This window comes from Adiantum capillus-veneris, chromosome 12 (assembly GCF_014529385.1).
Source record: "Adiantum capillus-veneris isolate H3 chromosome 12, ASM1452938v2, whole genome shotgun sequence".
Lineage (NCBI taxonomy): Eukaryota > Viridiplantae > Streptophyta > Polypodiopsida > Polypodiales > Pteridaceae > Adiantum > Adiantum capillus-veneris.
This window is the reverse complement of record NC_140942.1, coordinates 51354597-51426685: the sequence shown is the minus strand read 5'-3', so window position 1 is coordinate 51426685 and position 72089 is coordinate 51354597.

Sequence of the window (72089 nt, the reverse complement as noted above, 5' to 3'; positions counted from 1 at the left end):
GGAGATGGAGCAAGAGCACTCTTCTATTGCACAAATGAGAGACTGAGTGAATTTTAGGTTTAGTTGGCTTTTATATTAGCTCACCCCATTCACACTTGGGCGCCCATGCTTAGCCAACTAACCCTAGCATGTTCGTGTTAGAGTGCGCCTCTCATCGGCGATCACTCTTACCCTTTTCCTATTGGTCCGACAAGCCTGGTACCTGACTCTAAATAATACAACGTTTATAGATCATAGGGTGTCCGTGTGCCGTGAGGGTTAATATGCCCCCCTTCCTGATGTAGATTCCGTCCTTGGAAGCTATCCAGTTGAAGCTCGTTCGTCGAGATAGGAGAGCAGTCGACATGGATGTGCGTAGCCTTCTTCAATCACTGCAAAATCAAACAACATTGCCACAGTAATTGCATTCTCATATACAATTAGAAATCACATGCAATTTTAGACAGACAAATTGATTGGTAACATAATTTTAGACAATTTGTCAGTAATGAACATTAAATTGCAATGTAATCAAATGCATAAACAGATGTAAAGGTAGAAAATTAAACAAGTCTGGGGTCGCTAATTTGACGGTCGAAAGGCACTAGAGATCGAATATTAATACCATCGGTAAGCTTCTTAATTATCTGTGGTCAATTAAGTTGTTTAATTGCGAGAGCCAAGTATTCATGTTCGAGGGCTGACTAGAGGCTATATCTAGAAGACCTTGTAGTTAAGCTATTATAAAAGGAATTTCTCATGAAATCATCGCCTGACTAATTACTTTTTCTTTGACCCCCCCAAGTCTTTTCACATTGATTCAATTCTGATGTGTGTGCTTATTTTGTATGCCTTGGGTTTTTTGCTTTTCAAGGAAAAGCGCCCACACTAGGAACCTCTAGGGCTCTAGTACCATAGGCGATACATGTGAGTGAAGTACCAATTTAAGCAGGGATTTCTCTTCCAGCTTAAAATTTTACATTGTGGCACTTTGATTTTTTGTTTGTTCATTTTCAGCATTTTAATTTTGTAACTTTGGGGGGTCATATAACATTGTTACCCTCCCCAGGCTCATCACATTAGTAAACTCCCTTTATAATACTTAAGATAAAGGTCAATAGGGTTAAGCCCACTAGAAAGCCCTAGTACATTTCATATACTTAAGATAAAGGTCAATAGGGTTAAGCCCACTAGAAAGCCCTAGTACATTTCATACAATGCTGCCTAAATCGGATTAAGAACCTAAGTAACCATTGCTTATTAGGAAGGCATTCCCCATGGTATTAAGAGAAGATTTCTAATACCTAGCTTGGTCAAACTAGCTTAGTCGGACTGCTTGATTTTTAAACCTAGACAAGTGATTATGAAAAAACATTACATTGAATTAAATGTTTGATACTAAGCAAATGCGCTGAATATTATGCTACCAATCACAATCAAAGCAGACAAACATGGATGCAAAAAGATAAGGGCAATGCTAATGGACATAAAACACTTGTTTGTGTTGATGGTCGCGCTTGATTTGAAGTGTGAACGAGAGAAAGGTTCCATGAAGGTCCAAATCCTATCAATAGCAACACGCTCCTGTACACACTAGGAAACAAAAGGAATACCTCCAGAAGGCACATTAGTGGAAAAAGGTACCAACACTTATTGAACACAACAAAAAACATAAGGAACCCTAACCTAATTATTTGCACTCCCCCTAGAGAGTCAAGGGAATAGGATATTGTAGAGGTTGGGGGGAAACCCTAAGGCTAAACCCCTATCCTCGTCGTCGAGATAAACAAAGTCATCATCCATGAGACCATATGTGCCATCCGTGTAGTCATGTAAATTTTCTTCTTCATCATCGGTGCCCATGTTTACTAAGAAGGTCACTACACGCCTATAGTCATCTTGGTCAAAAGAGTAGGCTTGTGCAATGGGAGAAACGCTCTCTACTAAGTATGGATCAGACGTGGTCAAGAGACGTATCAGCCATTCTAACTCCTCAAAATTCCTCTCACATGCTAGCGTACCTATCAAATCCCATTCACATGCAAGCACTGGAAAGACCATGTGAAATATTTGTGAAAAGTAACGAGGGTACCTCTCACCCAAGGCAAGAGTGGATGACTCTAGCGTACTAGCCATATCTGTACACGCAAATAGATGATGGTTAGAGTGCAAATATTACAAGGGTCGTGTTTTTGTGCATAATTTGTTTTTATGATTTGTGTGATGGCTCTTGCTCTTTTACTTTTTTGTCTTGTTTTTGTGAGTATAAGGCTTTATATATACATTCCCTAAGATCGGAGATTAAGAGGTCAGGGAGAAAGGTTGAGAGGGAAGCAAGTGAATGATGGATGTCCACAAACACTCCCCCCTTCCTTGGGTAGATCATACCGTTTGAAATGAGCTTGTCACCCTTTGAAACCAATTGTTCTAGTTGGTAATAGGTGAGGATTTTTTCCAGTAGTTTTCTATTACCCTAGGTGCCTCATCGAGTTGCAAGGGTGGTAAGGTACTCTCCCAGGATCGAACTTGAAGTGGTTCATTAGGTGATTCTTGAACACTGGGAGGTGTGGATTCTTTTGTAGCTTCATTGAGGTCCATTACTATAGATGGAGGCTGTGGAGAAGCTTTTACCTCTATGGATGTATTACATGAGGAGCTAGAAGCTTCATGGAACTCCCCCCTTCCTGAGCTAGGTGGAATAAATTAGGTTTGCCTTGGAGCCCAAACTAGCTCTGGACTAGGTGTGTAGCATTCTGTGATCTTTCCCTTCCCACGGTCTGCCATTGGCTTTAGCGTTACACTATTTGACTCATATGGGTTTGTTGTCGATAGGGAAGGACATATCTTATGTTATGTACCCAAATTTGTTCATTTACATCATAGTATCCTTGGGCTTTTAATAGTTGTTTAGGAATCCAGCGCCACATTTTCTTACATTTCTTGGAGCGAGTGGGACGTTTCTTACGAGGCTTCCGTTTTTTAGCATCAGCCATGGTTACTAAAGAAGCTTTAGGGACCCACTTGTATGCTTTCTTTGCTATATTAGGATGGTTCTTGTGTGTCTCAAGCTTTCTTTCAACTACATCAGTTGAAGATCTAGAGAATTGGGCTATGGGGACGTATGGTTCAACCTCCTGGACATGCAATGTCTTGGGTTTTATTTCCTTAGGCAATATCTCAGGGACTATGGCTTGAGTGGTAGGGATAAGAGTTGGTTTTTGCGTTGTGACACCCCCAGTCCCCCAATCAATAATGCATTTGGTGGCTATCATCCACGTGCGTCCCAGGTTTATATTACCCTCCATAGTTCGAGTAGGCATGGACCAAAAAGTCTTGAGCTACAATTCCATTGTCATAACTGACAGAAGTGTGCCAGATTCCAAAAACCGTAGTTTTTTTCTTGTTGACACCCTTGACTTGGATAATACTCTCAGATAGAGGTGGCTTCCCTAACTGACACCACACCCCATAGGATAGCAGATTATATTTAGCAACCGTGTCCAATAAGGCGTTATATAGCACTTTTCCATAGGCACTATTTAACTCAATAGGGTATCGTAGAGGTGTGTCAGAGTCCAACCCATCCTCTTCGATTTCCACGTGGAATGCATTTGTGACTCCAAGGTTAGCCTCTCGTTTTTGTCTTATACGTTGTTGTCGCTCCTTAGCCTCAGCTTGAGCTTGTATCTTGTTTAACTTTGGTTTGTGCTTTGGCGGCCTTCTTTGATGAATGGCCCGTAGTTCTTCTTGGCTTAAAGGATCATAATATCTTTTGAATTTACTCCCATTGAGGAATCCAATGGTTTCAACTCCATCAAGAGTTTCCACACGAAGGGTACCTTGTGGGGTAATTTCACATACTCTATATGGTCCTTTACCAGCATATTTCAATTTTTTCTTCTCTTTACGTACTCCATACATAAGGACTTTATCACCAACTTTGATGTCCTTGTCCTTCAGATGGCGATCAAACCACTTCTTTCTCCTATCCTTTTCCACAAGAGCATTTTGCACAGCCAACTGTCTCTCTTCGTCTAGTTTTTCTAAGATATACAAACGCTCGGTTAAGGGGTTACCATTCCATCCTTCCTGTGAAGCTACCCTAAGACTAGAAATGACAAACTCCCAAGGCATAACCGCTTCTTGGCCGTATACCATTTTGAATGGCGTACAATTAATAGCCACTTTATAAGCAGTACGATAAGCCCATAGAGCAGATGTCAACTTCAAATCCCAATCAGTGCGATGAGCTTCTACCGTCTTGGTTAAAATAGAAATTAGAGTCTTGTTGGTGCTCTTGGCTTGTCCATTAGCTTGCGGGTAATAAGGTGTAGACTTATGGTGGGATATCATAAAGGTCGTGGTAAGCTCTCTTATTACCTCATTTATAAAATGGGTACCATTATCACTAACAATTTCAAAAGGGCAACCAAATCTTGTGATAATGTTCTCAAAAAGAAACTTAGCTGTTGTCCTCGCATCAGCTTTTTGTGAAGCCTTAGCTTCAGCCCACTTTGTTACATAGTCCGTAGCAACTAGAATATATCGAGATTGAGTGTTGCGAGTTGCGGGACTAATTGGACCTACAAAGTCTAAGCCCCATTTTTCAAATGGTTGGGTTACTTTAATAGGATGTAAGGGCATTCTGTCTTTGCGCGGTGTGGTCTTGTAACGTTGGCACTCATCACACCCTTTTGTAAAAAGTGATGCATCCTTAAATAAAGTTGGCCACCAATAGCCTGATTGCAGCACCTTTCTAGCAGTCAGGTCTCTTGAAAAATGTCCTCCTGCTATGCCCATATGTGCTTCTTGCAAGATATACAAATATTCATCCTCGCGGGCACAACGCCTAAGAATATCATCCTTGCCTAGTCTATACAGAGTTCCGCCAATCAAACAATAGGGTTCACATTCTTTTACTAGCCTTCGAGCGATATCCTTACAAAGTTCCTTGGGTGGAAAACTATTAACTAAAAAGTTAACAATGTTCTCACTCCATTCAGGCATAGTCTCAACTATGAATAGGGAAGTATCGGGTAGTTCATCATCAACTCCTATAGGGGCTTCACCATTGGGTATGCGAGACAAATGATCAGCCATGACGTGCCTTTTACCGGGTCTCACTACAATCGTGAAATCAAACTCCAGAAGAATTAACAACCATCGTGTGATTCTTCCTGTGGAGCATGGCTTGTTTACCAGATATAGCAACGCTTGATGATCCACATTAAATACAAACTTGTTTGCCAAAAGGTAGTAGCGAAATTTCTTTACTGCATAAACCATTGCTAAACCTTCTCGCTTTATAGTGGTGTAGTTCCTTTCAGCATCGTTCAATTGACGGCTTGCAAAGCTAATGGGATAGTCCAATTTATGTTCTCCTGGTTGAGTGAGAACACACCCAATAGCAAAGTTTGGTGCATCAATATGCACATGGAAAATGACATCCCAGTTAGGTGTCCTTAAAATCGGAGCACTTGCTAGTGTTTTCTTCAATTGTTCATAGGCTTGGTCACACTCTTTAGTCCATTTAAATTCAATGAGAAGCTTGTACAAAGGACGTGCTATCTTAGCGAAAAATAAAATAAACCATCGATAATAACCCACGTGTCCCATGAACCTTTGAACTCCCTTGTAATTGGTTGTGTTGAGAGAGAAGGAGAGAACACAGAAGTAGAATCCCAAAGTGTGTAGAATACACACATGAGATGATGTATATATAGACGGGACCTGGGTGCCATATATAGAGAAGCCATATATTGAGTAGCTTCACATATAAGCTCAACACCCCCGCTCAAATAAGGGTCCCTAACTGTGGATGAAAAAACCCTTGGGGGATCAAGGGAAAAACCCACAGCTCTATATACACCCACCGTTATATTATAAAAATCATTGAATATACAAATGTTTACGAGGAGCTACATCACTCCTTTTGCATTGAATGTTTTATGAGGAGCTACATTACTCCTATCCTTTCAAATACAATAATGAATACAAAGGTTCAATAAAGAGGTGTAAAAGCTATCGATTAGCTTGTAATCAAAAGTGTCTCCGTGAATTTGCTGTGTAGCTTGTCATCAATATCGCATCACCAAACATGTCTTCATGTTGTCATCAATATGGCATCACCAAACATATCTTCATAAATCTTTTATTGTCACCAAGTTTGTCTTCATAAAATCAATTCTTTGATCAATCCTACATAGATCATAGACTCCAAAAAAAATATGTCATGAAAATTATTAGCATCGTTAATGAAATAATTACGTTCACAATGCCATAAGAGATGGTTCGCGACGCCACTCTTTTGACGACATATATACACACGACAACATATGGTACATAAAGTATAAACGTAAAAGTACAAAATGTGTGATTACCTGATACAAATGATATGTGTATATACTACATAAAACAACATTTATCAATGTAGTGATCAATGAATACCATCAAAGTATTAACAAAATATCATCATTATATCAATAAAAATGAATAAATGATCATGGTATCAACGAAAAGCATCATGATATCACCGAGAATAATCATTGTATCAACGAAACAACATCATGGCATCACCGAGAATAACCATGGTATCAACGAAACATCATCATGGAATCACCGAGAATAACCATGGTATCAACGAAACAACATCATGGTATCACCGAGAATAACCATGGTATCAACAAAACATCATCATGGTATCAACAAAAATCACCATGGAATCAACGAAATATCATCATGGAATCACCGAGAATAACCATGGTATAAAGGAAATATCATCATGGCACCACCGAGAATAACCATGGTATCAATGACATATCATCATGGTATCAACGAAAATCACCATGATCAAAGTATTAACAAAACATCATCATGGTACCATCAAAATCACTATGGTATCAATGAGAAATTATCAATAAAACGACGTAAACTATATCTCTAAAAGAAAAATTATACGAGAATCAATGAACGAGTATATCATATAACAAAAGATCATGTACCAACAGTAGCTCGATAGAATTTGGACGATCATCAACGGCTCGACTGAATCGGAACGATGTGTAACTGGCTTCTGCAGCAAAGTTACGTCAGTAACAAATATATGATTGATGAAGAAAAATATAATTGAGAAGTTTTCAATTATGAGAAAAATCAAAAGCAAAAAGTAAAATTTTAATTTTCAAACATATTCGCAGTCCGAGACGATAACCCAAAATCGGTGCAGAATTTAGAGAAACTTTCTTCTGCAAAGTTATAGACCACATAGATTCCAATCCCCATCGCGGGTAGTTTCTTCTGCAATGTTGTAGAACACATCGATTCCGGTCTCTCACGTGGGTAGTTTCTGCAAAATCGTTTTCAATAAGCAGAAAAATCAAAAACAAAAAACGGAAATTGCTTTTTAGGTATGTACGTAGTCCGCGAACGATAACTCAAAATCGGTGCAGAATTTGAAAACACTTTCTTCTGCAAAGTTGTAGACCACATCGATTCCGGTCTTTTCTGTGAGTAGTTTTTGCAAAATCGTTTTCAATAAGCACAAAAATCAAAAACAAAAAGCGAAAATTGCTTTTCAGGTATGTACGCAGTCCGCGAACGATAACTCAAAATCGGTGCAGAATTTGAAAACACTTTCTTCTGCAAAGTTGTAGACCACATCGATTCCGGTCTCCTCAATGGGTAGTTTCTGCAAAATCGTTTTCAATTAGCAGAAAAATCAAAAACAAAAAGCGGAAGTTGCTTTTCAAGTATATACGCAGTCCGCGAACGATAGCTCAAAATCGGTGCAAAATTTGAAAAAACTTCCTTCTGCAAAGTTGTAGACCACATCGATTCCGGTCTCTCTTCCAAGTAGTTTCTGCAAAATCGTTTTCAATTAGCAGAAAAATCAAAAACAAAACGCGGAAGCTGTTTTTCAGGTATGTACGCAGTCCGCGAACGATAACTCTAAATCGGTGCAGAATTTGAAAAAAGTTCCTTCTGCAAAGTTGTAGACCACATCGATTCCGGTCTCTTTCAATGGTAGTTTCTGCAAAATCGTTTCCAATTAGCAGAAAAATCAAAAACAAAACGCGGAAGCTGTTTTTCAGGTATATACGCAGTCCGTGAACGATAACTCAAAATCGGTGCAGAATTTGAAGAAACTTCTATCTGCAAAATTGTAGACCACATCGATTTCGATCCCTTCAATGGGTATTTTTTGCAAAATCGATTTTGATCAGGAGAAAAATCGAAGACAAAAACGTACTGCTCTGATACCATGTTGAGAGAGAAGGAGAGAACACAGAAGTAGAACCCCAAAGTGTGTAGAATACACACATGAGATGATGTATATATAGAGGGGACCTGGGTGCCATATATAGAGAAGCCATATATTGAGTAGCTTCACATATAAGCTCAACAGGTTGGTGGTGGTAACTCTAGAATCACTTTAATTTTGCTCTCATCGGTTGAGATACCATTCTTAGATACTATATGCCCTAAAATAACTCCATGCTTGACCCAAAATTGGCATTTGAACGGGTTCAATGAGATACGATATAACCTACACTTTTCAAACACCTTCCGCAAACATGATAGATGTTCTTTCCAAGAAGAGTAAACACAAAGGTCGTCTAATAAAGCTTCACAAAACTCTCTCAAATATTCTTTAAAAGCAGTGTTTATTAATCGTTGGAATGTAGCAGGGGCATTTGTTAAGCCAAAAGCCATCACACGAAATGCAAACACGCCAAATTCTGTGATGAAGGCAGTTTTAGCTTGGTCCTCTAGCGCTATCATGATTTGGTTGTAGCCTGAGTACCCATCTAGAAAGCTATAAGCTTCCTTGCCTGCAACTCTTTCGAGTACATGTTCGGAATATGGTAGGGGGTAATGGTCTCTTCTAGTAGCTGCATTAACTTTTTTGGGGTCCACGCACACCCTGAGTTTCCCATTCTTTTTTGGCACGATAACTATTGGGGACACCCATTCAGAGTGTTCAATAGGATATATGAACCCACATTTGATAAGCTTTTCTAGTTCTTCTTGAATGATCTTTGCGTACTTAGGATTCATCGGGTAGGGTCTTTGTTGTACGGGCTTCGCAGTGCTAATCATAGGGATTGTATGTTGGACCACAGAAGGTGGAACACCTTTCATATCATGGTATGTCCAAGCGAATATGTCCTTGAATTCCTTGAGAAGCTCTTTGAGGACCGCCTCTTCAACTTCTGTGAGGTCTTGGGCAATAAAAACAGGTTTTGATTCTTCACCAGGGTCGGCTAATTCTATTTCTTTAACTATTGCCGGACCATCATAGATTCCATTATTCCCATCGATAGGTATTCTTTGGGCTTTTGTGTACACAACCTTTGCTTCCCCTGTGGTGTAAGATTTGAAATGTTTTGGTGCAGGATGCAAGTTTGTGGATTCTGGTTGTGCTTTGGTCTGTGCTTCCATTTCTGCTTTCTTGTGTTGTCGAGCTAACTCTTGGTTTTGACGCCTCCTTGCAGTGTGGCTCAACTTTGGCTTGTCTATGATCTCTAATTGGGCTATGTCATGGGGTTGCGGTCTACACCACATAACATTTTGGAGATATTCACCCCAATCGTCTACCAATTTTTGATGAGCATCACATGCTCCTATATAACTGAGCCATTCTGCTGAGGATATCTTCTTTTTTATCCTAGCACGTACATTGGCTCGATATCGACGCCTCTTAAAGTTTTTCTTTTTCTTATTTGAGACCTGATTTTGATTTGCATTTAGATCTGGCTCACTAAAGGAGTCCTCGTTGGTGTCCTCTTCACTCTCGGAGGAGCTATCATCGGTTGATGTGCTCGGTCCTTCCGAATGTTTTGACTCTGAACTTGCTCCACTCTCTAATTCATGAGATTCAAAATCCGTTTCACTCTGGGAGTCAGTGTCTGAGTCGTGTTGGTCAAAGTCTTCTATTGAGCTATCGGTGTCACTGTCAGATTGGTCTACAATTGCCTTGCCCTTAGAAGATGCATGTATGGCACTTATCATGTTCAGAGGTGCAACTTGTGGTACCTCTTCCCCCTCTTGTGTGACCCAAGTGGTTCCTCTATTTCCCCAGGTATCTATGGTTGCAGCTAGGTGTACCCAGTCTACGTTGTTTGATTCCGTCATACCCGGTAACACATCCATGTAAGGAGAATCTTGGCCAATGTCTGTATCCTTCTTACAAGTGTAACAATATTGTAGTGGGGCCGAGTGAACTGTGGTGTTAGAGCGATGATCAATAATGGTTTTACTCCCTAAGGGGTACGTGTACCTTACGAGTCACCAAATCCACTCTAAGGACAGAGTCTTGGAATTGCAAATAGACATGATTTTTAGACCAATCATGAACCATTTGTGCTTCCCTCATGAATGGTCGTCCTAAAATCATTTCATATGACATAAGGTGTTTAGAGAAATCCATTACAATGAACGTATGTCGTACCTTGTGTCCTAGAACTTTGATCTTAAGATCCTTGAGCATCCCCATAGGTTTGGCTATGGTACCATTTGCCATCTTTACCACAATGTTAGTAACACTGAGGCGGGGTTTTCCCATGGATTCCCAACAATCTTTTGTAACGATGCTAACTCCCGCACCACCATCAAGAATTCCCTTTATAGTTAATCCCTTGGTAGTGATGGGTAGGGTCGCATTAGACTCGTCGCCTTCAAAATACTGCCCTAATTCGTTAATGGGTACCTCGATCACGGACTCGTGTCCATCTAAGTCAAGTGATTGCACATAATTTTCCTCATCAATCATAATCGAGTCAGGCCTATTTGGTTGCGCAAACTGCGGTAATCCCATTCGTAGCTCTCCGTTAAGGAATGCTCGAAGTGCAAGGAATAACTCAGGATCTCCATACAGCTTTGCTATGATCGTGGTTCGGACCTCAGAAGACATGAAGTCCGCTAGTTTGGCAACATTCATTGGCATTTTGCAGGGTGTAGGTCCTTGACTAGGAACTGGTGAGGATGGAATCTCATATTCCTCAATGGGATCAGGTATTCCTTCGTTAAACATCCTTTCCAACAAGAAGGGTGTATGCTCACTTTATGATGTCCCGTCCTCACTCCCTTCTTGGATGATACTAGATATGGCTAACGGTCTATGGTTCATGTGGGGTGGATGAACTTCCGTGGGAAACACTATGTCATGAATTTCGACATGCATGGGTTCTGGTTCTAGTTTCCTTTGAGTCTCCTCCACTAAACCTCTTAGATGTTTCACCTGCTCAATCTCGTCTATTGGGTTTGGGTACGTCCCAATCTTCGTTTTACGATTCTTCCCTTTTTGCCCCTGTGGTTTATCTTGGGGGTTTTGGATTGGATTTGGAAACACTTGTGGTGTTTTCAGAGGCTCTTTATGGTTTTCTCTTATTCGGTTTTCATTTGGTTCCATGTTACGGTTTTCTTGGTCGGTCTTTCCCTTTGTGATATTGGTTCTAGTCTCCATTGTCTCGACTGAATCTGAATCATCCTCGAGGTCATTCATATACGAGGGGTCATCTCCTGTTCCTATGTTTGTTTTGGAACTTGGCTTTGAATTTCCCGTATTCTGCGACCTCTTCCTTCGTGTCTTCTTTTTCTTTGCTTGGATAACTGACACGGTATCTCTCTCTTCGAGGATATGGTCTGGCCCTTGAAGCATGGACCGTGTAATCGCATAAGCGGGTGCGACGGGTGGTATTGGCGATGTCACACTAGCAATTTCGACCAAATTTAGGGGTGTGATTTTAGGCGCATTTGGGTCATAGGGGCATTGGGCAATCAAGTGATCTATTCCACAACGATTACATGTGAGTATTGGCATTGCAGACGTGCTCCCTTGATTCATTTGCATTTGTGCAGCATTCTTTTGCAGCCTAATAGGGCACTCCCCTGCCCGATGTGGTCCACCACACTCGTAGCATTGAAGAGGTGGCCTCCTAGCCTGGGTGTTTATGTTTTGACCTCTGGATGCGAGAGCAGCAGCTTGATAAACCGGCTTTGTTGACTTGCCCCCAACAATCTTCCATGTAGTATATAGGACACTCTTCCAATGTATCAAGTCCGTAGGCAATACTAGTGTCTATTTCCTCCTCACAAACATCTGCATAAGCATTAGATGGCTCGCAACCCACTTGGTTCATAGGGGCGACTCTTGGATGCGGGGGCTGCGGTCCTAGCACAGGAGGTGGTAGCGGTGTAGCTTGTACAACATTTTGAGATCTAGGAACCATGTGCTGCGGTAGTTGCTCAACAGGTGGAGCAGGCATCAATACAGGAACTCGAGGTGCATCCGTCCAGGCTACAGGTGGTCTATTTGCCATCATATGCTTGATCATTAAACAATCCTTAGCTTGGTGACCATACCTACCACATGCGTTGCAAGTTCCATTAAATTTTACTCTAAACGTAGGGCACTCACTAGTGCTATGTGGACCTAAGCAAATGGAACACCATTGGTACTCCCTTCTTGGATACATGTGACTATTTTGAGGGGGTCGATTATCCTTAAGAGACTCTTGGATTGCCTTGGTGAGGTCTGTCAAGAATGTCTCAAATACCTTTGGCTCATTGGCAATGGGCTTTGCAGTCATGGGTTCATACTCAATGGCTTGTGAGCTAGTGGATCTCGTGTCAGTAGACACCCTCATGCCTGCTATCATGAAGTTGTCCTCTAATTGGATTGCATTGGCAGTGACATCTTCCCTGGTTGTGATACCTCTAATCACTAGTCCATTATAGATTCCTTCATTCCTCAACCCTCGGATGAATCGATCAAGCAGTTGGTTACTGTTGAAGCACTCATTTACAGGGCAACGAGAGTTTAAGTGCTTTAGACAACTAATGAAGTCCCTTACTGACTCTCCTTCCTTACGTTCGGCCTTCTGTAGCTGAGATGCTACACCCCAAAGCACACCTTCTCGTATGTACTCCTTTAGAGACAACCTTCGAAGGGTAGGGTAGATTGTTTTCTCGTCCACCCTTAGGGTTCTATACCAATCTCCAGCCTTCCCACTTAATGTCAAGCTTAAGGCATTGCACGTATGTAGTTCGTTGCGTTCCCCTAAGGAATCCCATACTTGTTCAAACACTTCAATGTGTTTTCTAGCATCTTCGTCCCCATTGAATTTTTGCGTGAGTTTGGCAATTTGTACTGCCTTACTTCTAGGCTCTCTATCAGATGCATGACGCATATTTTCCGCGATAGATCGACCTATGGTTTGAGCAAACGCTACCAAGTCACCTATGTGAGGAGGGAGGGCCGGTGGAGGTACTCTTGGAATCATACGTGGGAGAGGGATGGGTACCGGTCTTGGCATGTGTGTGGATGATGCAGGATATGGAACATAACCGGGCATAGGTCCACTCGGATAAGGGCTAGGGAGCGGCACTCGAGGAGCATAAACAAGTGGTACAATTGGAGGTGTGGGGGCCATGTGTGCATAAGGGGCTAGAGGCACATACGGTCGAGGCCCCATATTAGGTACTACGACACTAGGTAGTGGCAGTGCGCTAATCGTAGATGTCATCGGTACATTCTCTGTCAGGCTTATCCCTGGAGTGAGCACTCTGTTTTCCTTAATAGAGGGTTGAGCCAAGTTAGGGAAGCTAAAGTTGTCGCTCGGAGGCTCAGATTGAATAGAGACCCCAGGTGAAATGACGTAAGATGGGTCCATGGGGCTCATTAGAGGAGTCTCCATTTGTGATAGAGTAGGCTGTTGAGCCTTGCTCGTATCCTGAAATCTCATGGGGCCAATTGAGAGTATATTTACCCCTCGGTTTTTCCTTTCTGATTGAATAACGCCATGGATAACATTACAGATCATTTTCTGTTGATCTTCGATGCTCGTGGCACTAGAGGTGGATTGTACAATCTCTATCCATCCTACATGGTAGGCGTGGCCAGAGTGTAGATCTGTCAACACCTCAGTGTGGAGGTCGTATGTCCAATGATCATTAATGAACAATCCTTCTAGAGTCGACGTGTTAATGGTTTCTTGTGAGGTAGAAGCAATGTTGCTCCCCGTGGTTTTACTTGTCACCAACGGTACTCTAGAGGGAACTTCTGAAGGAGACAGCTCAACAGGGCCTTCTTGGTAAGAAGTTGGCAGGATATCCACATGGACACTCTTTGGTGGTGTGGGGTCCACGCGCGATGTAAAAGGAGAGTCCACTTCCCCACCCCCTTCGTGTGCTTCATTTGCATCAGGTTCCGAGCGAGTAGCTCTACCTAATATTTCCATGAAACGGCTAAACATACTAGTACTAGGCTGTGGAGCTTCGGGAGGTGCATGGCCTTCTCTCTCAGTGTTTTGGGTAGGATATGCTTCCATGACTTCTGAGTCGGAGGAGGAATCACTAGCGGCTATTTTAGGGTCTTGGGTGGTGCTACCTTGTGTCCCCGCTGAGGGTCTAGAGCCTATCGTGGATGGGTAATGGGTGTCCATATGAACAAAGGCACCCTCAATATGCTCGTGTTCTAGCACCCGCCTAGAGCGTAAGTGCATGTGCTTTTGATACCCTAAGGTGTCAAAAAGCTGCTCTAGGAGGCCTTGTGACTTGTTTGTTTTTTTACTAGATTTTTAGAGCGTGTCGTGGAATGGGCCGTGTGATAGCTCGAAACGAGCGTATCGCTAGGAGGGACGCGTTGTGCTTTACAGCCCACTGTTTGGTTCTATTTTGCTCCAGAAAAGCCCGAAATAGTCTTTTCCTAGTTGGGGAACTAGGCTCCAAATAGCAAGTCTAAGGGTGCAAGTGGGAAGAGAAGGGAAGAGAGTGGAGGACTTGTCCCACATGCTCTCATTCCCTCTTGAGGGGGTAGGGTATATATATAAGAGTGAGTCTAGTATATATCAAAAGACTGAGGACTGAGGCTTGGGCTTGGGCTTGGGCTTGGGCTTGGGGAACCGATCCCGATCAAAATTTTAGTGATCCCCCTAGTCACTCACGCTTAAATATTTTCGATTTTTTCCTGTCCGCGCTCACGTTTTTATTTTTTTTATTATTTTTTTTTAAATTAAATTTTCTTTTTGGATATTATTTGGTACGTGTTTTGGTGCGCGTTGACCTCACCTAACTATTTACTGTCCCACCTAATTACTAACCTGCTTAATTAACTAGCTGTGCGCCTAACTGTGCACAAACCAGAAAACACAGAAAATGCAAAAAATTGAAACTTGATAGAACTGTGCAGTGCAAACCAGAAAATGCAGAAAACGCAGAAACGCAAGAAATGCTACGTGTGTAAGCTGAAATCTGAGCTTAACAGAACACAAGAAAACTTGAATGTAGTCAACAACATTGTGTCTTTCTCTACTGTTTTTGCATAACAACAATAATCAAACTTAAACCGCGCCTTTCCTACATAAAAAATAGCTTCAATAAAATTTACAGGTCGCCATTGGAGCTTCACGCGCAGCAGTTCCCCGGCAGCGGCGCCAAAAATGTCACGGCTAGGGACTTGCTACGTGCCGTGTGCGAGCCACAAAGGCTCCTAGCACACAGTCATACAACAGACAAGCTCACAAGGAAGAATGGTGTGTCACTCACCTTCCTGCGTAGTTGCGAATGAAGGATTCCCATGCCGCGAAGAAGATGGAGACGCCGCTACGCCGCGCTCAACCGCCTCGCCGCCGTCATGCCGCCGCAACGCTCGATCGCACACACACTCTCACTCTCTCTCTCTCTCTCTCTCTCACACGCACACACACACACACACACACGGAGATGGTGAAGGAGAAGGTGGAGATGGAGCAAGAGCAGCTTCTATTGCACAATGAGAGAATGAGTAAAAATTAGGTTTAGTGGCTTTTATATGAGATCACCCCATTCACACTTGGGCGCCCATACTTAGCCAACTAACTCCTTGAATATTCCCGTTAGAGTGCGCCTGTCATCAGCGATCACCCTTACCCTGTTCCTATTGGTCCGACAAGCCCGGTACTTGACTCTAAATAATACAACGTTTATAGATCATAGGGTGTCTGTGTGTCGTGAGGGTTAACAATCTCACTCTACTACTATTTTCCATCTTCATGCTAAACAAAGATTTTCTTGTGAGCTATAAACCCAATTGTTGCATTGTTTCCTCTATCCATGTAAGCCTTGTCCACCCTTCTTCCATGTATCCAAACATCAACCACAAGTAAAAAATTAATGACTGTATAAAGCTACACTACATGTTCATTTTGCATTTTAGACTCACCCTTCTAACATTCACTAGTTTATGTCAGTACTGCTCATACTTGAGCTTAAATGAAACAATTGCCCATATTATATTTGTTCCTCTTATTATTCAAGTCGTCTAAGAGGTTGCACGCTGACTAACCCTCCCCAGGTAAAAATCATCCATGCCTATCTTCCTTCTTGTTTCTCTTATCTTTGCTTGCTTACTACTTTCAGTCTCTTCGATAGGTGCTTAGCCTTTACGGCCTCCAAAATCTCTACATTAAATTGTGGAGGTGCTTGAGCTTGACTTTTTCCTTGTTGTTGCACATGTCCTTAGCCTTGGAGTGGTTACAAATTTCCATTGACATTACCTTCATTACCTAGTTGGCTTCATATGATAGGATATATACCTCCTCGCTCTCTCCTTGGTTGATTGCAATTAGGTGATATATGCCCTCTTCCCCCACAATTGTAACACATTACATTCTCACCTCTATTCCTTTGACGCCACTCTCCTTGAGGTTGCCTTACTTGTTTTTGGATGTCTTGTGTAGCTATATTTAGGTTTCCTATCTGCTTTGTCAATCTTTTGATGTCATGGTGAAGGGCTTCATGTCCTCTATTGTCCACTCGTGTCCACTCTTGGAGCTTTGTCGTGGTGAAGGGCTTCATGTCCTCTATTGTCCACTCTTGGAGCTTCAACATGGATTTCCCTTTGAACGTGCATATCCAAAGACAAAGGCTCATCCACATTATTCATTGGTACATAAACATCCCTTTGGTGTACATTTGCTTCTCTTTCCCTATTTTTCATCTCATGTCTTCTCCCCTTCTTTATCCATTGCTCCTTGGAGACCTTAATTGCCTCATTGTAGCTCCTAGAGTTTGTCTCTAATGCTTTGATGCAAGCAAACCATAAAATTGTCTTTCTTCAATAAATTAAGGGCCATTAAATTATCTTCAAGTGCCTATATAATCCTTCTCCAACAAGATTCAAAACTATTTTTATGTACATTGATGTATTCATGCTCTCCTTGTTGTAGCTTGCTTAGTTCTCTCCACAAATACTCGCAATCATCATCCTTCTCAAAATCTTCTGTCAAGTCATGAGAAAGAAGATTCCAAATTCCCTTTATCTGATCTTGAAGCCTATCTTCATACCATTCACGTGCTTCACCTTCAAGTAGAAAACTCACAAGACATACCCTAAATGTGGTATCATCACTATTTCTCTTCAATGAATCAATTCAATCCTTCGGATGAACTTGTCCACATCTTCTCCTTTCCCACCTTTGAAGACTTCATATTGTCTTCAAATGGATGTAAATCTATAGATCAAAACCCAGTTAGAAGGATTATCTTCTCCTCCATGGGGGCACCAATTTACTTGAAGGATTGGGCAACTGGCCTCTACAATTCCTCAAACCCACACAAAAGTAAGGGGATAAAGAGAATAGCTCTCTGAAGATGATATGAGTTGATTTGTTGTAAAATAGAGGAAAGAAAAACCTGCAAATAACCACCAGCCAACCATCCTATATATAGGCCCCTGGCCTTCTCGCTCTTAGCTATATATAGACCCCTATATTGTAAGTGTGCACACACTTTTCCAAGGTCATGTCCTCCTAGTCCTACCCTTGGCATCACATTACTCTCCCATCGAAGAAGTGTTTTTTTCCTTGAAAACAAAAGTAGTAAGTGTTACCATATACATGTGGTAGTGATGTGTGTGAACACACTTAGGTTCGTCGGGGCCTCTTTAGAATATTTCCCCCCCATGCATTGTATATACGCCCATTCATTCTAGGGCTATCTATCTTTCCATTGCACACTAAGTAATGTACTCTCAGTTGTGTGTCTTGAGATTCCTTAGTCTTCTCCAAGTTGTGTGCATTTCTCTGCAACCCTAATTCCACCTGGTAAAAGATCAGGTTGCGTCCTCCGTGCTCACTTTTTCCGAAGTCTATGAGCTTTGGAAAGCGTTAACAGGTCGAATTTTTTTTAAAAATTTTTGATTCGGGCGGGTCCGCTGAGATTTCAAATTCAGGCTCATTTTGGTCCCCACTTCCACTACAGAAAGTACTGCACATGCTATTTTATTATTTTATGCAAAATTTTTGTCTGTGCCGTTTTTTGCATAATAGGTCCCTTAGAGTCTTCTACGGTTTGTGCTATATAGCACGTGTTGTTCCCGCTTCGTTTATCCTCCTTTCGAGTAGTTTTCACATCAGGTGCAGCATTTACCATGGCTGACAACAACACGGATTTGTTCAAGATATTTGCTACTGAGGGCAGACTGGATGGGGACAATTACCCTATGTAGGCTTACATGATGCAGCATGTTCTTGTGTCAAAGCAGGGTGTCTCGAATATTGTAGAGGACATTGATGTACGTCCTGGTTCTTAGGATATAGACGATGTTGAGGATGTTGCAAGCACACCATTACTCCTCACATTCATTTAATGAAATCTGCAAAACAGGTTTGAGATATTCTGGCTAGTCTTTATGCAAGCCGCAATGAGACAAAAATTGCATTGTTGCGTAAAGAGCTGGAGTTGAAGATTATGCATGAGGAATATGATATGGAAACTTTCCTTATTGGTGTCAAGGATATCAATGAGCAACTTATTTTTACAAGTGAAGTCATTTCAAATAGTTCCCTTGTGCGGACTGTTCTTGATGCCTTACCAGATTTTTGTTAGTAGTTGGAGACTTATGACTCAAGGAAATCCTGAAGTTGTCAAGAGGTTTTTTTTCTACTTGAGTGGCACTTTACATCTTGGCTTATTTTATCCCAAGGGGGCATCATTTTCGCTAGACTTACATGCTTTTTGGGACTCATATTGGGCTGATTGTTTTGACACGCTAGTGTCCACAAGTGGTTTTTGTTTCATGCTTGGTTGTTCATGTATATCATAAGAAAGAAGCAACCTACTGTGACCACTTCTAGTTGTGAGTCTCAGTACAGGGAAGTCTTCACAGTTGCGGTTAAGTGTGCATGGCTCACACACCTTATGGCTAGTTTGGGTGTTGGACAGGACACTACCAACACTATCTACACCGATAGTCAGAGCACATTGTCAGTTGCGAGGAACCCATTTTTTCAAGCTCGCACAAAGCACATTGAGGTGCATTACCACTTTGTCAGGGAGAGGCTCTCAGCAAGAGAGATTAGCTTGGCTTATGTGCCGATGTAGGACAAACTTGAGAATTTCACAAAGGCATTGTCTCGTGACAAGTTCAAAGCTTTGGGCTTACTCCCTTTCGTGGACTGATCGAGTCCTTAAGGGATGGCACTTCCCTTTACTCATGTGCCAGCTCTCTTTCACCGCATCACTCTAGGGGGGATTTGTTACCGTATACATGCGATAGTGATGTGTGTGAACACACTTAAAAGGTTTTTCCCCCGTGAATTGTATATACGCCCATTCATTCTAGGGCTATCTATCTTTCCATTTCACACTAAGTAATATACTCTCAGTTGTGTGCCTTGATCTTCCTTCGTCTTCTCCAAGCTGTGTGCGTTTCTTTGCAATCCTAATTCCAACAATAAGCTAATCTTAAGACCATTAATGCTTTCCACAATGGCACCGCTGAGAGGTCTAGTTGTTCATGTGGCCAATACACAGCTTAGTAGGAGGTTGACTTGTTGTCAGGTCTATCAGCAAATAACCCCACTAGAAGTGATGGTCAAGGTTAAAAACCTGACATGCGGGGACTAAACCTAGTTGCAACATGTTTTGCATCATGATAAACAAACTCCAAACTAGAAAGATAATCTTTCCATATGGGATGCTTCTTGCTAACGTATGTTCATAGCATACACTTTAGCATTATAATAATACCGACCAATTTTCCATCTATCTTTGGAAGAGTGGCAATACTATAGTGAGTTGTGTCTCCCCAACTATTTGCAGACAGTCTTCCAGAAATGATGGATAAACAATGGTCACAATGAATCACAACCAATTTGGTTAACTCTAGAGCTTGAATAAGGAACTAAACATACAATCAACCATTTTGAGCTATCAACTCGTATGGTGGTTGATAGATCCACAATAAATCTCACAAGATAGTGCACGTGTGGTGCAAAATTCTTCATAATTAAGCTACTGGCTTCATGAATTTGCATGCATGTGTTAAACACCAAGGCCCATAACACCTAGACTGCATGCATTTTACGCAAACATATCCGAACCTGCATTTTCATGACTAGACTTTTCACAATATCCACGTGAATATCAAGTTAGAACAATTGGGCCATAATAGAATGTGGAAACTCAATCACATCTAGGTACCAGCAATGAAACAATTTCATTAACATAGCATAACTTTGCTATATGTGTAAACAACCATCCGCTAAATTTTTTTCATATCACATTTACTCTTAACAAGTTTGACTTGGTATCCGATAATTTTTGGCCACTGTAATGATTCTTTATATTGTGTGCTTGAAATGTTCTAATATTCTTACTCTACTATAATTTTTGTGATGAAAAGTTCCAAAGATGTTGATGATGCCTTGATCCTTAAATAACCTCGCTATGGTGTTTGGCTCACAAAACCAATTTTCCCCTCCCCCCCTCTACTATCATCTAAAAATGGTTTTAGATCAATTGTGTTTCCTCCAACTGTCAATGATTTTGGTAAAAATCCCAAGCATAGTTTTGAAAGAATCTTTTCTTCTATTTGGAACACCCAACTCGTGTTTTTAACAAAAATTTCTATAGAAGTGGTACAAGGAAAAGATAGAGAGATACTTAGAATGGTGTACCTTCACCTACATTTCTTTCCGGTGCACTTGATGACTTCTGGGAACTTGCTAGCAAATACAACACACATTGATCAAGCTTGTCAAAAAATGATCTATGAGACTAGTAAAAATGTCAATAATGCAATTTAGCTCAAGATGGTTTGAAAAATCCACTCAACTCCCCCTTTTGACGCTCATCAGGTATTGAGATCTTACTTGGTTGAACAACCTTCTTGTCCCTCCGTGCGAACTTCGAGCATTAGCGTGAATATACACCTTTGACTCCGTGTGCTCTATCATACATTGTCTGATAGACATTGTCTTTGGAAATAGGGGGATCCATTTCCAATCGACATTGCACTTTATAAAGACTTTAGACACTTATAGCCAATTGTCTCAAGCACCAATTCAAATGCTAGTTCCCTCTCTTCTGCAAATGCATGACCTCCTCCATTGCCTCAAGCACCTTCTCTTTGTTTCTGTCAATAATCTAATCGTATGGGCTTGCAGTGTGGGAACATTTAGAAAGGATGCTCTTAAGATAAAATTATCCTTCTCTCTCTTCCACAGAAGCATCAATAGAAGAACTAAAGTGACATATCTTGCTTGTTGTTGGATAACATGTTAGGGATCTCCAATATACCTCATTGGATGCACCACTAGAATCTATCCTAGGGTGCCTTTTCGGGGATGCAATATGATTTTTTTTCAAAATTGAATATAAAAACCCATTATTTTAATCTATCTTTGTTAAATTGCTTAAAATTTTGGCATTTAGAAACACCCTCCTTTCGAAACTCACATTATACATTAACATAATTACATGGTGCACCCCCTGAGCACTTGGGGGGTCAGTATATGTAAAATCTATATATCATGTGCATTCAAGAACTATTTATAAAACCCCTTACCTGTAAAATTTTCACCAATAAAAGGGACTTTTTCCCTATTCAATCTATAACTTTTTTTTTCAATATCATTTTCAACACCCTTCTATATGTAAAAAGTGAGGAAATATAGAAAAAAAAATCCCTACTATTGAACCCACATGATAGGCTTTTTTTTTATTGTATTGAACCCCCCCCCCCCCCCCTTGAGCACATACCCTTGTAGGGACTCCATAGACGCTCTGATATGTACACCTAGTTTGATTAAAAACCATCCAAAACATATACAACTCTAGACCTCACTAAGGTCAGGAAAAACTTAAAGTGATTGAGAACTTGGGAAAAACCTTGCCCTTTTGCATACGTACAAGCAAGCTATTACAACACATAGTCTACCCTCGACTAATTGCACCACAAAGAGTTTCATACAATATAGCTACCATACCTCAAACCCAGATGAAGAGAGGTCAATATGTAGAGCTAAGCACCCACTTTCGTTGGTCGATTGATGAGAGACATACTTCCATCAACACGCTAGGCTCTCCCAATGCAAGAGGGCTACCCCTACATCAAAACCTTCACCCTTCATCCCACACTACAGCAACACATGCTTTCTTCTTCACAACTGAAAAATCCCCTTCACTCACGATTCCAAACTGATAAAAGTTTGGTCACTTTCTTCATATTTTTAAATCACTTATTCCATTTTTGAAGTCTCGACATTTCTATGTACAAAAACAACAAAATTATGTACCCTACGCACAATTGGCATGCATACATGGAGACAGCTAGCACACACCGCCTTTATACATTTTGTACAAGCATGCTTTATTTACATCCAAGTGATTCAAAATCACTAAAAATACTTCTTGAAGTGTTTGGGACGGATCGCATCATTGCTAAAAAACACATCACAACTCCGTCACCTTTAATTAAATTCACACATTAGTCAGATCCCCTCCCCGCGCCCCCCTCCCTTTCCCCTCCTCTCTTCCCTCCCCACCCACATAAGAAAACCCATCTTGACATCGTTGCTATGTACCTAACTTCCCTCTACACGCCCTCACCCCACGACATGGATCAAAGAGAGAGAGAGAGAGAGAGAGAGAGAGAGAGAGAGAGAGAGAGCGCCCTGACTGCCCGAGTCGCCCTCATCCTTGGACGTTGACTCCCTGGTTACACACGCGCGTGCGAGCACACACACACACACACACACAAGGTCGTGCAAGCAAGAGAGAAAGAGGGAGAGTTTTAAAGAGACAAGGGGTCTTGTAAGGCTGCCACGACTGTTTCGAATGAGAGAGACAAAAAGCATAAGTATTTGTAGATTTCCCCTTTTTTAGTGTGGTTCACTGGTGTACATATGTGGGCCAAGTAAATCTAAATTTTACTCATAGGTAGTAGGCAGCATAATAATATGCAGCACACGAGGTGGTAAAGGCAAGTATCCGGCACGCTAGTGTTCCTCTTTAGGGCGCATCCACTAAGGCTTATAGCTAGCGGCAGCTCACGCAGGGCAAACATTGAAAGCCGAGGTGCCTCGTGTTTCGCATGCTTAAGACAAGAAGTGATCGATGCCTTGAAGCAGCTGTAAAATTGGCGTGCACGAGAGCGTCCCCATATCCTCCACATGCGCACCATATCGCAGCCAGCAACGTCTGCAGCTGGCCAGCTTTTGTTTACAAAATCCCCGCCCACTTCTTTTCCCATATTCAAATCGCCTCCCACTCTGTGCAGAGGTCTTGTTCCCTACCATCCATCTTAGCCAGCTCCTCAAGTGCACCACTTTTACAGAAAGAAAGAAAGCCGTCAATGGCCTAGAAAACGGGCTCTCTACTTTGCCACATTTAAACATGTCATTATAATGTTGGAAAATTCATGTGCAATAATCTACCCCATCAAGACCACAGATGACCCGTGGCGCTCTATTAGGGCATGGTCACATGAAGCTCAGTTATTAGTTATTGATAACTATGCCACTATATATGCCCAGACAAAGCATTAAATGAATAACTAAGCTTCTTGCATGGTCACGCAAGGCTTAGTTATTCATTCATCCTCCCAACTATGCTATATATGCCCAGACAAAGCATTAAATGAATAACTAAGCTTCTTGCATGGTCACGCAAGGCTTAGTTATTCATTCATCCTCCCAACTATGCCTTGAACTTCACAACTATGCCAAAATCGGCATAGTAGGCTTAGTAAATCATTGAATGCTCCTTTTGCATGTGATGAAGAATGAGGCTTAATTATTTGTTCAAATAACTGATAACTAAGCCTCGCGTGACCATTGCCTGAGTTCTAGTGCCTATGTTGTTACACACAGAAGAGCCCACATCTTAATAGCACAATCCTACCTTCAAAGTTAGAGGAGGTCCACCATGAGCTAACTCAGCATTGCATGGTGATCTTTGTGGGCTTAATATTTGGGTTGAATAAGGTTGATTTGGTAGTAGTAGCACAAGGTACATATTATCAAGTTCCAAGTAGAGAGATGTACTAAGCTCTCTAATTATGTGTCTACAAACAAGTTTTTGAATATGTTAAGCAATTTTTCAAACTGTTTATATGGAATCAAGCTCAAGGCCAATTTGTTTAGATTCCACCATTATAGTGCCCAATTCTACCATTCTTCAATAATAAAGAGTAGTTCAATGGGAGAATCCATACTTGAGAGCTTCTTGTTTCCAACGTCTTGAGCATAAGCCATTGCTCAAGTTCTTCTTCTGTAAGAGGATATTAATAGAAAGAGAACCAAAAACCAACCTCCATAGGAAGGTTTTATGTTAGAAAATACATGTTAAAGCTCAATTTTGGTGATTCCTTCCTTGCCACCATATCTCACATCACTAAGTATGCACTACTAGGCTCCTTTGTTGTTGCTAGAGATTCTATTTTGTGTTCCTTAAACGATGAAAACCATGTTGTCAGAGCCGTTGCTACAAGAACATTGCTTAAACAACGTCGCTTAAGAGATCATATTTGCATCGGTCAAGTAACCTTCGTCATCGCTTAAGCGATGCTAAAACTTAATGTCTGTATGTGTCACTTAAGAAAAGCTAAACCTTTTCTTTTTCCTCGTTTAAAGTCAGAAGCTTAGGGATCGTGACCAAATTTACTCTATATATATATACTTACACAAGCATACAAGTCTCTCTCTCTTTCTCTCTCTCTCTCTGGGTGGAAATTTTTTCTCTACACTACATTTTGCTACATCTTTTACATGAGGATAATGAAATCCATCATCTTGGGTCTTTTTGTGATCAGAGAGAGCTAGAGAGTCCTCCTTCAACCTATCTCTACTCTCTCTCTCTCTCTCTCTCTCTCTCTCTCTCTCTCTCTCTCTCGCTCTCTCGCTCTCTCGCTATCTCTTTGGTGGAAATCTTTTCTCTATATTACATTTTGCTACATTTGTTAGATTTTACATGAGAATGATGAACTCCATCATCGTAGTCTGCTTATGATCAGACATGGACAAAAAATCCTCCATGAGTTTAGCTTTAATCATGGTCCAGGGTAAGGTGAAACTCTAAAAAGTGATAGATTCAAACATTGTAGAGTTTCTAGCATTCCACAAAAAGGATAGCATCGACACTCTAAGTGATACAATACATAGATCCAATCCCTCATCAATAGTTATGATTACACCAAAAGTCAGACTGTACTTATTGATCTTTACATTCCATTGCATCATACAAGTATTATACAAGCATAATCACCATGAGTGCACTAAAGGAAATTTCCGAAACAGATGCTTAATAGTTTGCAACTAATCATATCTAGGGCATTTCCCATATGACATATTCTTCTTGGCTACCAATTCCCTAATGGGAAGAGCTCCTGTGAGGATTCTCCACAAAAATACCTTATGCGTGAAGCTCATTGTTGATACCCATAAGTCCGAGAGCTTCAGAGTCTACCAACTTTGAGTGTACTGTGATTTCCCTGTTATGCTACATATGTCCTATCTCCGAGTCTTGTGAATCAAATGCATGTAGAAAACCTTTATGGGTATTACCAGCTGGTGAAGACCACCAGCTGGTAACACCCATTCTTTGAATATGAGGTTTGCATCTTGATTGCAAGGCACACTGAGGTTACATACATGAGCACATACCTGCCCCCAAGAAATCTTGATTACATGGCCAAGTTTGAATCTTCTCCTGGCAATCATGAAAGCAATAAGAATGCCCTTAGAGTCAGGTACTTGATTGATTAAGTTTAACTTTCTCCTAAAGAGGGTTATGGCTTTTTAACCCAAAAATAGAGCAGGGGGATTTTAAAAAACAAAATTCCAAAAGTATTATTCAATTCCCAATGAGTTGTCGGTATATATCTGGCTCTTTCCTCCCAAATCAATAAAGAAAAAACAGCCTTCCATGATTCTACAAGCATATTGGTAGAATTACCAGAGACAGTTTTATAGGTGCTGCTGAAAACAATTTATCCCAAGCTGACATATCCCACACTCCATAAAGATACGATAATGATTTGTTAATGAGAGTCCACATGATCTGTGCTGACAAGTGTCAACATTAAACATGTGTTTAACCAAGGTTGCCCTCCTTGCAAGCTCTGCATTTTCAAGTTAGTGATCTCTAGCCCTCCAAAATTAAGAGGCATATCTATAGTGTCCCATGCAATCCAAGTAGCAACAACTGATCCCCAAATCAATTTCGACAGTTTATATTTAGATCTATTCAATGCACCATTAGACCAGTTCAATAAAGGTAGAAAATACATCAAATATCGTATCATAATTGCCTACACCACTCTCAATCTTACATGTATGGGCCATTCTATACAATGCCATGAGGCCATTTTGCATTGGATCCTATCTTCAACCCATTGAGTGAGTTGCTTAGCAGCTACATCAACTCACTCTCTCTCTCTCACTCTCTCTCTCTCTCTCTCTCTCTCTCTCTCTCTCTCTCTCTCTCTCTCTCTCTCTCTCTCTCTCTCTCTCTCTCTCTCTCTCTCTCTCTACATACACACATAAGTCATGGTATGGTTTTTTCTTCCTTGACAATATGCAAATTAAAAAACCAACTGGAACAAATTAAATATAAATGAATAAACTTGATAGGACTATACATCTAAATTAGAACTAATTGCAGTAGACTACACATATAGATAATCAATGTATGTATATATACAATGTCAATGTGTGTACATGATCAATCTACCTATAATACAAAAAAAATGCCACTAACAGCTATACATTTATATCATACTCATTATCCTACTATCTCCTAGGATGCAAAGGTGTCTGTTGTGATGATGCGGTGCATGCCCACTCCTCCTCTATTCTTTTATCATGGCATAGGACTAGAAAATATACATAGGTGAATTTACTTTCAACACAAGTTCACCTCTAAACAAAAGTACAAGGTATAGACTCATGGTAGTCATCCACAAGATAAGAATCTAACCATGTGCTCCATCATGCATAATACATATTAACTAAATAATGAAACATCCCCACGAACATTGTCAATGCCCAATAGTGGTTATAGAACTAGATACCACTACATGCTCCCACACACCCATACACCACTCACAAAGATGATCATACATCTCTCTCTCTCTCTCTCTCTCTCTCTCTCTCTCTCTCTCTCTCTCTCTCTCTCTCTCTCTCTCTCTCTCTCTCTCTCTCTCTCTCTCTCTCTCTCTCTCTCTCTCTCTATGCACATATGTCATCTTGGTTTGAGCAACATTTCCAAAACAGATGCTTAATAGTTTTCAACTAATCATATCTAGGGCATTTCCCATCTGGCATATTCTTCTTGGCTACCAATTCCCTAATGGGAAGAGCTCCTGTGAGGATTCTCCACAAAAATATCTTATGCGTGAAGCTCATTGTTGATACCCATAAGTCCAATAGCTTGTGAGTCTACCAGCTTTGAGTGTACTGTGATTTCCCTATTATCTTACATATGTCCTTCTCCGAGTCTTGTGAATCAAATGCATGTAGAAAACCTTTATGGGTGTTACCAGCTGGTGAAGACCACTAGCCGGTAACACCCATTCTTTGAATATGAGGTTTGCATTTTGATTGCAAGGCACACTAAGGTTACATACATGAGCACATACCTGCCCCCAAGAAATCTTGATTACATGGCCAAGTTTGAATCTTCTCCTGGCGATCATGAAAGCAATAATAATGCCCTTAGAGTCAGGTACTTGATTGATTAAGTTTAACTTTCTCCTAAAGAGGGTTATGGCTTTTTAACCCAAAAAAAAAGCAGAGGGATTTTAAAAAACAAAATTCCAAAAGTATTATTCAATTCCCAATGAGTTGTGAGTATATATCTGGCTCTTTCCTCCCAAATAAATAAAGAAAAAACAACCTTCCATGATTGTACAAGCATATTGCCAGAATTACCAGAGACAATTTTACAGGTGCTGCTGAAAACAATTTATCCCAAGCTGACATATCCCACACTCCATAAAGATACAATAATGATTTGTTAATGAGAGTCCACATGATTTGTCCTGACAAGTTTCAACATTAAATATGTGTTTAACCAGGGTTGCCCTCCTTGCAAGCTCTGCATTTTCAAGTTAGTGATCTCTAGCCCTCCAAAATTAAGAGGCATATCTATAGTGTCCCATGCAATCCAAGTAGCAACAACTGATCCCCAAATCAATTTCGACAATTTATATTTAGATCTATTCAATGCACCATTAGACCAGTTCAATAAAGGTAGAAAATACATCAAATATCGTATCATAATTGCCTACACCACTCTCAATCTTACATGTATGGGCCATTGTATACAATGCCATGAGGCCATTTTGCATTGGATCCTATCTTCAACCCATTGAGTGAGTTTCTTAGCAGCTACATCAACTCTCTCTCTCTCTCTCTCTCTCTCTCTCTCTCTCTCTCTCTCTCTACATAGACACATAAGTTACACTCAACACCAAGGTTGAAGGGGATGAAGCGAAAAGTGCACACTTGGCAAAAAACACTACAACAAAAAACAACCAATGGATTTGTGCAAAAATAAATTAAAAAATATGAATGATCATGGTATGCTTTTTTCTTCCTTGACAATATGCAAATTAAAAAACCAACTGGAACAAATTAAATATAAATGAATAAACTTGGCAGGACTATACATCTAAATTAGAACTTATTGCAGTAGACTACACATACAGATAATCAATGTATGTATGTATACAATATCAATGTGTGTACATGATCAATCTACCTATAATACAACCAAAATGCCACTAACATCTATACATTTATATCATACTCATTATTCTACTATCTCCTAGGATGCAAAGGTGTCTATTGTGATGATGCGGTGCATGCCCACTCCTCCTCTATTCTTTTAGCATGGCATATGACTAGAAAATATACATAGGTGAATTTACTTTCAACACAAGTTCACCTATAAACAAAAGTACAAGGTATAGACTCATGGTAGTCATCCACAAGATAAGAATCTAACCATGTGCTCCATCATGCATAATACGTATTAACTAAATAATGCAACATCCCCACGAATATTGTCAGTGCCCAACAGTGGTTATAGAACTAGATACCACTACATGCTCCCACACACCCATACACCACTCACAAAGATGAGCATACATCTCTCTCTCTCTCTCTCTCTCTCTCTCTCTCTCTCTCTCTCTCTCTCTCTCTCTCTCTCTCTCTCTCTCTCTCTCTCTCTCTCTGTGCACATATGTCATCTTGGTTTGAGCTACATGGATTCAGTATGTGTAGTCTATCCCCTTTTCCGTATTGCCTAGATGTACCATCCCTCACCCTCATGCATTTAGACATTAGTAGGATTATCCAAGATGATCTCATGCAATTAAATACCTCAAGGACTTGGACATCTCTGTCAAATAAATCGGGGATGAAGATGATTTTTTTATCAAAAAGACAAATGCCGGGTTTATCTTACACCCCATGTACAAGGACACCCACCTATCTATTGAGCTTATATGTGAAACTACTCAATATATGGCTTCTCATGTGTGTATTCTACACACTTTGGGGTTCTATTTCTGTGCTCTCCTTCTCTCTCAACATGGTACCAGAGCAGTACGTTTTTGTTTTTGATTTCTCTTCTAATTGAAAACGATTTTGCAGAAACTACTCCCATGAGAGACCGAAATCAATGTGGTCTACAACTTTGCAAAAGGAAGTTTTTTCAAAATCTGCACCAATTTTGAGTTATCGTTCGCGGACTGTGTACATACCTGAAAAGCAACTTTCGCTTTTTGTTTTTGATTTCTCTGCTAATTGAAAATGATTTTTCAGAAACTACTCGCGTGAGGGACCAGAATCAATGTGGTCTACAACTTTGCAGAAGGAAGTTTTTTTTTAATTCTGCATCAATTTTGAGTTATCGTTCGCGGACTGCATACATACCTGAAAAACAACTTTTTCTTTTTGTTTTTGATTTCTCTGCTAATTGAAAACGATTTTGCAGAAACTACCCACGCAGGAATCAATGTGGTCTACAACTTTGCAGAAGAAAGTTTCTCTAAATTTTGCACCGATTTTGGGTTATCGTCTTGGACTGCGAATATGTTTGAGAAGCAAAATTTTACTTTTTGCTTTTGATTTTTCTCATAATTGAAAACTTCTCAATTATATTTTTTCTTCATCAATCATATATTTGTTATTGACATAACTTTGCTGCAGAAGCCAGTTACATATCGTTCCGATTCAGTCGAGCATTTGATGATCGTCCAAATTCTATCAAGCTACTGTTGGTACATGATCTTTTGTTATATGATATACTCGTTCATTGATTCTCGTATAATTATTCTTTTAGAGATATAGTTTACGTCGTTCTATTGATAATTTCTCGTTGATACCATAGTGATTTTGATGGTACCATGATGATGTTTTGTTAGTACTTTGGTCATGGTGATTTTTGTTGATACCATGATGATATTTCATTGATACCATGGTTATTCTTGGTGATACCATGATGATGTTTCGTTGATACCATGGTTATTCTCGGTGATTCCATGATGCTGTTTCGTTAATTCCATGGTGATTTTTGTTGATACCATGATGCTGTTTCGTTGATACCATGGTTATTCTCGGTGATACCATGATGTTGTTTCGTTGATACCATGGTTATTCTTGGTGATACCATGATTTTGTTTCATTGATACCATGGTTATTATCGGTGATACCATGATGTTGTTTCGCTGATACCATGGTTATTCTCGGTGATGCCATGATGTTGTTTCATTGATACAATGATTATTTTCGATGATATCATGATGCTTCCGTTGATACCATGATGATTTATTTATTTTTATTGATGCAATGATGATGTTTTGTTAATACTTTGATGATATTCATTGATCACTACGTTGATAAATGTTGTTTTATGTAGTATATACACATATCATTTGCATCACGTAATCACGCATCTTGTACTTTTACGTTCATACTCTATGTACCATATGTTTTCGTACGTATATATGTCGTCAAAAGAGTGGCGTCACGAACCATCTCTTATGGCATTGTGAACGTAAATTATTTCACTAACGATGCTAATAATTTTCATGACTATGTTTTTTTTGAGTCTATGATCTATGTAGGATTCATCAAAGAACTGATTTTATGAAGACAAACTTGGTGACAATAAAAGATTTATGAAGATATGTTTGGTGATGTCATATTGATGACAACATGAAGATATGTTTGGTGATACGATAGTGATGACAAGCTACATAGCAGATTCATGGAGACACTTCTGATTACGAGCTAATCGATAGCCTTTACACCTCTTTATTGAACCTTTGTATTCATTATTGTATTTGATAGGATAGGAGTAATGTAACTCCTCATTAAAAAAATTATTATAAAAGGAGTGATGTAGCTCCTCATAAAATATTCATTGTAAAGGGAGTGATGTAGCTCCTCATGAACATTTGTATATTCAATGATTTTTTTAATATAACGGTGGGTGTATATAGAGCTGTGGGTTTTTCCCTTGATTCCCCAAGGGTTTTTTCATCCACAGTTAGGGACCCTTATTTGAGCGGGGGTGTTGAGCTTATATGTGAAGCTACTCAATATATGGCTTCTCTATATATGGCACCCAGGTCCCCTCTATATATACATCATCTCATGTGTGTATTCTACACACTTTGGGGTTCTATTTCTGTGCTCTCCTTCTCTCTCAACACTATCTCATGGTATTACGTGTGTTTTTGGTCAGCTACGCACCTCATATCAACAATTGGCGATAGAGATTGAGTAATACAATACCCTAGAGGAGATATTTTGCCCGGTTGTTAGAGAGCCAGTGAAGAGGATCATTATATCTACCGATGCACAACATACTATGATATCCATGGGCATTTTCATCTCTTATAGAAATAAGGCTTTGACTCTTTATTTCATATCGTCGATACTATGATCAAAGGTGCCTAGGTCTCTTCTTATTGGGGATATATAGAATGAGAGAGAGTACTCTGAGGAGTAGAGGACCTACACAAAGAGGATCCATGAAGAGTCAGATCACTGCTTTTTACTGTGTAACTATTTAGGGTGGGCCCCTCGAGGAGAGTTCTCTAGAGACAACGGAGCATTATATCTACAATGCACACCATACTATGAGATTTGTGGAGGTTTTCATTGCTTGTACGGAGAGGGCTTTGGCCCCTTATGATGCGTCATGTATTACTATGATCAGAAGTGCCTAGGTCTCTTTATTTTGGAGACCCATGAACTCTGAGAGACTACCCTTCCGAATAGAGGACCTACATATCGAGGATTCATCATGGAGAGTGGGTTTACTGATTTTTACAGTGGGATTACTCGAGATGGCGGCCCCCTAGATGAAAAATTATGTCAAGTTTTTTAGAGAGATCCAAAGACAGAGAAGAGCTTTAGATCGGGCATTATATTTGCCAATGCGCATTGATCATACTATAAGATCCACAATCATTTTCAGTGCTTATATAGAGAGGGCTTTGGCCCCTTATTCTACATCATGGATAATTGTGATTAGAGGTACCTAGGTCTCTTCTTGCTATGGATCCGTACACTTAGGATAATAAGACCTACATCCCTAGACATCGTTACTTTTTATAGAGGGCTACTCAAGATGGCCACCATATATAGGTTACTTAGTTACACCCTCATTTGGGTATCCTTCTTGACTGAGCCATGCAGTTTGGTTTCCATAATGCCCATGGATACAAGATCATAGGCTACAGAGCATCATTGAGTGACATCAAGCATGCCTCCTTTGAGAGTTAGCCATAAAGGATTTCGATGTCATACTACAAAGACCCATAAGAGAGCTCATGGAATGATCGCCATTGTATAATTTCTCCGTTATGCACCTCATTAGCCTATTGATGATTGTGCCCCTCCCCATATGGGTGAAAGCATGTTAACCTGTCATGATTTTTCATGTCCCGGACAATGCTAACTAGCACAATTTTGACATATGCTAACTAGTACAATAACTTGAGCTACATCTCCAAGATCTATGACATATGATATATCAATAGAAAGCACTTGAAATAAGAAATCCAAATGTATAACCTCCAAAAAATTTTGATATTATTTGTAAAAAATTTACCGGACGCCCAACTTTTCGAAGATGTGCTAACTTGAAACTGCTAACTAGCACAAAAAGCGCGACAGGTTAACATGCTTTCACCCATATGCCTTAAGCTGATGTGTTATGTGACGAGGATGTTGATGATGATGAGGATGTGGGTTAACATTACACAGCCACTCTAGGTAACCTCATTAATTTTTATTTAGGCTACCTAGACACTATACTAGAGTCACACATGGATGTAGCCTTTTGGCCTCATGATAGGCAGCTTTGGCCTTTTGTAGAAATTAATATAACATTTCATTTCATCCCTCTCGATCTCTCTCACTCACTCACCGTGTGTGTGCGCGCCCATTGGAGTGCCATTTTTCATGATCCAAGAAGCTCCAAAGCATTCTTTTTTCCCCAAAAAGATGTAAGCAAGATTGTGGATGTAGTTAATAAATCAAAGGCAATCACTTGCGTTTTTTACTATGATGAAAAGATATGGCCTTGGTTTGCATGATAGACCTATATGGCGCGTTATTCAAAATATGATATCTCCATTTTCTCTAATTTCCACACTTGCAATTGAGAACCTCAATCATGAAAATTTTAGACGAATATCTATGATATTTTAGACGAATATCTATGAGCACTGTGATCAAAATCTATGGTTTTAATTCATGCTCCACCAAATATGTTGTCTCTAAACTTAGATCAACTAGGTACAAAAAAATCACACTTTCCTTATTTTCCAAACGAGTAATTGATGTTATTTATTTGGTTAGATCATCCTTGCCACTATGTAATTTAAGCATTTTAAGCATTTCGAAACATAGTTTGCATCTCTTACAAATACTTTAGGGACTTGTTTAGCTAAGAGGACATAGAAGGGTCAAAGACATAAACGTTTCATATGATAGTGTTAAAAGGAGAGCTATTTGTCATTGGGAACATCATAAATTCTTAGAAGGGGCATTCAATAATGCTGAAGAATAGTGAAATGTTATCTTCGCAAGAGCTATAAACGAGGAATCAATCTAAAGGGAGTGTATGTGTGGACACCTTCTTATATGTGCACATTGCACAAGTGGGATAGAGCATGTGCTACTTGATAAAGCCAACATATGAAGTAGCACATATGAAGCTCTGTCAAGTAGCACATATGAAGCAAGGACATGAGATTAGTGCAAGTAATGAAAATTATAGACTAAATATACATTGGAAAGAACTGATACTAGAAAGCCCACAATCCAAGAGTTTGCAGATGGTTGCATGTGTCAGAACCTACAACAGTGGAGTTGTTGACTCCACTGTTCCCTAGTGGAGGAATTGCCAACACTACCTGATTTTTTTTTATCATCTCTACAACCTGGTTTTTTTTTGCTATTATGTGTCTAGTTATGTTTTACATCAAAAGAAAGTTTCTTTATGTCTGAGAAAGGACAAAAATTAGCATGAATGATGCAGACTGTCTTTTGAAGGTAAGTTCGATGTATGGACAATTGATGTCATCACTATTGAGATCAAAGAGTTTGAGGAATATTTTGTGCATGTAAATTATTAGATTGTGATGTTAGATGGGATTAATAGGGGTTTGCAAGGTCATACAGACATGGATGGAAATGCATGAATTAGACTTCACAAATTTCTCCTCACCTAAGACACACACCCATACATAGCACAAAGAAAATATAGCCCTTGTATTTTTACAATAACATAAGGCGTTCCCAAGCTTTGCTAGACAGGAATCCGTGTGCTTTCCAAAAGGGGGAGCAAGGGCTGAAGAACGGGCCTCCATTTTATATCCCACATGATTAGCATTCACGAAGTTGGACAGCTGGAAGACCTGCACCGGCTTGCTTATTAAAAATGCAAGTGGCCACGGTCACGCAATATATATACACATGCAGACGAAGAGCACGAGGAGAGAGCTTCTCTTTATTTTATCTCCTTCTTACAACCCTGCACCGTCTCTCTCTTTCTCTCTCTCTCTCTCCTTGCAGAAGGATGGCATTCTCTGGCCGCTCTTTCTCGTCTCTAAGCTTTTCGACAGCTCGCTCTGCAAGCCGGCGCTACTCTGCGCCGATCAGCCGCATAGCCGTGAGGTCTTCTTCTTCTTCTTCTTCTTCTTCGTTTCGGTCATCATCTGCGTCAGCTCGACGGCCAACCCCAAAGCGTGGTCAGGTGAAAGTTCGCATCGGCCGCTCAGTTCTACGATGCATTGCCACCCTTTTTATCACGTCCTAGAATTAGGGCAGCTACCTATGGTCGCTAGAGTTAATTCATTTGAACTCTCAGACATAGAAAATCAGCATAATCATCCAACCATTCTTTCCCATACATACTCATGAAAGCCTCTACCACGATTGGATCACTGCTCTTCACTTAAATGGGAGAAAATAGTGTACTTACATCTATGACACCTGGGGCCTAAAATGACATCCAAATAGGTCACACATGTCTTCACCCCTAGCCCTTCTTCTCAATGTCAGCTAGCACTTTTCCCTCCACAAGTAGAGGTTTGCTCTTCACTTGTAACCTCTTCTGGCTTGTTTTTAGAATGAGAGACGATGTCCTACTTTGTCGGGTGTAAATGCTTGTTGGGAGCTGTCAACGAAGAAGCTAGCATGTTGAGTGAAAGAGTCACTATGAATGAGGAAGCCCATATCCCGGGCATCACTGCCTCGCAAGAAAAGTGGGACATGCTCGCACCAAGGAGGGATATTCTAATAGATTTTGGTGCATGCAAGCTCAAAGATAGTTTGAATCGGTTGAACTAAAGGTCTCCCTTACCTTAAGATTTTGGGGTCTTGATGGCTACAGTAGTTTGGGAATTGTTTTGGCTAAGGGCATATGTATAGGAACAATAGTAGGAAGGGTGACAACCTTTCCCGCTCGGATCCTCAACTTACTGTGTCCTTGTCAATGAACACCACCACACATTACCTATAATTCAAGCTTGCAACAAAAGAACAATGCACAAATGCTAGAATGGTCAACCACCTTTTTATGTAACCCATCGTCCAAGTGCTCAAGATATGGACAATAAAAGTCTGATTTCTATTAAGAGAAACATCATGCTATCTGACCCATTAGGGTATTTAATGATTCTTAATCATTGTGCATAGTTAAGATGGACTACAAACCAGCCTTAGTTATATGATATTTCCAAAAATGAATTGCCATGTGTGATAAGTATTGTTGTGTTTTAGACAAATATAAAAGCAAGTGTATGTCGATTCTTTTTGAGGTATTTGGATAGCGAAAAACATTCACCGAGAACTTTTTCATATGTGATCTTTCTTATTTAGCACATGGTCTTCCTTATTCCTTTAGCTATCCTTTATTTTCTCTCAAAACTAATAAAAACTAGCCAAAACAAGTTCTCACATCATGTTTTCTTTGATCCTTGATAATAAAGATAAAAGTGTATGGCTTCTCTAGTATTAATAAGATCATGTCTCCTATTACTTATGTGTACCAAAGGCCCCTAACTTGAAGAGGCAAAATCTAATTTTGCAAAAGCTATGTATCTATAGGTGAGTCTATGTTGATGGTAGCATGCACGACAGAAGATCAGTGAGTATGTTGTTCGGATTTTTCATCCATCATACCATTAAATGTGCACAAATTTAATGGATAAATGCTTTGTAAACACCCAAAATGAAGTTGATAAATTGATCTTCGAATCAATTGGTCAAATAGGATGCACTATAGTGTTGGAGCTATATATATGGCTCACTCTACTGAACTTGGTCTCACCTATATATTTGTATCTTGTCCTCAATATGAATTAGTCTTTGGGAGAGTATATGGTGTGTCTCTTGTCTCGTCTCATCTCTCTCTCTTTCTCTCTACATCTCAACATGGTATCAGAGCGGTAATGATCACGCGTCGATTCAATTCATGGTGACAACAGTATGTGTATGCGATTCGCATGTAAGATTCAAAATTGTTACAAATTTTATTTTTTGAGCGTTGATTCTTGTTAACTGTGGTTTTTTTGTGTTAAGAAGAATATGATTAGTGTTTTATGTGGCGTTTATTTCTAATCAATCTAATCGTTGATTACGTTTTCTTGTTAATGACACCCTGAACTCCATCTCAATTTTTCTTGCTGTTCTGCTCAAAATTTGGAGAAACGGAAAAAGCGCAATGGAGCATAGCACAATGGCACTTTTTATCCAAAACTTGTTCGTCTCCTCGAGCTCTTCGATTTGAGTTCTAGGTTTGCGTCAATCGGAGTTCGCAGCAGAAAGTTATGCTGTTTTTACTGCAATTGAGCTTGACGCAGCTTTCTTCGTCCTACTTCTTCGTGAAGCGTCCGCAATCGTTTTTTTTATTTTGACGTTAACTTTTTCGAGAAGATTTAGCTTTTTGCTATTCGTATTGTGGCCGTCAATCTTGCGTCTCACGCCACTCTATTTTGAGGACTCGTTTATTATTAACGTCTCCTTTACCCTGGCTTTTTTGGGTGACGTCTCTCACATCTTTGGACGTTCCTTGAGCATCCTTCTTACGTTTATCGTTGACAGAACGCAGTACTCATATCTCTCTCATTCTCAATTGCAGCCTTCACCATATATGGTGTGCAGATTTTGCGAGCTTATCTTATACGTCTTCTCGCAACAAGATATGGCTATGAATATTCTTGTCAACGAATTTCCTTTTGGCCAACGTTCTATTCCTCCTTTCCAAGGTCAAGGATTTCCAGGCTGGAAAGCAAAGATGTTGTAAATTCTTGAAGGCGATGAACTCTCCGATGTTGTTCTTGGAAATCGTGTTTGGCCGCCTCAGCCTGTTGATACGGATAATGATAACGTTCTTATCACTGAAGGACTTATATTTGAAGATTGGAATGTTGCTTATACAGATTTGCAAAGACATGATAAAGCAACTCGTCGGTATATTCTTTCTGCTCTTACTGATTCCCTTTTGCTTGATATGTATGAACTGCCTACTTCCCATGACGTATGGAAGTACCTTATTGCAAACTTTCAGAAGAAATCTGTTACAGAAATACTTTATTTGAGAGGGTTGCTTAACAAGTTACAATATGAAGTTGGTAATGCCATGATGGGACATATTGAATCTTTCAAATCTATTATTAATCAACTTGCTGCTGCCGGTGATCCTGTTCCACAAAAGCAACTGATTACACTTCTTCTTGATACGGTGAAGGACTCTTCTTATGATAACATTGTTACTATTCTCTCTAATAGAGATGGTCTTGATTTCAACCAAGATTGCATGTCTTTAATTGAATACTCTCAACGTCAAGAACGTCGGAATGCTGGTCACGAAACAGCTATGATTTCACAAGAGGAGACAGAGTCACAACAGATGGAACGTGCTTTTTATGCTCGAAGGCGTCCATTTCAACGAGGAAACCGCAGAGGTGGCCGTCGCGGTAATATTTTCTCTCGTCTCAAATTTCCTAATAAGCAATGTTCTTACTGCAACAGAAATGGCCATATTGAAGATGATTGTTGGGCACGTCAATATGATGAAGAACACAATATTACCACAAAACAACCACGTTTATCTAGAGACTCTTCTTCTTCTTCTTGTGAATATTGTGGACGATCTGATCATCCCACTCATATGTGCTATAAGCGCCGATTCGACACAGATCGAAATAGAGCATATGCTACTGAACATCGAAACAACATTGTACCAGAAACAAGCTGCGTCCTATGTTAAATTGCTCCAGAAAGAATACTTCATGTACGTGATGGATCACTTTTTATTGTCGATTCTGGTGCTACAGTAAATATGATATATTTGTCTAAGTGGCTCCATAACTATCATCCACTACCAGTTCAACGTGTTGTTTATCTTGCTGATGATACTACTTGTCAAGAAAAGGGTATTGGAGACTTATATCTTGGTACCTTATCTTCTTCCACTCGAATTTTGTGAGGAGTATTACATGTACCAGATCTTCAATGTAATCTTCTTTCAGTTGCTAGACTTGTTGATCTTGGTCTGTTTGTTGGATTTCATCATACCAAATGCCGAATTGAGAAAGATGGACAGACTATAGCCACTGCTCCTCGAAACGGTAATTTGTTTGAACTCTCTCTCAACGATGCTGTAGCAAATATTGTCATTGCTCCAGGTGATCATGATTGCAAAGTATGGCATCACCGTTTTGTTCATGCTGATTTCTCAAAACTCCTTGTCTTCAACGTCGTGATCTCGTTCATGGCATGGATCTTAAAGCCCATCCCCATATGGGAATTTGTGAATTTTGTGCTCTTGGGAAACACAATCGTAAATCCTTTCCTCTTTCAAATACAACTCATTCTCATGACATATTGGATCTTGTTCATACTGATATATGTGGACCTCTACCTTCTTCGAGATCACAATATCGCTACTTCATTACTTTCATTGATGATTTCTCAAGGTATACAACTGCATTTCTACTTAGACAAAAATCTGAAGCCTTATCTGTTTTCAAACAATTCCACAAGGCTGCGGAACTTCAAACTGGTCGTCGCCTAAAGAAGCTTCGTAGTGACAATGGAGGAGAATATGTTTCTCGAGAGTTTGTGGGTTACTGTGCTGATAGTGGAATTCATCATGAACACACTATTCCATATTCGCCTCAACAGAATGGTGTTGCTGAACGAAAGAATTGCACTATTCTCAATGCTGTAAGATGTATGCTGATTCATTCTGGCTTATCTTGTGTTTTCTGGGCTGAAGCTACTTTGACAGCTGCATTTATTCAGAATCATCTTCCTACTACTGCACCTTCTGGTAAGATACCCATCACAGCATGGACAGGTGACAATCCTTCTGTATCTCATTTTCAAACCTTTATATGTATTGCTTGTATTCATGTTCCCAAAGAAACACGAACAAAGCTTGATGCTCCTAGTCTTAAAGTTATTTTTATTGGATATTCTGACACTTCCAAAGGATACAAATTCTATGACTCTTCCTCCAAGAAAGTAATTGTGAATCGTGATGCTACTTTTAGCGAACAGCTTATGGGAGGCTCATGGTCCATGGATGATTCTGATGATACTAAATCATTGTTGGCTTTTCCATTTCTTTCAGAAGATGAAACTCTTTCTATAGAGCAAATTTCCTCTTCACAACCATCCATTCCAAATGTTGCCAATGATGATATTGATATTTTTGTTGATCTGCCTATTGATTTTGAACATGGCTCATGTCATGACGTTTATGATGACGATATTGCTGATAATGCTTTTTCTACTTCTGAAGATCCCGTTACTTATGATGAAGCTATCTCTTCACCACAAAAGGATCAATGGCAAGAGGCTATGGAAGCAAAGTACGATTCTCTTATCTCTAAAGGTACATGGATACTAACTGAATTACCTCCTGGTCGTACAACTATTAAATGTAAGTGGGTGTATAAGACAAAAGTAAAATTAGATGGATCTTTTGACAAGTTCAAGGCACGTTTAGTTGCAAAAGGTTACTCCCAAATAGCTGGTGTTGATTATCAAGAGACTTTTTCACCAGTTGTTCGCATTACAAGTGTTCGAGTTTTATTGGCATTTGCTGTTCAATTTGATTTAGAAGCTCATCAAATGGATGTGAGAACTGCTTTTCTTAATGGTGACTTGGAAGAGGAAATTTATAGGGAACAACCAGAAGGGTTTGTTATTCCAGGTAAAGAAGACCTTGTTGCTCAACTCCATAAGGCACTGTATGGTCTGAAACAAGCTTCGCGAGCCTGGTATACAAAATTTGATCTTTTTCTCACCTTTAAAGAATTCATCTCTTGCTCGTCTGACCCCAACTTATACATAAAATGCCAAGGTAGCAGTTTTGTGATTCTTGCTCTTTATGTGGATGATACCATCCTTGTTTCCAATGATTTGGGATTTCTTCAGCAAGTGAAAAAGTTATTGTCTTCTGCATTCGATATGGTGGATCTTGGAGAGATTCACTCTTGTCTTGGCATTCAAATCCAACGGAACCATACAAAAGGTATTTTATTCCTTCGACAGTCAAATTTTATTGAAGATACTATTCAAAAATTTGGTATGGAATCTGCACATTCAGCCAACACACCTTGTCTTGAGAGCTCTACGAAGAATACTTCTGACAATGGCAGTCAACTTGTCACAAATCAACCTTATGCTAACTCTATTGGATGTCTTTAGTTTGTTGGCATGAACACTCGTCCTGATATTCTGTTTGCTGCTAATTATCTTGGAAAACATCTTGCATGTACTTCTCTTAAGCATTGGTCTACTGCAAAGCGTGCATTGAAATACTTGAAAGGCACTACAGATTTTGGTTTAGTCTATCGACGACAACTCACATCGGATTCTATGCAATCTCTTTCTCTTTTGGGTTACACAGATGCAGACTGGGCAAGCTCACATTTATCTATGCGATCTACTAGTGGAAACTGCTTCTTTATAAATGGTTGTCTTATTTCTTGGACCAGCAAGAAACAACGTTGTGTTGCAGTTTCTACGACTGAGTCAGAATATGTTGTGGCATCACTTGCAGCTCGTGAGTTGATTTGGCTTCGACAAATGCTGGTTGATATTGGTCACTCTCCTCTTTCTAGCACACCCTTGCGGTGTGACAACCAAAGTGCTATTAATCTTGCAAAAGACTATGTTCAACATAATAAGTCAAAGCACATTGCTGTCCATTATCATTATGTCAGGTATGAAGTACGCAAAGGAACCATTATGGTTGAGCATTGTCCAAGTGACCAGATGATTGCAGACATTTTGACCAAAGGCCTCAATGAGTCACGTTTCATCCTCTTGCGCTCGGAGCTTGGAGTTGCTTCGGCCTCACTCTTTCTAGATTAGCTTCTTTGCTATTGTAATAGCTTTGTACATATGACATTGTAATCTTTTAGGTACCATGCACTATGCACACTCCACATTTGTACCTTCTGATATCTAAGTCACTTGAATATTTGTACATAGATGCACAATTCACTTTCACATCATCACCGCTGGTTCATATTTCACATTGTATAGGGGCTTGGGTTTTTCCCTTGAACTCCCCAAGGTGTTTTTCATCCAAAGCTTGAGACCTTTGTTTGAGTGGGGGTGTTGGAGCTATATATATGGCTCACTCTATTGAACTTGGTCTCACCTATATATTTGTATCTTGTCCTCAATATGAATCAGTCTTTGGGAGCGTATATGGTGTGTCTCTTGTGTCGTCTCATCTCTCTCTCTTTCTCTCTACATCTCAACATATAGTCTATGATGGATGGTCAAATCTTCAGCATAGGGTGTTAGTTGATGTGATGCTATATATCTAGTCTTCAAAAGGGGAGTGCTTCATTAAAGTAGTGGCTATCTTGGGTGAGATAAAGTCAAAGAACTATGTAGCTAATATCATAGCAAAGACAATCCAACAAATAGATGCTCCCAAAAATATAGTACAAGTGATAGCAAATGTAGAAAATGGCAAAGCAAGTAGTCGACTCTTAGAGGAGTGCTTCCCTAGCTTGCACATGGTTGGTTGCAAAGTGCACACTATAAGGGAAAAACTTTATAATCACCAGTATAGTCGCAGTTTAACAAAGGAAAACAGGGAGATAGTTTTTTACACTTGTGATAATAAACGCGGCAACATGTGAGATAATGAATATTCGATAATAATTGCGGCAATATCTACGATAATATTACCACTGTCGTGCCGTGGCATGTGCATAATGTGAAACTAAAATATCTACCTCACTCTCAATGCATTTATTATGTGGGACCAAATGCTATGATGTACATAGTGTGATACATGTGAAAATAGATGCCACGGTTGTAGCTCTCTATATACCTTGTCGAGGCAACGAGGACCTGAACGTGGAATTAACGCATGTTTTATCACATTAAAACATGATTATTTTGCTTTGGAAATGTCCAAATGGCGAGTGTATCAAAGTGGCACGCTCCTTTTGCCTAGAAAGTTCAATGCGCGCGATCTCGGCCAAAAATAGCAAGTTTCATGCGCGGCCAGAAGAGATACATCTAGAGTGCTTTCTAAGTGGTAAAATGCGATTCAAGATGAAATTTAAGCCCAATGGGGCTTTTCCACAATTTTACGGATTTTTCTCATCTTGTTTGGGCTTTTTATGAGCAAAAAAGAGCATTTTTTTTTCTAAAAATGATTAAAAAATGGTCATAAAATAGTCAAAATGATCCAAAATTGGTCAAAAAAGGCTCAAAATGCCACATCACTCCCGGTGCTATGATTATTAGGAGTGAGGGAACATTTTAGAAGTACAAGATCAACACTATAAGCTCCTCTATGAAGGGATACAAAGCCTGCGCCTAAAGTATGCTAGTGTAGTCCCGTGCTGTTCCACAACCCTATATTCGAGGTTGTGAGGCCACCAATTAGGGTGTTTTCCTCTTCAAGTAACTACTTGGGAATGTATCATGCAGTTCTGAAGCTTCCATGAAATGGCTACGACGGAGAATTGAAGCGTTTTTATAGGGTTTTTATCATGGCGAAAGAGCACTGGAATTGTGTAATTGGCAATGAGGCTAAACCAAATCATCACTTTCCAAAGAAAAGCTTTCATGGATGGAGTTTTACTATTTTTTAGTCTGTTTATTTAGCCTCAAATTGTTACAACTTGCTTGATTTTGATGCAAACTCTCACAATCAGAGGTCCGGCGCTTTCCTAGGCGCACTACGCACTTCTTGACACAAGTTTGGTGAGCCTAACGTGAAGTAGGATAAGGTGAGGGTTAAACAACTTCATTGAAGGTATCAAAACAAAGATTTAAAGCTATGGAGAAACAAGAGCAATAGGGGATACGGTTTGATCCAGTCACAATTCAAATATTTTAAGCTTTTGTGGTGTTTAGCAACAATAAGCTACGAAGAGGAGGGAGCTTTCCTCAGCTAAAGCGCTTCAATCTGTGGTTAATAAAATGGACCAATTTAAAGCTAAATATGTAACAATGTATCTTTGTGGATATGTAAAGGAGATGGAGCTTCATCAAGTGCCCGAAGCAGAGATGGTGCAAAGTTTTGAACTAGTTGTGGTTCCTGAGATTAGAGAGCTTGTAAGGGGAGTTAGAAATGAGCATGGGGCAACTTGGGAAGCATTCAAATTATCCTTCAAATAAGATTATTTCATGGAAGACTCTGAAAGGTGACAAAGAGGACTTTTCTAGAGTGGCTCATTCGACCAAAAGAGGGACTTTCGCCTACCGAATTGCTAAGGGAATTTGAATGCCGCTATGATCAAATTTCAAGGATTGAGAAGGCTATCCTAAACTCAAAGAAGACAGAGCTCTTTTTGCAAGCTGCAAGCAAAGAGATTCAAGAGAAGTTAGAGTTACTGCTTGAGGATAAGGATGCGGAATAGGGCTTAAAGACTGATTGGAATGAGGTCAAACATTCAATTTAACTGCTAGCCAAGCGACAATGATGAAGAGACAAGATGATCGTCAACCCTACTCAAGCCCCAAGTGTTCCCAAGAGTCCCATGAAGCCTGTGATTGTGGTTCCAAAGAGTGACAAATCCTTCCTCGATGATATTGTTAAGGGAATGCAAGAATTGAAGTTAAAGCTTACAAGGCTAGAAGAGAAGGGGCAACCATCAGGTCAATACAGTGTAATGACCTCAAAGAAGAGAAGGTTTTGTAAATAGATGCATATGGTGTGATAGTACCGACCATGGAAGGAGGGATTGTGAAAGTTTTAAAGATGCTTTGACAAAGGAGCTTGTTTTGTTAAAAATGGAAAAATTCACTTAAGTGAAATAGGTAAGCTCTTGGGTACAAACTTTGGCAAAGGTAGGATGAAGAAGCTGGTCGAGGACATGGCTACTAGCCATGTCATCTCAATGGTTGAGGCATCCGCCTATGGGTTGAAGGTGGAGCCTATAAATAAAAAAGGAGTCAAGGTTGGAGAAGAAGCATCTAATGGGATTGGAGGACTATGGCCATGCGCAATAGAGTGTGGTGTCAAAGGTGAACTGACTAAAGAGGTTTTACATGAAGCTGGAGACTACATTCAACTAGAAACACGACCTTGTAGACACTTTGTCAGTGCATGCATACATTTCCAAATGTCAAGCCAATGAGGCCATTGTCAAAGAGAAACGTAGGCGTGAGAATGGGGATGAAGGGCCTTCAAAACGAGCAATGAGGAGTGGGGGAAAAAATGACACAGTGCCTCCTAAGTCACATTGCCCACAAGAGATGTATGTCCCCGAAGTGCCTATGCAAGAAGCCTCTAAAAAAAAGAAGAAGGATGCAAATGGTCTGCCGGCCTACAAGCTCCAATTTGACATAGAGGCGGCAACAAATCTTAAAAAGGTTTTGGAAGAGAGGATTTTGAGCAGTAAGGTGGAATTTACGTTGGGTGAGGTCCTTGGAAAAGCAAAGAGGGAGTTCCTTGAAGAGATAATTGATATCATCAAGAGGAAGTGGAAGTCTCTCACTAAATATATCCATATAGAGGGTGAAGAAGAGACTTTAAATGCACAGGGAGTACAGGTCTATGGCAAACAAGGTGATGAAACTCTTGTTGGATGCTACAAGTCTAGGGGAGAAGTAAAACAGGTTCACTTCTTGGATGATGAAGATGAATTTGAGAGCACTCACAAGAGTTATTTCTATAAGAGTCATTGGGCAAGAGCGACTACATAGACGCTAGTGAAAGTGGGAGACTTAGAAGAGCCATACATTGTGTTGATATATCATGAGTCAGAAATTAATCTTATGTGAAAGATTCTATATCAAAAAGAAAAATGGCCAATTGATATAAATCATGGATGTATGATGCGTGCAGCAAACAACTCATCAGGAGAGTTGTACGGACCTTGTCCAAATGTAAAGGTGACTATAGGGGATGTCAAACATTATCACAATTTCTTTGTACAGGAGATGTCTACATACCCTCTTATCCTTGGGCAGCCATATATCACTGCTACTTGTATGGAAAGCAAGGTAATGGATGATGGGTCAGCTTATGCTAGGATAAGGAGCAGGGATAGGAATCATGCAATACAATTTCTTATTGTTTGTGTGGACCATGAAAGGAACCGTGAAAGTCTTAGAGAGCAACCCTTGCCAAAGACAAACAAAGAATTCAAGGACTACAGGGATATGAGGGGTTTTGGCCATGTACCATTGTAGAGCGGGATTGCAGTGGTACAAGAGAGAAAAGTTCTCAGATGATGTATATGCAAAGGAAACATATATTTTCTATAGATTTCTTAGGATTAACAGACTATGAATCTATTGATTTTACAAAGTGTGAGGATTTAAAACGGGGTGAATGACAACATGTAGATAGTGTACAAAGAGGTTTAAAGATGAATGGTTTGCTAGAAGATGATGAATGCTTTGCAGGTGTGTTTGATGAGTATTCGTTTGTGCATACTATGCAAGACTTGGAGTCTTTAGTGGATTGCAATTTGCGTATGGGAAATGAGGTTGTGAAAGTTTGCTCAATAGAAATGTACAAAGTCATTGAGGATTTCAAAAATGCTCAAGGTATTGATGTATGAGTGGAGACTAAGTATAAGTCTATGGCAAAGAAAGTGAAATCAATGGCATTACCTATACCAAAAGATTGCACAAATAAGATGAACAAGCTGCTTTGCAACCTAGCCTTTGTAACCCAAGCAAGATTGGACACAAGTTCAGGGAGGATTCTTTGGAGTTAAAGGTTGGTTGCGAGGAGAGTTTGACAAAAGCTGAAAAGATATGCTTTGAAGACATGCTAGCCAAACACGGAAAATCTTTTGCATTTAAGCCTAATGAGATAGGGTGTTTTGATCCATCCATTGTTGCTCCTATGGTGATCTTCACTATCCCTCATGTACCTTGGAACTTGAGGCCTATTCCAATTCCAAAGGCTCATTTTCCAAAACTCATTGAGTTGCTTAATCAAAAAATCAAGATGGGTAGTTTGGAGCCTTCTTGTGCTCCAAATTCAAATAGGTGGTTCACAGTTTCAAAAAAAAAGGTTCTTTACACGTTATCCAGGATATGCAACACGTCAACAAGGCCAAATGTAGATGAATTTGCAGAGGCATTTGCAGGAAGGGCAATATATTCTATGGGAGATTTGTACTTAGGGTATGATCAGTTCCAACTAGAAATGGAAAGCAAGGACCTGACTACCATGAGGACACCTTTGGGCCTGGCAAGGATGTGCACCTTACCTTAGGGAGAAACTAATTCAGCTGCACATATTATGAATGGTATGAACAAAGTCCTACGTCACTTCATACCTCAAACTAGGATGCCTTTCCTCGATGATTTGAAAATCAAAGGATGTGATGTAAGTGATATAGATGTGGCTCTGGACTTGACGGGGGTGCCGCAAGTATGTGGCAAACCATATGAATGATTGTGATAAGATCTTCTGAAGATTGGAAGAGGTGAACCTTACCTTGATTGGCCAAAAGTCGGTGTTTGTTGTGAATGAAGTTCTTATTGTAGGACATATGTGTGGGCCATATGGTAGAAGGCCTTGTCCTGCAAAGATTAATGTAATTCAGAGAATGAAAGAGAAATGTATAAATGTCACTGAGGTTCGAGGGTTCTTGGGTGCATGCGTGTTTTATGTTATCTGGATTCCGCATTATGCACATGTAGCAGAGCCTTTGTATCAACTTTTGAGAAAGAACCAAAAGTTTCAATGGGAAGAAATGCATACACATGCCATGAGGAAATTAAAGAAGTTATTGCTTATGTTGCCAATTTTGAGAAAGTAAACTACGATTGTGGAAGACATGTAATTGTGACAGTGGATACTAGCCCCACACGAATTGGATGGGCGATTGGACAAGATGATGATGATGGAAAGAGATATGTGGTGAGATTTGGTGCAAAGGTCCTATGTGCTCATCAATGCAACTATCCACAGGTGAAAAGAGAGTTATGGGGAGCAATCACAGCATTGAATTGCGATAAAGAGTACTTGATAGGTGAAAATGTAATAGTGGCTACTGATTGTCTACCTCTTCTTGGAATGATCACAAGCCCTTAAATTGCCTACATAAATCCCTTAAATCTTAAATTTAAGCATATTGCAGGGAAAAGATAATTGAGTTCCGAATATGCTTTCTAGAGCAAGATATGAAAATGAACAAGAAATGGTTATTGAGGGTGATGATGTAGGCACAAGGTTTTACCGTAGCTCTCATGCGAAGGGTGATCATGTTTGCATGTCAAATGCACTTGAGTCATTTATAGAGGACCTATATCAAGGAGATTGGCTGCTCATTCGACGTTATCTGAGCACTTTGACAAGGCAAGAAGGGTGGATTGATCAAGAGTTCAAAACAATACGTAGAAAATCCTATAAATACTTTTTGAAAGAGGGATACTTGTGGAAGCATCCACAACAAAGAAATGGAATGCCATTGAGAGTCGTGAATGATAAGGACACTCAAAATGAGCTATGAAAAAGTTTCATGACAGTCTTTATGCTGGACATAGAGGTATTGGTGGAAGGGTATGTATAAAGATGTATCTCACTTTGTGGAGTCTTGTGGAACCTGGCAAATGTATTCAAATGTACGTCATCGTGATGGATTGCACCCTACTTACCCAATGGCCATGCACTATAAGTGGGTAATAGATTTGGTTACAATGCCATTTGGTTTATGGTAAATGAGATGCATAGTACTTTCATGAGAAGACTTAACTAATCAGGTTGAAGGTCGTGCTCTAAGAACAAAAAGCACAGAAGGGATATGTAAGTTCCTCTTGGATGATGTAATTAGCCGTTATGGCTATGTTGGGAAAATAATAGCGGATAGGGGTGAGTTGGATGTTGATAAAACAAGGGATTTTTTCTCTAGGTTGGGCATTCAACTCACTCTCATTGCTGCATATAGTCCTAAAGGGAATGGTAAATCGGAATGTGGGAATCCTCCTATCATTAAAGCTTTCGATAAGGCTTGTAACGGTAAAATAGGAGAGTGGCCTAGATTATTGCCTTATGCTTTATGGGTTGATCCTACAATGCATAGCTCAGTTACTAGTTATATGACTTTTGAGTTGATGTATGGTCAGAAACCTATAATGCCAATTGAGGATGTAATTCCCACATGGAATGTATTGACTTGGGAAGATGGAATGAGTAGGGAAGACCTTCTTGCTTTGTGTGTACAATAATTAGAAAGAAGGCCTCAAGATATTGATATGACAATAGCACTATTAAAAGATGCAAGGTTGAAGAATAAGGACAGATTTGATAAAAGGCACATGCTCAGACCTAGAGCTATTGAGGAAGGTGATTGGGTGTTGGTGTATGACACTAGTTTTGATAACCAACATTCAATGATAAGAAAGATTTCAAAGAGATGGTTTGGACCTTATGTGGTAAAGCATGTACATGGAAATGCAACTTATACCTTGCACAAGTTGGATGGTACAAGAATAAAGATTCCCATTACAAGGAAAATAATTAGATTGTTCAAAAGAAGAGATGATACAGATCCCTTTGTTTCACAAGACACTCAAAATGAATTCTCTAATGAACATGTTATGGATGAAGATGAAGAAAGAGATGATGATGCACTGGACTTCCTTGGAAGTGATGATGAGATCAATATGTATGTTGACTTAAATGAAGACTGAACCTGCAAAAGCTATGTGTGGCACATGCCAGAGGATGTACAGGTTTAGAGAGGATGGATGTCCTGCCTTGGCACATGCATAATGTGAAACTACAATATCTACCTCACTCTCAATGCTTTTATTATGTGGGACCAAATGCTATGATGTACATACTGTGATACATGTAGAAATAGATGCCACTATTGTAGCTCTCTATATACCTTGCCAGAACAGCAAGGACCTGAACGTGGCATTGACGCGTGTTTTATCACATTAAAACATGATTCTTTTTCTTAGAAATGTACAAATGTCGAGTGTATCAAAGTGGAACGCTCGTTTTGCCTAGAAACTTCAATGCGAGCGATCTTGGCCAAAAATAGCAGGTTTCATGCGCGGGAAAAAGAGATGCATCCAGAGTGCTTTCCAAGTGGTAAAATGAGATTCAATATGAGCAAATCTCTATCTATCATAATCCTCGTCCTCCTAATTTTGAGCTACATATGCTGTATCTCCTTGGATCTACACCAACCAAAGACAATTTAAATAAATCAATAACCCAAATGAACTTTCAATATAATATTTATTATCTTTTACACTTATTTCTTGTAGCATTTTGATTGCTAAGTCAAATTTCTCTCCCGAGATATATGATGGTTTTCCAACAACCATTGCCAAGTATCAAACCGTGTCTCTCTCGATACTTTACCATCTCTTTAGTAGCACGGGTCAAAGTGATATTTTTCTAAATTAATGCCAACCAAAAAGGTTTAACAAGCTACAATACTTTGTTATCCAAACTTTCATAGTACAAAATAACTTACATGTTTATCTTTCAAGGCCGCCTTGCCACCCAAACCATAGTGTGTGGGAGTTTGCCTAGTTCGAGCTTCGTGTTGTTGATTGTAGCCTGGGCCTATTGCAACTTGCTCAGTCTTTTCTTGCATTGCCCACTCCCACTCTACATCTGTCATATTCTCACCATGATAGTTTCTCTCTGGATTTGTGACCTGGTTGATGATTGTGTGCCCTATACTTGCTTGGTTATTTCTTTTAAATGTTTTGATACACCCCTTTTGCCATTGTGATGAGAACAATTGATCAGGGAATTTGGAAATCGAGTACGTAATGCTTCCTCAACGTAGCATGCATGATCAAGTACTTGGTTCTTGAATTTCATAAAGCAATTCTTATATTTCTAGTGTATAAGAATTTTTAAATGAAGCCAAAAATCTCTACCGTGTTTAGTCCCAAAGTCAACCTCGCCACCATAGTTTACCCTATAGTATTGCCGATGCGTTCTGACGCAGGTGCATTTGTATCCTCTCTCAGCAATTCGAGTGGCAGGATCGAAAACACGTGAGTCCTCCCCCCCCTCCACAACCAAAACAATCATCCCATCCCAACAAGAGCCCCCTCCACTCCGCCTACCCTTGCTACAATAAGGCAAACGCCATCCTGTGTTGGTGGAAGACTATCGACAAGGCTTGAACAAAGCACTATTCAAATGGACTATTGTTGGGCCTCGTGATGCAAGAGAGGATGGTCCCTAGGTCGGAAGGGGGGTGGGTTGGTAAAAAGGGAGTGTATAAGGAGGTGTTGTTGGGATGATGCTCTAGACGTATGGATTCCCTCCCTCACTCCCCAATGGTGTGGTCTACTAAGAAAGACCATAGGCTGCGAGCTATTGTGGAGTGTAGCATCCAAACACTTCCTTAGGTCAGAAGGGGGGTGGGTTGGTAAAAAGGGAGGATGGTCCCTAGGTCAGAAGGGGGTAGGGTTGGTAAAAAGGGAGGGTAGAAGGAGGTGTTGTTGGGATGATGCTCTAGACGTATGGATTACCTCCCTCGCTCCCCAATGGTGTGGTCTACTAAGAAAGACCATAGGCCGTGAGCTATAGTGGAGTGTAGCATCCAAACACTTCCTTCCTTGAAGGCAGGTACTCCTCCGGTAAGGAAAATGCACGTTAGAGATCTATATCTAGCACCGATAGAGGAACCTAGGTAGATGTATTAGCACCTCCAAAGTCGTATCAGTGTCATGTGTGCAATTAATGGATACAAGGTTACATTTAATCTCACAAAAAACTATCCACCAATAAATATAAACCTTGAGTTATGAGGTATTGCCTCAAGAGCAAGGTCCACTAGAAGCGATGTCCACCTTGGATGACAGCCTATGTGGGATGTGAACTATCCAAAGTAAGAGTGCCCTAGATACTCCCCACCAGGTGATCTCTTGTCTCACATCTACAAGAGATGCATTGGTAAGTGTTAGAAATGTTTGGAGTTTTTTCCTCCCTATACGTAATCCATATCTCCCTCTCTTTCTATCTCTATTTATCTTCCTCTTGTTCCATCTCTCCCTTACCTCATTCTCCCTCTCTTTCTCTATGTCTCTCACTCCTTTTTGTTTCTCTCCCTCCATCTCTCTCTCTTTCTCCCTATCTCTTCCTCTTTCCCTCTCCCTCTCCCTCTCCCTCTCTATCTCTACCTCTACCTTTCCCTCTTTCACTTCTTCTTCTTCTTGTTCTTCTCCTCTGTCTCTCTCTCTCTCTCTCTCTACCTATCTATCTACCTATCTATTTCCCCTTCTCTCGCTTTTCCTCTTTACCTCTCACTCACTCTCTCTCTCTCTCTCTCTCTCTCTCTCTCTCTCTCTCTCTTAAACTCATGGGCAATGTAGAGAATGAGCATGTATTTAAAGTGAAAAAATTTGACACCATGAGTTGGGATGTATGTGATATGAAAAATATATGCACAAACAAGTCTTGGACTGATGTACATGGTAGCAATGTGGTTCCTAATTTGTCCCTCATGCAAGCTATGGCTCAAACAAAGAATGTTGATAGTGTGGATATAGAGGAGTTAAAGGAAGGAGAGCGACATTCCAAGAACATTTTTATTCATGGAATTCCTAAAGAGAATTTAGAGACACCTACTTCTCTTGCCAATGTTATCAAAGATTTATTTAAAACCCACTTTGGCATGTCAAGAGTTATGGTTTATGGAGCACATAGAGTGGGTAAGCAAGGATCTCCTCGCTCAAGAGAATGGCCAATTGTATGAACCATGCCAGACGAGGCCAAACATAAGATTATCCTTGATACTAGTTGGATGGATTTGAGTGATACAAAATGTTTTGTATATGAATATTGCACTATTAAGAAACAAAACAAGGAATGTGAGGAGAGGAATAAGAAAAACAAGGAGATCTCTCGTGGAGAAAAATGTGCCCAAGGAGGGTGCAAGTCTCTTGAGCAGATAAGAATGTGTGACCTATGAGGCCGAGTTACAGTTGAAAGTATGATTTTGGAAATGAAATGGATACCCATGGAATGTGGGGGTTGACATTGATGAAATAACAAGCAAAGACGATGTTGTACTTCTTGTTGGAACTTGGGAGCATGATACACAAATGAATAACGGACTGAAGGATTACAATGTATATTCATGTGGTCAAATAATCTCGAGTAGACGAAGAGGGCAAGGAGGGTTAGCATGTATGGCTAAGAAACAATTCAAAGATTTTGTATCAATTGTAAAAGATGACAAGCACAAACGTTATGTATGGCGGAAAATTATGACACCAAAAAGAGCACCCAGTTTTGAACCCGGTTGTTACAATCCTCATTATGATTCCCCCTTTTGTGCTTGCACGAATAGAGATCAACCATTTTTCTATTTAGAGGAGGATATTGCTTATTTTAAAGGAAAAGGTGATTTTATTGTCAATGGGGATATGAATCTTTCACAAAAGCATTGCAACATGATACTCAACAAGTTGATATGCCATATGTTTCAAGGGAGTTGGATGAAGTTCACTTATATGATCATACTTCAATGGATGAGAAAGAGACAAATATCTATGGAAAGTTACTTTTACACATGTGTAATAGCATGGGTATTCTCATTGCCAATGGTGTATCTTTATGGAGTGAAATCAATGGCAAAAAGTTTGTCACTTTCAAATCAGGGTATCTTCAAGGTATCAAGCCAGAAATGATTAAATGGATAGGAGATTTACAATGTGTGATATGTTCAACCTTGCACTTCAACATGTTATGCCTTATGATTGGAGTAATAATTGGGTCAAACCTTTGCATAAATGAGGGTATGTAAAGAATGTAAATAGCTATCGGACTATAATGATTGGGTCTCTCATGGAAAATTTGTTTGGGTGCATAATGGCGATAAAATTCAATGATTGGGCTAAAGAGAATCGCAAGCGTGTAAATTGACAAGCGGGTTTTTGTCGATGTCATAACACCATTGATCATCTTGTTGCTTTTCGTGTCTCATGGAGGAAAGTGAATTGAGAGGCAAGCGATTGTATTGTTGATTTGTGGACTTTAAGAAAGTATTTGATACAATTCCACAAAACAATTTATGGAGAATGATGAAAGAACTCCAAGTGCCAATTCAGTTTATGCTTGCGGTTTCTCAAATTTATGAGAAGGTGATGTGTCAATTGCACATGGGAAGAGGGATTTAAAAAAAATTTGCAAGCACAATTGGGATTAAACAAGGATGTCTATTGTCGCCAACTCTCTTTGGTCTATGCATAGATCAATTGGAACAAACGGTGGAGAGGGAGAATGGGGGAACACGCCTAGCACAAACAAAAAGGCCTCTCTATAGCTCAGGGTATTCACAGCACCCCTATCCTCTCGAAAAACACCTTCAAACACACAACTCACACTAGTAGACCACCACTTGCTCTATTCCCACTGCTCACACACTCCACAAAACGACCACACGATGCACACATGTTGCCATGGCCTGTCTCCACCCTTACATACACACAAAGCCACTCAATCTCACTCTATCACACAACACACTGTCGGTCCGGGGGGGGCACACACTTCCACACAGCCGGCACCAAGGAGAACCATGAAAGCAGGAGAAAGAGAAGGGGGGAAGGGGAAACAACAGCGAGAAGGGGCAACAATGGCTCGATTACACTCCACAAAACACCTTAACAAACTCACACTGCCATCACCATGGCCATTTACACAAGAGACAATGACTCTAAATTCCCCCCTGGCAGTCCTGAAAGTGGTACCCCTTTTTTTTACACACAGTTTTGAACTTCGCTTCGTACTGCATCATTGAACTGCTGATCGTACTTTGATTTCTACTGGACAGAGGTACTGTGCAAATCTTCCATTTGCGCCTTTCCACGATCGAAATGGTGTTATAGATGATCGGGAATCTGTCGCCCAAGTTTGGTGTCTCTAAACTGGCTCCTCTACCCTAGTGCTTCTAAGACACATGTTAGAGGATTCACAAAAGCTTATGGTTGTCCTTGAGAGATTTTGCTTTCATAGTGGGCTAGTTGTGAATGAATCCAAGACAAAGTTTATTCTTGTGAAAACCAACCACCAGGAGAAGCCATGCATTGTGTTCAACAATGAGACACTTGAAGTTGTTGAGAGCCTTAAGTACCTTGGCCTTGAGGTTTCGGCCAATCACAAGTGGCATGGATGTGCTATGTGTTGTTTGGAAGGGCAAGAAAGAGATCCTAATATGCATTTGAGAACATGTGTAATGCAAGAAACATCAAGCGTTGCTTACACCAGTTCTTCTTTATGGAGTTGAAGTGTGGGGTGGTAGCATCTCAAAGTCTACTTGGAAAGAGTTTGAGAATGTTAAAAAGTGTTTTCTTACAAACTTTCTCCAAGTTAAGACACAAACACCATATATGCTCCTACTTCTTGAGTTGGGTTCTCTTCCATTTGAGGTCATGGGTGTGTAAAGGGTTCTAGAGTACATGATAAAGATGCATTAAACCCCCTCACATGAACTTCCTATAATTGCATGGGAAGCAAGCAAAAATGTTCAAAAGACACATAAAAGTAAGCTCTTGAGCACGGGATGGATGCAAGAAATAAAGAAGGGGTTTGGGAGATGGGTGGGATGCATTACACTTGCTACATGATGCCTCAATTGACTCCCAAGAGAATGTATCTATTCTACAACGCCAATGTATTACAGCTCAGGAGAAACTTGGTAGGTAACGCTTCATACATTACGCCACCCATATTTCCCCCAACTACAAAACCAAGTTCTTTGTTGAAAGAGGAAACGGTACTCACCCTTACATGGTTGAGAATTTCCCCTTGTCAACAATACGCACTATTGCAGCCATTCGTCTTATCTCCCACTCCCTTTGATGCAAGATAAGGCATTGAGGGAATTGAGATAAGTCAAATCAATTGTGTACATTATGCTCACTTGAAGTTTAAGAGTCTGAGTACCAGACACTACTAGAGTGGTCATGTTTTGGTCACATCCGAACTTGCTTCACTCACTTTTTTAGCCATGACTTAGACCACACACTTTCCTCTCCCAACCACAATGTGGTCTCTCCATGGTGACTCTCATCACCATAATTTAGGAGCATCCAGAGTCACTCATCAGCCATACCCATACAACATCACATGTAGCTTTGGTCCCAAAGGTTCTATTTGACCTCTGAGAACGATAAAAAAATCTATCTGTCTATCTCTAATATATGTCTATTTATACCTTTTTTTTCTCTCTCTGTAATGCCTCTTTCTCATTAATTTCTTTTTTTTTACATAAATTCTCTCTCTCTCTCTCTCTCTCATATTTCTATTTTAATTTTTAATTTTCTCTTTATTTTTATCTATCTACTCTGTTAGTCTCTAATTTACACACCATTACTTTATTTTTATCTATCTACTCTGTTAGTCTTTGTTTTTAATTTTCTCTTTATTTTTATCTATCTACTCTGTTAGTCCCTAATTTACACACCATTAATTTTCTTTAATATTTTTCTACAACATCAATTATTTTGCCAAGTTTCAAGCAAGCAAGTTTTAAGAAAACCTAATCTACTCCTACATTGATTTACAAGCAAAAATCATACTCTACATCGATTGCCCTAAACCTAATCTACTCCTACATTAATTTACAAGTAAAACACCATCTTCTACACCGATTACCCTAGATCTAATCTACTCCTACAAGAAAATGAGAGAAATATGCTTTTACTTTAAGTTTTTCTCTCTTTTTTTACTCACTGTACTTTATTTAAATATTTCTTTAGTCATTTATTTCTTTTTTTTTCGAAAATCGGGGATTTTATATTTGCAAGCTTTCGTTTTTGAGCTTTTGCAATTGAAACTTTTTTTTGAGCTTTTTAACGCTCACATTACACTAGCGATATCTTAAAATATCATTGTGGCATGAGAAAAGTATACATTGAAGTACGCATTACTTCACTTACCAAACAATTAAATGTGACATGCATGCATGTCTATGCTTTAGGGTATCTAAGCTTAAGCACTCTCTTATTAGATTGAAGTGTCAAAGTAACCTACCAAGCCAACTCAACTAGGCCCAAAACCAAACTAGATTCCAAGTGATAGTGTGTGACACATGCATATCATACTACAGAGTAAACCCTAATCACATAATCTCTCTCTCTCTCTCTCTCTCTCTCTCTCTCTCTCTCTCTCTCTCTCTCTCTCTCTCTCTGTCTCAAGTTCATGTGTTGAATGTACACATCAAGTTGCAATATTGTTTCTCTTATGTCATGTTTGTCTGCTCAGTATTACATTTGTTCTAGTATATGTGTTTATGTACACTACTCATACGGATTCACATCCATTTATTTTACTAGATACTCTCTCTCTGTCTCCATGAAATTAACATCTGTCACACATTGAAAGAATGAAGGTTATTGAGTGAATGGGGTAGGTGTGAGACAACTAAAAGCTTTCAAACCTTATTCTACATTGTATTTTGGGTTCAAGAAACTCAAACAAAGATCTGTCTTTTTGACACTCTAGTGGATTCTTGAGACTATTTTCTATGGGGTTCAAATTTGGGGACCCTCAATGGACCACCATGGAAGATCTCGTAACACTAATGCATGGAGATGTATAGAGAGGAATCTAGTCTCTATGATCTCTCGGGTGATTTGGGCTAAGGTCTCAGTGCCACATGTCATAATAACTAATATCTAATTCTCTTAAATGATTTTCTCATGTTAAATTGATCATTTAATATGGGAAAGTGCCAGGGGAGAAAAAGCTAGAATATTGGTTAAGCTGGCAGACCCGCCTCAGTAGGGATCCAAAAGGGGGGGGGGGGACATCTGAAAAGAGCAACGTGCAACAATGGGCTTTAAAGACCCTAAGGTTCAGACCATTAAGACTTCCAAAATGCTAAGGTTACAAAATTGAAAGGTTGTGTCCAATGGTCCAAGCTTAGTAAAAATTGGATGCTTTGTGTGTGTATCAAAAGTCTTCATGAATCCTACAAAGGAGGGGGCGATCCTTGCAAGTAGGGGATGAGAGAGAAACACAGACACACACTCACAAACCTCCTTTACACAAAGGAAATGAGGGACACATGTCATCTCCCTAGCCGAGATGTCCACACAATATACTCAAATCCTATTGGTTGGCAATGGAGGTGGACCAATGAGAGTTAGGCTAGAGTAAAGATAGTTTAAATAATTCAAAAACACTTAATAGAAGAACCAATAAGAATTAAGCTCTCTAGAAGACTATTGGACAGTTTCCCAAGGGGTCCAATGAGCATTTAGTAGGCCAATGGCTTGCCTGATTCCTATTGGCCACAGGAGACAAACGGGTCCAATGAGAGTTTAGTTGCATCAATTAATTACCTAAAGCTCTCACAAAAGGGAAAAGGGGGTCACATGTCAAAAGTCTATCACTTATGCTACTTAGTTTTCATTGGCTAAGCCTGGAGATCCAATGGTGAGCCATCAAGAGGAAATAGCATGAGGGTCGACCAAGAGAGACAGGGGGTTGAATTTCTCAAGGCATTATCACTTACACACTCGTGAAGCGAGAAGACTCTCTCTCTCCTTCTCAAGCTTTAATGGAAAGCTTATCACCTACTGCAAGCTTGTGAGAAGGAAGACCTACACCAGCAACTCTTGGCTTTGTGATTTGACCAGAGGACTCCTGAATACTGGTTAAACAACTTTCCCAAAAGGATCCATAGACAAAAAGTGAAAAAAGTTGGTCAAAATACCAAAAAAGGAGTGGTTTGCAAAAAAACGCAAAACAGACACAAAACCCTGCTTCTCACTTGGAAAAAACTGACCAAATCCAAAAAGACTTGGGGAATAGAATCATCATACATTGTGTGATCAGCTCACAAAGTGTCAGACCCAAATCTTGCCATGTAGCTTTTTGGAAATTGAGCTCATAAAGGACAAGCAGTGAATTGGTAACAATTGGAGCACTTTATCCTGAAGAACCCTTATCAGAAAATTTCAAAAAGAGGGCAAAAGGTGGCAAAAATCAGATTAAGGGGGGAAAGCATTGACATAAACCCTAAAGCTGACTTTTGTCTTTCCAAAAAAGCTTAAAAGCATTCAAAAACTATTTAGTCAGCATCACTAGGCCAAGGACTAGCTATGGGACAAAATTCTGTGTATTTTGACACAAAGGAACATGGATTGCGATCCATGTTCCCCTGACACAAATTGACACTAAACAAGTACCATGGCTAGAAGGGTATCACAGAGAGTCTAGTGGTCCTTCCAGAGTTGAAATTGGAAGCAAGAAACCATTCCAACAGCTCAGAACTGATAGAAGCTCAGGCAAGTGACAAAATCAACTTAGCCTCCAATCCTAAGATTCATTTCAAAAAAAATTGGAACTGGAAGACCTCTTAATCATGTTAAAACTGATGATAGCAACAAAAGTTCAATTGGCTTCTCAACATGGATCGTGATCCATGTACCTCTGAGCCATAACAGAGATAGAAACTTACCACAAAAGGAGCTAGGCCATAGCAACCAGGTGCCTCTTTCAAAATTGAAATGTTTTGTCGAACAAAAGCAAGAACTAACAAGAACAGCTATAAGCTTACAACTATCAAGCACATTTTTGACAGATTGCAGGTACTAGAAGATACTACCCAGCAAGAAAGAACAAAGGGGAGATTCAAACTGTTTAATGAGGTAACTCGGTTTGGAAGATTATACCAGAATAGGAACCACAATATCATTGATCAAGGGAGTAACCACTCAATGGAAGAAGGTGTGAATCAGAGACCACTGCCGCCTTTGGAACCAATTTTAGAGGAAAGTTTCTCTGACACATCATACGGCCTCATGACTGAAGATTCTAACAAGTCAAACCCTAAGGGAGCAGCTTCGATGGGTGTAGGTCCTTCTCAGCCTACATCTGATCTGAAGTTGTTGTATTTGAAGTTTCAATTTGAAAATGTGCAAAATCTATAAGGATGGAATGGACCGTTACTGTGCTAAGTTGGAAAATAAGCCGAGCGAGTTCAGAGACGTTGTGGATGTTGATTATGACGGGGATAGATATTTCGATCGAGAGGGAATGATGTACCTAGTGGTTCATAACCCTTATATTGTGGATAAATGGGGAATGACCAGCACCAAGGACAAAGTAGATAATGAACTGGCCGATGCACCACCCAAAATGCGGTACTCAGATGCACCAATGAGACAGCGCGCCTTAACACGGACAACACATATTTGGGGCTTTATAAGTTCAATAATGGAGACAAAACACTCTATTACAAATGTGACAAGCCACGCATCAAAGAATTAACCGACCCGGAAAACTTGTATGTTTACACGTACACTGAGGGTAGAAGTATTCAGTGGTCATAATGGACAAGTATGGCCGAAACTACTCCCCAATGGATCAGAAGGAGTAAGAGGGATATACATATTTTGGAGGACCACTCCACCAATACTATGTAAATCCGGAAGCTGAAAAAACCACGACTACTCACATGAGACCTGAGACTGTACTTGAGAGACCCTTGAGAACCAGAGTGGAGGATTCTTATGGACATGAATGAGTTCCAAGAATAGAATCCTTAGGGTTGACGGCGACTAGGGCTTCCATGAACACACATAGGGGCAGCTCTGTTCTTGAATTCACTTACATCATTGGAATCCCTCCACTATCATACGAGATTGACTTGATGAACGAAGGGCGGATAGGATACCACTGTTAGTACCAAGAGGAGATTACGAACCAAGAGAAGCCATCCTAGGGGGACCAGGAGTTGTTAGAATGGTTGCAGAGGCTAGGCATATGCGACCATCTCAGGTGGTGAAATGCTTGCCCAAAAAGTATAATGGATATGGCGATCCGTATGCCCATGTTTCAATCTTCAAACAAGTATTGAGAGCGGAACAGGTAATTGATTTCCACACTCAATATAATGGATTTGGGTTGACATTAGAAGGTAATACCCTGACTTGGTTTCAACCATTAAATAGATTGGAATTCCCAAGTATTGAGCAACTTCTTTGAGAATTCGCTAAGGAATTCTCAAAAAGAGGGATCAAGCATAACACTGTCTCCCAGATCTATGCATTTAGGCAAAAGGAAAAAGAAAAAGTGAAGGAGGCATCACTTCGTTTCAAGCAGTACATAGAAAGATCCCCTACTCGCGAACTACCTCAGGATGAAAGACTATCAGTCATCTTCATAGAGGGACTGCGAAATGACATGCTCAAAAAGGACTTGCACCTGAAAGCCTGTGTACCCTTTGAGCAAGTCACGAAAGAGGGTTGTATCTTGTAGATAACTGCAAGGCATATGGGGAGGTGATTGAAGACACAGATCAGGGGACTAGTAACACCTCTTCAACCATGAGTGAGTCCACGACAAAATTGGGAGGGAAAAAGCCAACTATGTCGGACATTGATCGAATGATCAGGAGGATGAACCAAGGAAACAGGACGAACCCAAACACACGACAACCGCCCACCCAAAAATGCAATACTTGTGGAGGTGACCATCCAACCCGCTGGTGCAACCTTCAACAAAGGCCAGGAGCGAACGCACAACAAATATTGAAATGGTGTGCTACAGAACAAAAATGGACAAACCACAAAACTCACGAATTTTTCTACAATAGGAACTATGTTAGAGAGATACAGTACGGACCACATGGGAAACAACCACTTCCGCCCCCTCCAAGGTACCAAGTGGGGCCAAATAACTCAATCTTGGGTCAGGAAAAAGCTCAACCGGTGTTGGCACCTCAACCTCCTTTACCCCAGGAAAATAGGGCTATGGTAAGGATTTCGCAACCCATTGAACCACCTTCTGATCAGAGTATGACCCAGGTAGTTTCATATCGAGAATATTTAGACAATACTTACGAAAGGGAAATTGATAGGAATGCATATGCTCCAGAGCAGGGCCAAAAATTGCAACCCTTCCCACCCTTCCTTTGCTCCTAGCCCTGCACATGATGGGAAAATTTATAATAGCCCTTCCCAAGGAAGGACAAGTTGTTCGACTGGCCCTGCCCCAAGGAAGGGCATATTTTTGCAAGCCCTTCCTAGGGAAGGGCAACCTTTCAAAATGCCTTGCAGAGATTAATCATGTCAATGCTTGACATTGTGACTTTTGGACTTGTACCTAGAGGATGTTCTATGGACTTTGAGAGTCACTAATGAGTATAGAATTTGATTTTGTAGGTTGTGCAAGCATGCATTGCCATACACCTTAAAAAAAGTTAAGGTGTACTTTTTAATATAGGGAATTTCAAGTATGCTTTTTAATATAGGGAATTTTAACGCGTTGGGCATACTGTAAAGGAAACAAAATATGAAGTTTGAAATTGAGAGTTGAATGTTCAATCGCTCGCAAGTTTTCTAACGAAGGCATCACACTTGAATGATGGGTCTCGTCACTCGTGTCTCTCATCCACCAATTGCTGACATAGAGCTTCTATATCCAAGTTCCAAGTGAGATGAGGAGGTTTAAGGGATACCATGTAATCAAGGCTAGTGGGTTGGAAAAAGAGAGAAGGTAAGTACACTAGAGATTAACTCAAAGCATGGCTGAATAATGCCTTATTGAAGGAAATTACGGAGTGAATAAAGATTAAGCACTCTTGATGCTCTCCAATTTGATTTGCTATGCAAAATATTTTAAGGTTGTTCTCAAATATTGATTGATTCTTACATGAGCTCAGACTCACGATCAACTAAAGCTCTAGATTCCAGAATTTCCTAGCACTCTCCCATTATCCATGAACTGCAAGCTCCACTCGAGAGTCGCTTGGGAAACCTCTAGGTTGTTAGTCCAAATGACTCCAAAGTCTACAATTGCAAAGGTCCTTCAAGCCTCAAGGCTCCTTCATAAATCATGATTCACATAGTGCTAGCCTCCTGGTTTGTTAGGCATGCTCCCAAAGCCTATTTATAGGAACCCTTACTCATCACTTCATCATTTTTAAGATGGCACCATGTGTAATGATTAGGATGCTACAGTTTATCTTGTTATATAATATTATGAGGATCTTATTTTTTTCCGTTGGTGATTCTTAGGGGACGAGAATGACTTAAGAGGGAACTTGAAAGCTGAAGTTTGAAGAGATGTCTACCCTAGCTTCACAGAGAGAATAGTGATAGTGATAACTTCATGATCTCAAAATGGGAGGTTTGTAACTCGGGAGGCGACTCTTCATGGTTACAATTCTAGCAAAGGGCACATCCCAACAAAAATCAAGATATATGATGTCGTCATTGCAGCTGCATTGCAGGACATTTCAAGTTCCAAGTATTTGCATGTTCCATTTACAACTTACTACTTCTCTTTCTCATTGTGTATCTTGTAGAAAATGATTTTTAGTACTGCTACGCAATGTTTCAAAAGTGCACCCTTTCTCATTGTACTTTAGAATTTTCTTTACAAGTTACAATCGTTCAAAAACACATGCGAAAAAATTAGATTTTGGTAAAGATTTGATCGAAGGGCAGGGAAAATTTTTCCCTTCATTTTGAAGATCAAAATGCCAAACAACCCTTCCCATGGGACGGGAACTCTTGAAAATATCCCTTCCCTAGGATGGGTAAAGGTGCCCTACAATTTTCAGGCCTGCTCCAAAGGTATATAATCCATGGATAATTCCGGAAGAAATACCCGAGCCCTCATACATAGCACAACTAACCAAAAATCATTACTTGGTTGATAAGAAGATGCTCATGTTTGTGGAAAATCAGGGCTACAAACCTAGAGGCTACCCTCCTAGAACAGGACAACCGATGGGAGCTCCACAAGCTTCTCCACCACCTGTAGGACCATGCTATGAATGTGGCCGGTATCACTGGGCTACAGTGTGTCCAAACAAAGGAGAGAGGGTGAATTTTTTTTGATTCTGTGACGGATGCACAACCGACCATCTTATTCCACACTGCCCAAAAAACCCCAAAACCAAAGGAAAAGCAACCATGAACAAAATAGGTATTGTGCCAAGCTCAAGTGTATCAGAAATAGAATGGAACTTTTCAATAAAAGCAGTCACTAGAGCTCAAGAAAATGAGGTAGCAAAGAATGTCCCGACCAGCCAAACAGAGATAGACAACTTGTCTGTCTGAACCCCTAGGAAATCTTGGAAGGTGAAACGAAACAAGATGAAAGCCAAAAGAGAAAAGGAAAAAACGGCATTGAAAACCAAATTGCTGAAAACAGAGGAACAACTTCAAAGGAAAAGATACCTTAAGGGCAACAACGAGGCAAAGAAACTGTCGAAACTGCCATCAAGAGGGTCAGTCTTAGTAGACAAGGTGGTTGAACCTTTGGATGCAATTCTGAAAGCTTACAAGGCAAGGCTAAAGCCTAACCAAACCCAAGAGGATAGGTGGTTAACATACCCTCATCTAGGCTATGAGAAAGAGAGGCTAAAGATGTGCGAGGAGCTCATTCAAGCCGCTCAAGCGCTTATGGAACCATCAGTTCCTACGACCCCAAAAATTGAGGTACTCATACAAGAAAAGATTCTGGAGTTAGATGAGAGGGGAATTGGAGCAAATAACCTACCCAATCTGGTCGATGAAACACGTTTGGATACGAGGGTGGTAGCCAATACAACAGATGGAACACATTCTCAAGAACCACTGTCGATTCCGGAGGTAGAAGAACAATGGCCTCAAGAGCTATGGGAACAAATTAGGAATAGGAAAGACGGAAGTGCCACACTTGTGTCAGCTCCTATCCCGGAAATCCACCTGGAGCATGAGCTATACCCAAATGACATCCGATCATTGTATGGAGATGCAGGCACATTGATATCAGAAGACATTAAACCACAGTTGTTGAAGACTTTACCTTCATTTATTGGTAACCCTGAAACTCGATCTGAGGTAAGGAAAGTTCCATCTCAATGGAAAGTCAATCCTAAGATGATGGACACTAAAACTCTTCACGAGCTGATGCCATCCCCTATCCGTTGTACACTGACTTTGTCAGACTTGTTGAATATTAGACCGCATCTTTGGGACGAGGTCGCAAAAAATTTGGAAAAAAAAGGGCTTGTAATTCCTTCACCCGAGGCTTCTAAAAACACGCTAAAGACACAACCCTCAAAGCAAACTAAACATGAGCCAGTGCCAGTAAACAAGGTAGGGGACTATTGTGAAGGTGAAGAAGGAAGTTCTACCCTACTGGTAGAGTACAAGGATGTAAAATTGGTAGCGGTATTGGATAGTGGAGCCGGAATTGCCATAGCCACCAAAGCAATGTGGAAAAAATGGGGAAAACCTGCTCCAAGAAAAATGAGAATGAAACTTCAACTAGTAGATGGGTACCTGGAGAGACCTATTGGCATCTTGGAGCAGATGGTGGTAACCTCTTGTGGAATTGTATATGAACACACCTTCGCTATTATGAATTTCGATGAGAGCAACAATTTTGACATCATTCTGGGAGACCATCCATGCATCAGCTGAAAATGGTTCAGGATTGGGGCTACGACTATATCTATCTTAGGAACAAGGATGTCACTACAAAAATTAGTGTCGTAGATCATAGCTATAAAGATGTAGAAAGAGCCCCAGGAGAAGACTTGCATTCCACAACTGACCAGGAAGGAGGAATACCGGCTCAATGTGAAAATATGAACCAGCGATGATGATGTGAAAGTGAATTGTGCATCTATGTACAAATATTCAAGTGACTTAGAGATCACAATGTGAAAATGTGGAGTGTGCATAGTGCATGGTACCTAAAAGATTACAATGTCATATGTACAAAGCTATTACAATAGCAAAGAAGCTAATCTAGAAAGAGTGAGGTCGAAGCAACTCCAAGCTCCGAGTGCAAGAGGATGAAACGTGACTCGTTGAGGCCTTTGGTCAAAATGTCTACAATCATCTGGTCACTTGGACAGTGTTCAACCATAATGGTTCCTTTGCGTACTTCATACCTGACATAATGATAATGGACAGCAATGTGCTTTGACTTATTATGTTGAACATAGTCTTTTGCAAGACTAATAGCACTTTGGTTGTCACACCGCAAGGGTGTGCTAGAAAGAGGAGAGTGACCAATATCAAACAGCATTTGTCGAAGCCAAATCAACTCACGAGCTGCAAGTGATGCCGCAACATATTCTGACTCAGTCGTAGAAACTGCAACACAACGTTGTTTCTTGCTAGTCCAAGAAACAAGACAACCATTTATAAAGAAGCAATTTCCACTAGTAGATCGCATAGATAAATGTGAGCTTGCCCAGTCTGCATCTCTGTAACCCAAAAGAGAAAGAGATTGCATAGAATGTGATGTGAGTTGTCGTCGATAGGCTAAACCAAAATCTGTAGTGCCTTTCAAGTATTTCAACACACGCTTTGCAGCAGACCAATGCTTAAGAGAAGGACATGCAAGATGTTGTCCAAGATAATTAGAAGCAAACAGAATATTAGGACGAGTGTTCATGCCAACAAACTAAAGACATCCAATCAAGTTAGCATAAGGTTGATTTGTGACAAGTTGACCGCCATTGTCAGAAGTGTTCTTCGTAGAGCTCGCAAGACAAGGTGTGTTGGCTGAATGTGCAGATTCCATACCAAATTTTTGAATAGTATCTGCAATAAACTTTGATTGTCGAAGGAATAAAATACCTTTTGTATGGTTCCATTGGATTTAAATGCCAAGACACGAGTGAATCTCTCCAAGATCCACCATATCAAATGCAGAAGACAATAACTTTTTCACTTGCTGAAGAAATCCCAAATCATTGGAAACAAGGATGGTATCATCCACATAAAGAGCAAGAATCACAAAACTGCTACCTTGGCGTTTTATGTATAAGTTGGGGTCTGACAAGCAAGAGATGAATCCTTTAGAGGTGAGAAAAAGATCAAATTTTGTATACCAGGCTCGCGAAGCTTGTTTGAGACCATACAGTGCCTTATGGAGTTGAGCAACAAGGTCTTCTTTACCTGGAATAACAAACCCTTCTGGTTGTTCCCTATAAATTTCCTCTTCCAAGTCACCATTAAGAAAAGCAGTTCGCACATCCATTTGATGAGCTTCTAAATCAAATTGAACAACAAATGCCAATAAAACTCGAACACTTGTAATGTGAACAACTGGTGAAAAAGTCTCGTGATAATCAACACCAGCTACTTGGGAGTAACCTTTTGCAACTAAACGCGCCTTGAACTTGTCAAAAGATCCATCTACTTTGACTTTTGTCTTATAAACCCACTTACATTTAATAGCTGTACGACCAGGAGGTAATTCATTTAGTATCCATGTACCTTTAGAGATAAGAGAATCGTACTCTGCTTCCATAGCCTCTTGCCATTGATCCTTTTGTGGTGAAGAGATAGCTTCATCATAAGTAATGGGATCTTCGGAAGTAGAAAAAGCATTATCAGCAATATCGTCATCATAAACATGACATGAGCCATGTTCAAAATCAATAGGCAGATCAACAAAAATATCAATATCATCATTGGCAACATTCGGAATGGATGGTTGTGAAGAGGAAAGCTGCACTATAGGAAGAGTTTCATATTCTGAAAGAAATGGAAAAGCTTGAAGCAATGATTTAGTATCATCAGAATCATCCATGGACCATGAGCCTCCCATAAGGTGTTCGTTAAAAGTAGCATCACGATTCACAATTACTTTCTTGGAGGAAGGGTCATAGAATTTGTAGCCTTTGGAAGTGTCAGAATATCCAATAAAAATAACTTTAAGACCAGGAGTATCAAGCTTTGTTCGTGTTTCTTTGGGAACATGAATATAAGCAATACATCCAAAGGTTCAAAAATGAGATACAGAAGGAATGTCACCTGTCCATGTTGTGATGGGTATCTTACCAGAGGGTGCAGTAGTAGGAAGATGATTCTGAATAAATACTGGTGTCAAAGTAGCTTCAACCCAAAAAACACGAGATAAGCCAGAATGAATCAGCATACATCTTACAGCATTGCGAATAGTGCGATTCTTTCGTTCAGCAACACCGTTCTGTTGAGGCGAATATGGAATAGTGTGTTCATGATGAATTCCACTGTCAGCAGAGTAACTCACAAACTCTCGAGAAACATATTCGCCTCCATTATCACTACGAAGCTTCTTAAGGCGACGACCAGTTTGAAGTTCCGCAGCCTTGTGGAATTGTTTGAAAACAGATAAGGCTTCAGATTTTTGTCTAAGTAGAAATATAGTCGTATACCTTGAGAAATCATCAATGAAAGTAATGAAGTAACGATATTGTGATCTCGAAGAAGGTAGAGGTCCACATATATCAGTATGAACAAGATCCAATATGTCATGAGAATGAGTTGTATTTGAAAGAGGAAAGGGTTTGCGATTGTGTTTCCCAAGAGCACAAAATTCACAAATTCCCATATGAGTATGGGCTTTAAGATCCATGCCATGAACAAGATCACGACGTTGAAGATCAAGGAGTTTTGAGAAATCAGCATGAACAAAACGGTGATGCCATACTTTGCAATCATGATCACCTGGAGTAGTTACAACATTTGCTACAGCATCGTTGAGAGAGAGTTCAAACAAATTACCATTTCGAGGAGCAGTGGCTATAGTCTGTCCATCTTTCTCAATTCCGCATTTGGTATGATCAAATCCAACAAACAGACCAAGATCAACAAGTCTAGCAACTGAAAGAAGATTAGGTTGAAGATATGGTACATGTAATACTCCTCGCAAAATTCGAGTGGAAGAAGATAAGGTACCAAGATATAAGTCTCCAATACCCTTTACTTGACAAGTAGTATCATCAGCAAGATAAACAACACGTTGAATTGGCAGTGGATGATAGTTATGGAGCCACTTAGACTGATATGTCATATTTCCTGTAGCACCAGAATCGACAATAAAAAGTGATCCATCGCGTACATGAAGTATTCTGTCTGGAGCAACTAAACATAGGACGCAGCTTGTTTCTGGTACAATGTTGTTTCGATGTTCAGTAGCATATGCTCTATTCCGATCTGTGTCGAATAGACGCTTATAGCACATATGAGTGGGATGATCAGATCGTCCACAATATTCACAAGAAGAAGAAGAAGAGTCTCTAGATAAACGTGGTTGTTTTGTGGTAATATTGTGTTCTTCATCATATTGACGTGCCCAACAATCATCTTCAGTATGTCCATTTCTGTTGCAGTAAGAACATTGCTTATTAGGAAATTTGAGACGAGAGAAAATATTACCGCGACGGCCACCTCTGCGGTTTCCTCGTTGAAATGGACGCCTTCAAGCATAAAAAGCCCGTTCCATCTGTTGTGACTCAGTCTCCTCGTGTGAAATCATAGTTGTATCATGACTAGCATTACGACGTTCTTGACGTTGAGAGTATTCAATTAAAGACATGCAGGCTTGGTCGAAATCAAGACCATCTTTATTAGAGAGAATAGTAACAATGTTATCATAAGAAGAGTCCTTCACCGTATCAAGGAGAAGTGTAATCAATTGCTTTTGTGGAACAGGATCACCGGCAGCAGCAAGTTGATTAATAATAGGTTTGAAAGATTCAATATTTCCCGTCATGGCAGTACCAACTTCATATTGGAACTTGTTAAGCAACCCTGTCAAATAAAGTATTTCTGTGACAGATTTCTTCTGAACGTTTGCAATAAGGTACTTCCATACGTCGTGGAAAGTAAGCATTTCGTACATATCAAGCAAAAGGGAATCAGTAAGAGCAGAAAGAATATACCGACGAGCTGCTTTATCACATCGTTGCCAATCCGTATAGGCAACATTCCAATCTTCAAATATAGGTCCTTCAGTGATAAGCACGTTATCATTATCCGTATTAACAGGCTGAGGCGGACAAACACGATTTCCAAGAACAACATCGGAGAGTTCATCACCTTCAAGAATTAACAACATCTTTGCTTTCCAGCCTGCAAAACCTTGACCTTGGAAAGGAGGAACAGAACGCTGGCCAGAAGGAAAGCCGTTGACGAGAATATTCATAGCCATATCTTGTTGCGAGAAGACGTATAAGATAAGATCGCAAAATTTGCACACCATATATGGTGAAGGCCGCAATTGAGGACTACGTTCTGTCAACGATAAACGTAAGAAGGATGCTCAAGGAACTTCCAAAGATGTGAGAGACGTCACCCAAAAAGGGCAGGGTAAAGGAGACGTTAATAATAAAAGAGTCCTCAAAATAGAGTGGCATGAGACGCAGGATTGACGGTCACAATACGAATAGCAAAAAGCTAAATCTTCTCAAAAAAGTTAACGCCAAAATAAGAAAAACGATTGCGGACGCTTCACGAAGAAGTAGGACAAAGAAAGCTGCATCAAGCTCAATTGCAGTAAAAACAGCATAACTTTCTGCTTCGAACTCCGATTGACACAAACCTAGAACTCAAATCGAAGAGCTCGAGGAGACGAACAAGTTTTGGATGAAAAGTGCCATTGCGCTTTTCCCATTTCTCCAAATTTTGAGCAGAACAGCAAGAAAAATTGAGATGAAGTTCAGGGTGTCATCAACAAGAAAACGTAATCAACGATTCGATTGATTAGCAATAAACGTCACACAAAACACTCATCATATTCTTCTTAACACAAAACAACCACAGTTAACAAGAATCAATGCTCAAAAATAAAATTTGTAGCAATTTTTGAATCTTATATGCAAATCGCATACACATACTGTTTTGTCACCATGAATTGAATCGGCGCATGATCGTTACTGCTCTGATACCATGTTGATATGTAGAGAGAAAGAGAGAGAGACGAGACAAGAGACACACCAGATACACTCCCAAAGACTGATTCATATTGAGGACAAGATACAAATATATAGGTGAGACCAAGTTGAGTAGAGTGAGCCATATATAGCTCCAACAATTCCATCCTAGATGATGAATGTTTGTCTAACTGCGAAAACAGAGGAAGATGTACCTGACAAGGAAGGGGTGACCGAGTGCCAACGCATAGTGAAAAAAATCTCTGTAAGGGAACTTGTTCAAATGAATGACGAAGAAGATTTTCAAGACTTGATTGATAAGACTCTAGAAGATAACGCGGACGATGAGCTGTCTAGTAGCTCGCACCCGAGCATCAAACGAAAGGATCGTCGAGTGATCTACTATGATTTCCCAAACCAAAACCCTCGGAGACAACACAGGTATTGAGATAAATGCAGAAATAACCACAACAAGCACAACGAGGACTCGGTACCTCAACTGATCGACAAAATGCGGTACTTGAGATTAGCCGAAGCCACTGACTGCCTCAAGGACAGGATTTAAGGGCGATATATGAAACCTGACTCAACCAAAACAACATCAAAACAAAAACCATAAAAAGATAAAGGTACCGAAAAATCGTTTAAGTTGTCCAGGATGGAGCACAAAGTCAAATACAATGATTTGAAACAAGCATTGAAAGAAGTTTGGAATCAAATGATGATAAATTAAATGCACCATCCCACTATAAGAAGTATACCATTCAGGATAGGAAGACAGTGGTGCAAAAACCCAAACGAGATCCCCAAGAGCCATAAACTTCATATGATGGGCCTGAAAACACGAAAAGCATCAACTTAGCAGAACCAGGTGAGGAGCCTAAACCGGCATATATTGCCACGGACCTTACTAAAGAGGAAGAGCAACTTCTAGTCGATACGCTCAGGCAATATAAAGATGTATTTGCATGGTCATACAAATATCTAAAGGGGATAGATCCGAAGATATGTCAGCACACGATTCCCCTTAAGAGTGATGCCAGACCACGCAGACAACATCTTGACACGTATAATGAAACTTTTGCTAATAAAATCAAGGAGGAAATAGACAAACTGAAGGACGCCGAGTTTATCTACGAGATTGAGCACACAGAGTGCGTGTCTCCGATTGTGGTGGTACCCAAAAAGAATGGCAAACTGCGTGTTTGTGTAA